This window comes from Chenopodium album, chromosome 12 (genome assembly GCF_948465745.1).
Source record: "Chenopodium album chromosome 12, dcCheAlbu1.1, whole genome shotgun sequence".
NCBI lineage: Eukaryota > Viridiplantae > Streptophyta > Magnoliopsida > Caryophyllales > Amaranthaceae > Chenopodium > Chenopodium album.
In genome coordinates, this window is record NC_137845.1 from 21,796,111 (window position 1) to 21,868,199 (window position 72,089).

General features: G+C 36.9%; 2 protein-coding genes across 2 annotated transcripts; one reads left to right on the forward strand and one right to left on the reverse strand.

The window, feature by feature from the left end:
• Positions 1 to 1,323: 1,323 nt before the first annotated feature.
• Positions 1,324 to 3,278, reverse strand: LOC145572218 (uncharacterized). Its single transcript, XM_081631220.1, has 2 exons — positions 2,333 to 3,278; positions 1,324 to 1,693 (listed from the first exon to the last, which is right to left on the reverse strand). The coding sequence occupies exons 1-2, from the start codon at positions 3,270 to 3,272 to the stop codon at positions 1,662 to 1,664; spliced, it is 972 nt and encodes a 323-aa protein (XP_081487346.1). The 5' UTR covers positions 3,273 to 3,278; the 3' UTR covers positions 1,324 to 1,661.
• A 39,828-nt stretch (positions 3,279 to 43,106) lies between these two features.
• LOC145572219 (uncharacterized) lies at positions 43,107 to 44,185 on the forward strand. The gene is made up of 4 exons (XM_081631221.1): positions 43,107 to 43,298; positions 43,375 to 43,506; positions 43,578 to 43,688; positions 43,768 to 44,185. Exons 1-4 carry the CDS (start codon positions 43,209 to 43,211, stop codon positions 43,861 to 43,863), a joined length of 429 nt encoding a protein of 142 aa, XP_081487347.1. The 5' UTR covers positions 43,107 to 43,208; the 3' UTR covers positions 43,864 to 44,185.
• Positions 44,186 to 72,089: the final 27,904 nt, after the last annotated feature.

Below are 72,089 nucleotides of genomic sequence, written 5' to 3' on the forward strand. Positions count from 1 at the left end.
CAGCCTTGCTAGCATAGGTGCGCTAGCACGCACCGGCCAACCTAGGCTCGGCTTGGTGCGCATGCTAGCCACCATGCTAGGCCATATGCCCCTAGCACTCGGTTTTCTCGGGGCATTCCGATGCTAGGGGTATTTTGGTCATTTTGTTAATTTATTAGTAATTTTCTCATCTCGTCTTTATCATTTTCTACTTGACTTCCGACGTTCGGTTTCGACGCTCCAAGATTGAATTTCCGACGTCTAAATATTAATTACTCAAGCGACTCATTAATTTCTTCGGAATTAATTCGTCGCTTCGGTTTGTAAGTTGCTTGGGTGTGACCCGAAGGGTTCAGTCAAGATTACGTTGTAATATTAATTATACATTAATATTACTGATCGGAAGCGGCCTCCACCCAAGCATTCCGATCACTTGACCTCACTGAATAATTAGCTTTCTAATAATTCTGATCCCTCTATCAAAATAATACACTTGTTCGAATGACACCATTCCTTTCAATATTATAGATATTATATTTGATAAATTTATGGGTGCAATTAGATAAAATATATTGGGCTGCACATCAGGTCGTTGAATATCTCTTACATATTACTAAAAGAGAATCTAAGGGGACACTTGGCAATGCATTATTAAAAAATTTTCCGTCAAATTACTTTCTAAAAAAATCGTTGTTAGGCCATGTTCACTTCACCTTAAAAAAATAATATTAAGTAAAAATAAGTTCAGTTCAGTAAAAATAATTTCAGTTCAGTAAAATTTAGCTCAGTTCATGTAAAATAATTTTAGTTCAATAAAATAAGTTTAGTTCAGTAAAATTCAATATCTTTAAAGAAAAAATATAATAAAAAATCAGTAAAAATAATTTCAATTCAGTAAAAATAATTTCAGTTCAACAAATATAGTTCAATTTAGTAAAAATAATTTAAGTTCAGCAAAAATAATTTTAGTTCAGTAAAAATAATTTATGTTCAGCAAAAATAAGGGGAAATGAACAGGCTCTTACATAGCGTATAAAAATAAAGTTTGCATCTAGATTACGGCTTTCATTTTACTACATAAAATCTAAACTAAATTTCCTAAAATATCAAATCGCACATTATAAATCTATACATTTAAATATTTTATCTCACATATTTGTATTATTTTACTATATTTCACGCGTTTTAATACCTAGTGAATCGATCATTATTTTTTATATATACTTCTTATATTGTTATTATAATTATTCAACATCTATGTATTGCACGGGGTCTAACCTAGTAGTGTGATATATACATGCATAACCTAATTTTTATTTTAAAAAAATAAAATAAATCTTGAATCTATAACATGAACCTTGACGACTAAAAGTAATGCATGGCCTACTGTAAAAATTATTAGCTTAATTTTTTAAAAATCTATTTAATATAATTAATTCAGTGGCTTAGCAGTCACTCGAATCTACACCAAAGTACAAAACTTATGACTTTTCCTAATTCAAATTCAATAAGAAAGAAAAAAAATGCTACAAATAGCCTTGGAATTATCCAACTTGAATTGAGCCATTGTTTTCTCCAAAGTCCATGGCATGTGTCGTTTAATGTTGTGTGCTGAAATTGGACAACAATTATTACTTGGTCTTCAATAGATATGGACATCTTTGCACGGTTGCACCTAGTGATCAAGTACTATCAAAATGACATCCTTGTGAACCTGCAAAAACAAGAAAAAAAAAATCTTATGAAACAACACAAATAAATTGTTTTTATTGTGTCAAAGTAAAATTAAAATATTCAAATTATCCTGTTTAAAATATTATAGAAAAAATAAATGATAATTTTTTTTCTCATGTCCCAGTTAAGCCTTAGGAAATTTGTTGTTCTTAACTTCTTGTTTTAGAGTTTCATAACTAAAGTATAATACTTCGCAAAATTATAAATCAAATATTAGCACGGACTTAAACTAGTGATTAAGGTTATAAGTATTATACTTTGATAATTTAAGGTGTAGATTTTGTTTGCTTAGTTTTATTTTTCTATAATACGAAGAGAGAGCATATTAACATGTGTATTAAAACGTTGCTCAATTGTAAAGTAATATTAAAAGTAAATTAAAATTAATACTCTATTTTTACGTACTCTGTACATTATATATTTGTACCCATACAATTGTTTTAATAAACAAAAAAAAAAAGTTTTAATAAAAACATAAACATATGGAGTATGATTTGTAAGAACGAGATTTTGACATGATTAATTATTCGCATATTCTGAAAAAATATTTACTTCGTGTATAATATATAATAAAAAAATAAAAATAAAAAGAAAATTATTAAGTTAAGAATAAACTCACTTGGATTTACAGTGACAAGAATTGCAGTCCCTCCAAAAGAACATGTGGCTCCAGCAACTTTGGTCCTTTGCCAATAACTATTAAAGGCATAAGAAGCATGTGCTAGAAGTGTGTTAGGATGGTAACATTGGCCATTTGGTTGTATTGGGCCACAATCAGCCCCTGATCCACATGCATAGTTCATAGCCTCTTGGATAATTGGGTCCGGTACTGATGGTTTCGCGACACACCAAACACCACCACCCGACTCACGCCCACCACCACCACCACCAGGTGGTGATGGAAGTACCGTTGGTGGTGGATACACTACTGGTGGTTCGAAAACTGGTGGACTTGGTTTGAAAACTGGTGGGCTTGGTTCAAAGCCTATTGGAGATGGTACATTTTCTGGTGGGCTTGGAATGCCACCACTTGATGGGCTTGGAATGTCACCACTACTCGGTGGGCTTGGGATGTTACCACTTGATGGGCTTGGGATGTCACCACTACTTGGCGGGCTTGGAATGCTACCACTTGGTGGGCTTGGTTCATAGTTAGGTGGGTTTGGTTCATTCTCCGGAGGCCCAGGAATGATGCTTGGTGGGCTAGGAGATAAGTCCGGCGTGGTAGGGGAAGGTAAGACATCAGTAGGACTAGAAGGAGGCGGGCTAGAAGGCGGTGTTGGGTTATAATCGACCGGGCTTGGAATAGTAGTGGAAGGGGTTTGTGGGTTGGGTGGTGGGTATACACAAAATGGTGGTGTATTACTATTTTCAGGTAATGATTCTGGAGCTAAAGAATCATAAGGTGGTAAACTAAACGGGGAGCTTACATAAGCTTCAGCATTTGATGAATCTTTCACTGATACATCTAATAGCATATTCAAGTTTTTTGCCAAATCCAAAATTTTCAAGTGTTTCATACTCTGATTCTTAGGACTTGATAACTTTTTAGACAACATTACTGATTTCCTTGCAGCTGTGAACACAAACAGGTTCAAGTGAAACTACATTAGGAAATCAACAACATCAAATATAGCAAAAGATAAAACTTTTATACAAGAAATCGAACACTTACCACAATGTGTGAATAGAAGGACTACGAAAATGAGATAAACAAGCCTCATCATCGAAAACTTTGATCACTCAGATAGTATAGATGACCACTGATGTAAAATGGTCACTCATATGTAAACTGAAGTCGGTAGTGTAAAAGAGTATCCAGGATTATTATGAAGAGCAACAAGAATATATAGAACATATGTAAGGTCGTTTTGTCGTAATATATAAAAGGATGATTTTGTACCCAGAACTATACAAGATGTGCAGATGAAGAAATGCTAAACATAGAACCTACTAGTATTTTAGTGTATGTTGGATTCTGTTAGCTACTGGAAAAAGAAAATATTGTGATTTATGCTGTAAATTTGTTAGGACTGTGTTGCATTGGTTTGTTGCATTGGCATATATGCTTAGCTTAAGACTAGAAAAAACAAGAAAAGTTTGTGTTTTTGGCTCCTTTATTTTTTGCTTGCTTTCTACTCAAGATTGAAAAGTTCCTTATAAAATGATGTAGGAAACATTTGAATTCTTTGTATTTGTTATTGGCAAGAATTAACAATACAAGCTGACTTGTAACTTTTGATAAAGTAGTTTCATGAAGTAGTGGAAGAAGATGATGATTTAGAATTAATATCTGTCTGAAGGTCATATATAGTTTGGCCTTTGCCGGTTTTCTATTTGTGTCAAAGGCTAGTCAATGAAGGAAGGCATCTCACCTTGGGGTATACTTCCCATCCTGAGACTCATGCCACTTCTTTTAAATGTTGGTGTGAGATAAGACAACTCACAAGTTACTCCATCTTGACTAGGGGTGTAAATGAGCTAATACGTTCGTGAACTACTCGCGAACAAGCTCTATCAAAGCTTGGTCAAAACTCGTTTGTTAAGCTAACAAACAAGCTTGAACAAAAATCTTAAGCTCGTCAAATAAATGAACAAAGCTCGAACAACATCATGTTCGACTCGGTAGCGTTCATGAACAACTCGTTTAAGTCCATTTATAAGTTTTTTCACGGCCAATTAAAACTTGAAAAATTTATAAATCTTTTATTCATACATATTTGTAAAAAGTACTAATTATTTCATCATGTAAAGACATAAAAACTCCGTAATTACATTTTTCTATAGAAAGAATATAAGTATCTTATATAAAATTAAATGGATGTGTTAAAATTTGAAAGAAATCATATTTTTAATGATAAATTTCGGCTCATTTAATTAGTCAAGCCGAATTTAGACCCGTTCAAGCTCGAACTTAAACATGAAATGCAAACCAGTATGTTCGTGAACAATGCTCGAACAAGCCAAATTTTTAACGAGCCTAGCTAAAACAAGATTTTTAAAAGCTCGTTCAAGCTCGAGATACTTCGAACACAAATATTTTTTATCAAGCTTAGCTCGAACAGATTAAAACTCGACTCGTCCCGGATCGTTTGCAGCCCTAATCTTGACATTGTTAAGACTTTACTCTAGATTGAAACGAGACAAGTCAATATTATAAATGGTCAATTAAGCACTTAGGCGTCGTTTGGTTTATATCAAACCAAATTGGCCTTAATGAGACGAATTTTTGCCTAGCTAATTCTTGTAAATCAAACTGGGTCTTAATGTACTTGAACTTGGCTTGAATAAAGTTTGCTCGCAAGTGCATCTTTGGTGTTTTTGCGTAATGTGGTTTGTTGGTTGTCTTTGTTTTCTGTATTTTTTTATTAGTACTCTTTGTCCAAAAAATAAAAATAAAAAAAAAAAATCAAAATTGGGGCCTTAATGAGATGAATTTTTTTTCTAGTTTTTTTTTTTTTTTTTTTTTTTTTTTTTTTTTTTTTGACAGCAGTGGAAAGAGGCAATCAAGCCCCAAGAACATTAGTAACTAAAATACTAAAGCAATGAAAACTAGGAATCAGGTCCCTAACAGCACTTAATCTATCTCTGAACGAATGAGCTCCAGAGTAATCCCCCTGTAACCATCTTGAGATTCTGGGAGAAGAGATCCTAAGCTTCAGGTGCCAAGTTTGTTGTCTCATAGCTGCTCTCATACCTGCAAATAAAGCATCCATACAATTCTTGAATTTTTTTTCTAGTTAATTCAACCAGTAGGGCATAGTTAGTCAGATTAGCCACCTAACCTTAGGATGATAACTGAAAAAATATGAAAAAAAAAAAAAAAATTCTTAAAATTTTTCTACTTGATAAACAATGAGAACTCCCTAACAAAAACTTGTAGAAATCAAGGGTAAAATATCGAAAGAGGGTTCAAGATTATTTATTTATTTTTTAGAAAAAAAAAGGTATTTTCTACTTCTATTTCTAAGCTTTACAATTGTCTTTATTCACACAAGCTAAGAGACGCACACAATGCATGTGTGTGCAATATAAGTGATATATGAAGCTCGGTTTTTTTTTTCCACAATATTATCTTTTCAATTCTAATTAAAAAAATATTAATGGGTTTAAAAATCGTTAATATAATAAAAAATATGTTATTAAAAAAAAATATGATGATGATGTTATGTAGGCTAAATATAAAATTTTACTTTCCTAAAAAAATTTAAAAAAGAAAAGATGGTAGTTATTAATTTTTTTTTACCAAGATGATTTTTTTTAAGGATGGTAGTTCTTTTATTTTTTTCTAAAAAAAAAAAAAAAAAAGCTAAAAGGGGTATTTAGGGAAAGTGAAATTTATCACCCAAAACTCCTTTCAATTTATCGTTAGTCAACTTATGAAGAAATCCTAATATCCTATCCTACAAAAATATAGCATGAGCACTAACAGATAAAAGGTGTCTAAAATGTGTAATAATTTGCAACTATGTCCATTATTCACAACGAACACCAATTACAACTGAGCATAAATAATGTTTAGAACATTTGCATAACAATTTAGAACATGTGCACAGATATTTAGAACATGATCAGTTTAGTAAAAAAAAAAATAAAAAAGATTCAAACAATAAACCATTAACATTCATTAAAAGAAATTAACCTAATTGAATAGCTAATGATGAAGAAGACTGCATAAACCGGAAAAAATAAAATTGATAAATCAAACTCATGAAATCGAAAATAAAAGAAAATCGAAAACATATGAAATCGAAAAAAAAAATCGAACAAAATAAAAAATGAAAATAATAAATCACAAAAATCAAACAAAATCAGAAAAAAAAATCGAAAAAACGCAATGAAATAGAACATAAAATCGAAAATAAAAACGCGCATAAATCGCAAAAATTGAAAATCAAACATAAGTCAAACATAAAACTAACAAAATCGATCATACGAATAACAAATATCAAAGAAAAAATTGAAAAAAAAACGCATCAAAATCACAGCAAAAAAAAAGTCGGTAAAAAATTGTGAAAAATTGCATAAAAAATGCTCAATAAATCGCAGCAAAGATCATGAGAAATAATACAATATAATGAATAGAAAGAATTGAATAACAAACCTTAATTTCTTGAAGGAATTTTCACCAAAAATTATGAGAGGAGAGAGAGTTGTATGATAGTCTAGAGAGAGAAAGAAAGGGGAAAGTTACCGTGAATGAGGAGAAAGAAAGGGGAAAGTGTGCAACAAAAGTTACAAAAGTGCCATTACTAACCTATACATTTTGAACGATCAGATTAATTATAATCTATGGTCTAGATTGGTTCTTATGTAAGGAAGAGTTCTTACATGATTCTATATATATATATATATATATATATATATATAACCGAGTTACCGTGAGAACTAGCCGAATAAGGAGAATTAAGAACTAATCTAGATCGTCAGATCTAACACAAAAAGACGCGGGAAGGGCTCAGAATAAATCACACATATTCAATTTACTTCCAAAAAAGCAAGAGCACTTTCTCTCTCCTCAAGGATTTTCTCTTTCCTCGATCCATTACAACGAGCCACTGAATTCTCCATTAAAGTGGCTTTCAAGCTTTCTCTACTTCATTGAAGCGACTTTTGTGCTTTCACTACTCCATTAAGGCGGCTTCTGAACTTTCTATACACCATTGAAGTAGTTTCTGAGGTAAGATGATTTGTTTTTTGTAGATCACCGATTTTATTCGTGACGTTGATGCAAATTCATCGAGCCTTGCTGGCTTACTGAAAATTGAAGGTTGCTTGTTCAATTTGGTGAATTTGAATCAAATTTCTTTACCAACGCTTAAATTTCACTCGAGCATGCGAAATCGAGCTCATTAAAGGTGTAATTAGAATTTTTCTCACAATTTCTTAAGTCTTTAATAGAGAATTTTTCTTAAGTCATTGCAAATTAATTTTATCAATCTGATTTTTAAAGTGATAATTATAGACATTTTAAATAGAGAATTGTGAGATTTGATGTTGTTGTATTTGTTTGATTTAGATCTTTTATTGTTTTGTTTGATTGAATTTTATCTGATTTTATGTGAAAATTATCTATTTAAATGATTCTTTATCTAATTTGATGCTGAAACTCTGTAAATGTTGATGAGGTTGTAAGTCCTTTTTGGGTTTTTGCGATTCCTCTATTAGAACTGTGAACAATTTAGTTTTTAGCTTAAATGTAATATTGAAAAACCTTCTCTCTCTAATTTAGTTTAGTTTTTAGAACTGTGAACAATTTAGTTTAGTTTTTTTTTTTTTTTTTTTTTTTTTTTTTTTTTTTTTTTTTTTTAATAATTGTTGGATAAGTGAGCTTGATGAGTTTACAAGTAATAAAAGTAGGTACAAAATTAGATAAAGTAAATCAAATATATCTAAAAGTGAATAGAATAAAATTCACCTTCTCTGCTTCTAAAATCTAGGACAGGTAGGGATCTCCGGAGTATGAATGGGGCAGCTGCTAGGAGCCCTTGGGCGCCACCTATTGCTGGAAAAATTTTGTCAATTCAGATACAGCGATTTTCGAACAATAGGGGGTTGGCTTGGGTGCTGTAAGTGTTGGGTTTCGATGAGTCCAACTCATCGTAGAACAAAACCTGACCCCATGACCCGCTCACATCTAATATAACTAAAACGACATAAATAACAAGAAAGAGAGAAAATACGATCTTACCCTTGCCGCGTGCTTCGCTCTCACTTGAAGCTCTTACTTCAAAGCCAAGTCTTGCAAGAGTAGAGACCTCCTACGGTATCCACCCAAAACTCGACCCCGACCGGTCTCTTACTTAGAGTTTAGCCATGTCGGACCAAAACATTAATCGAGTATTATAAGAACTTAAAGGTTTTCTCTCAAGTGGAGATGCCTTATTGAGTTCCTACTCAAGTGACTTTCTCCAAATCCCAAGGTGGGTATTTATAGAGAATGTCATGAGAGAATTCCACTCTCCCATCAATGTGGGAGAGTTGGTAAAATTAATTTTCCTTTTTTATTTTTAAATAAAAAATAAAATAAAATAAAATAGCAAATAACTAATTAATCAACAAGTGGAAATTACAAAGGAGAGGTTCGGTGATGACCACAAGGGGGGACAAAAATCCTTGTTCCCTAAGGATCCCCAAAACCGCCTCCCACAAGCCAAACCGAGCAAACCAGCCCGCGCCAGCTGGCGCTGCCAGCCTTGAGCGCCAAGCTAGCCCCTGGCTGCCTTGCCCCCTAGCTGGGCCTACCAGCTGGTCACGCGACCCAGCAGCGAGCCCCAGCAAGCCTCGCATTTATGCGGGTTGCTGGGTGCTGTTGCAAGCGTGCTTGCGCGCCAGCCAGCAAGCATTGCTTGCTCCTTGCTGTTGGGCGTGGCGCTCTATGGCGCTGATCTCATGCTAGCTGGTCTGCACGCTTGCACGTACACTCGCACAGCAAGTCGCGCATGCTATGCGGGCTGTTGGTGCACTTATGTGCGGCCGGTGCTGCTAGTCTTGCTAGCGACGCGCCAGCTGCCTAGCCATGCGCACCCAGCACCCTTGGCTTGGTGCGATGTGCATGCTAGCACCTCTTGCCCCTAGCACTCAGTTTGCTCGGGGCATTCCAATGCTAGGGGTATTTTTGTAATTGTTAATTAATTATTGATTTTACCGTCTCTTCTTTTATTAATTTGACTCGAATTGTGATGCTCGGTTTTGACGCTCCTAGCTCGATTTTCGACGTCTAAATATTTAATACTCGAGCGACTCATTAATTCCTTCCGAATTAATTCTTCATGTCAGATCGTTAATTGCTTTGGTGTGACCCGAAGGGTTTAGTCAAGATTAAGCTGTAATATTAATTATGGATTTATATTACTGATCGGAAGCAACCTCTAACTGGGCATTCCGATCACTTGACCTCACTGAATAATTAGCTTTCTAATAATTTCGAACCCTCTATCAGAATAATACACTTGTTAAAAGGACAACATTCCTATCAATCTCCCACTTGTCCTTCCGGACAAGTGTGGTTTTTGTGTATAGCCTATTTCCTATGTCACTTAATGTCTCTTCATGAACTATAAGGTAAGATTATTCGTCATCCTTATTACGTCCAGAAGTGTTTCTCGAAATCCGAGTTTGACTGTCAATAAATAGATGATTTCTAAAATGCATCTGAGCACGGCCATGCATTTTCACAGGCTCGCTCTTCGAGAGGCCTTGTAAATAACAAAGACATGTTCCCTATTATTAGTAGAGGGACATTCCAGTCTTGTACTGTCAGGTTCTCTTACTAAGAGGACCTAGCCACCCGAGTGTTACCGCTATAATCTCCATATACGACAAACGTTTGACTAACATCAAAACGGACTAGTACTCAAACAAGAGAACTCACAATACTCATGGTCGAGGAAAGAGGTTCCTATAGCCATAATGAGAAGTAGACTTATGATGATTTTTAAATCTCTTAAAGTATTCTCATAGGTCGATCCAGTATGGTTCTAAACCAATACCTGCGCAAATGATTTATGACAATTATGTCCTTGTAGCACAAGAAATGTTGCAATAAATCAAACTACACACTAATCTCAAATGGTCATTAATCGTCCATCATGTAAATGACCTCGATTAGGGATAATTTTCAATTATAAAAGTCAATGTTCACTTAATAGGTGTTCCTTTATCCAAGACTGGTCTTGATACCCTATTTTGAATATTCTCATAATCGAATGGACTCAATATTTAATTCTAATCCATAATTAAATAGAAACGGAGTGATAAAATTGCATGAAATTAAATTACTCCAAAAGTTGAATGGTTCATCTTAGTGTCTTACACTAAAATGTTCAAAAGTTAATTAAAACACTAAACAGGGAAATCAAAGCCAATCTCTAACATTCCTGATTCCCATTGCCTCAACGTGCTTGTTGTGCTTCACTTGAGGCTGAGGTTTAGTAAGTGGATCGGCTACATTGTCATCCGTTCCAACTTTACAAATTCTGATTTCACCCTTTGATTTCCATTCCCTTATCATGTGAAATCACCGCTTGACATGTTTGACCTTCTGATGTTCCCTTGGCTCTTTGGCCTGATCAATACCTCCGTTGTTGTCACAATAGAGGGCTATTGGATCCTTGATGGAGGGTGCAAAATCAAGTTCACCAACGAACTTACGAATCTAAACTACCTCCTTAGCCGCTTCAGCAGCTGCCAAGTATTCGGCTTCAGTTGTAGAATCTGCAATTGTGCTCTGCTTGGCACTCTTCCAACTAAACGCTCCTCCATTTAGATAGAACACATATCCAGACTGTAATTTGAAATCGTCTCTGTCTATTTGGAAGCTTGCGTCGGTATAACCTTCAATAACTAATTCTTCTAAGCCACCATATACCAGGAATTTATCCTTATTCCTTTTCAGGTACTTTAGGATATTCTTGGCTGCAGTCCAATGCGCCTCTCCTGGGTCTGATTGGTATAGGCTCGTAGCACTCAAGGCATACGATACATTTGGCCTAGTACATATCATGTCATACATGATCAATCCAATAAGCGAAGCATATTGTAGACACCTGATTAAGTCTCCCCAAAAACCAAACCCAGTGATGAATATCTTTCACGTCATTGATTATCGAACAAGGTGAAATGTGAAAAGTCTCGTGATGCATCTGTTTTCTAAATTTTTTTTAATAAAAATATTTCTTTCTGTTTTCGAAAATGTTCTTTTCTTACTCTATTTATGGAAAATATCCAGTCCAATTTAGTTTGGTCCATGATGAGGGTTCAATAATAGTGTAGTTGGATTGGGTTTGAAAAGAGCTTTCCAACGATATGTTATAAGCCCAAGTCCGATGAATAATGAGGAAGTTATGGCTAAAATACTAAATTGGGCCTGAAATGAGTTTTATATATGACCCAATGATCAAGTGGAGGATCCATTAATTAATATTCCTAAAGTCATTAGGATTGATATTAATTTTCTAGAATAATCTAGAAGGTTTTTCTAAATTAAAGTCATTAGCACCTTTAATTTGAATGAGGTCCTAGCTATGAATAATTAAGGACAAAAGAAACCATTTAGGAAAAATTACACACCTATTGGCATGAGTTATGATACAGCGTTTGATCGTCTTCATGAAAAGGTCTCATAACTCCTATTGGACCATTTGGAGATCCATCCGTCAAAAGGAGGACTGCTAATTGGAATCCCAATGCACATTGCAAATATCATCAAGACAAGGGACATCCTACTGAAAACCGTTGGAAGTCAAAGGAGGCAATTCAGGATCTAATAGATAGCAATAAACTTCCATTACCTCCTGCAAGCAAGAAGCCAAGCATCAATAATGCTCCACTTTCGGATTCCTTGGCTATTTCTAACGAGGAAGGTCACACTGACCCATCACTTCTCATCAAACCACTTAAAAAAACTCATGCCAGTGAAGAAGAGGAGGACATTTTCTTCGATGTCATGAGTGATTTTCCTCCAAATGGAACCGGCTTTTATGGAATATACAGGTGCTCATAAGTGACAGGATAAAGTCGTATCACCTAATCAAAAATAATTCCTAAGTTCCTCTAACTATGCAGATAGGGAAGAAGGGTCGATCCATAGGGAAACAAGTCTTCCTATTCCTAATTATTTAATATAATCTAAATTATAGAATAACTAAATTATAGATATGATGAAGTAAACTAAAAGAGATAAAAGTAGGGAGAAATCAATGAATAAAAGCTTAGGGTATAGGTTCACCAATAAATAATATTCCAGGGTAAAACATAATAATCAATCATCAATGCATCAATTAATCAGATTATAAAGGGCTTTCACTACGTATTACAATCACAGAAATAATCTACCGGTATTAAATCGCATCCCTCGAATCTTGACTTAACCATTTATAAGTTAACTTGCCTATTGAAACTAAGACTAAACATCAATTCTCATCTCTCGAATCTCGAATCAATATTACTAAACTCATACATATTAAACCTGCGCAAGTCTAATTGCATAGCATTAAATCAATCAATAGGAAATTAATCTAACATTGATAATCAACAACAATAAATTACCCCTTCATATTAATTATGGATCCCCACAAACCCTAGAAAGAAAAGTACTCACACATAATTAAATCTAAACTAATCAAATCAATTAAACAAGTCATGATGAGATAAAAGAAATTAAATTACTGAAAATATTAGAGAAAGAATCGTTACCAAAATTAACGGAAATAATGGACTGAATTAAGAAAAAAGTTGTAGAGTTGTAGAGAGAGAAAACAAGAGAGAAGTTTAATCTAAAAACTAAGTAGATAGAGAAAACCTAAGAGAAGAGGTTAATATACCAAAAGCACTCAAAACATATTTATACCAAGCTCCTAGAAATCCTAATTAGAAACTAAGTAAAATCGTTGAAAATCACTCCTCTAAAACACGCGCTCGGTCGGGCGAGCCTTTTTGAACCTTGAAGCATCTCTCGCGCCCAGTCGGGCACGAGCTCGAGCGAAGCAACGCCCTTCCTTCTTTTGCCCCGCCCGGCCGGGCGTGCCTTCGGGCGGAGACCATTGAGCCGGGCAAGGCCACTTGGGGACTTCTTGGACTCTTGATTAGGCTCCGATTCTTCGGTCCAATCCGAATTTCCTATTTTGGGGCTTTAAAACTTGGTCCAACGCCTCGGTATTTTAAATGTCGAGTCCTTAATCATCGGTTCGATGACTCTAACCGGCCCTGGGCTACGAAAATTGGTCGTGCTCCTCCAACGCTCGTAGTTGCTCCATAAAATCCCGGGAAAATGCGCAATTTCCTACAAAACTCAACCAAAACTACAAAGACACTAAAAAACACAAATTAGTAATAAAGGTGGTTCTAAAGAGCCAAAAACACTACCAATTATGACCAAGGGACAGGGGTAAAAACATTATATAAAATAGACATATCAAACTCCCCCAAGCCAAACCTTTGCTTGTCCCTAAGCAAAGAGCTCATCAATGAATACATAAAACATGTCTCACCCCAATTAATCAAAATCAAGAACAACCAATTCAAGGTAAATCTAACAGGCATGCATCAACATCAACCAATTTCATCCATCTAACCAACTCATCCTCCCTAACAATTGACAAATCAAGCAAACCACAAGAGCATATAGAATTCAAGACTAGTGCTCACACACTCAACTTTCATTTATGTGGCGAGTAAAAGATGTACTCGATCGCTCTCCATCCCAACCCCCTCATGTGAACAATGCCCTCCCAACTCACACTCTCGTATGTTTAAGAAAACATGCACTCAACCTAATAGTAGAGTCGGAATATGTCAAGTCATTCTTCGCATTGATAAACAACTAATTTCACATTCACACAATTCTATGCACAAAGGTCGGAAGGTATTTAAAGCTTGTAATGTATGGCTAGGGTAAAAGGTAGGATAAATTAGGAAAAATGTGAGAGTAAAGCCATGCATAAGGGAATGAAATCCTAATAAAACCAAGGCCAAAAATAAATAATGACAAAACAATCTCCAACACAACTTAACTCTACAAAAAAAAATTCACCAAACAATAATCCAATCTTTACAAACATTCCCAACACTTACAATTTCACTCATAAAAATAAGACAATGTAGAACTTGAGTGAATAAACAAACTTTAAACTATCAAACTTGATTTTTTTTTTCTTTCATTGAAAATCTTTTTTTTTTCTTTCAATCAACCTTCACTTTAGAACATTTGAACATTAAACAATTTTTTTTTTCTTTTTGCTCTTTTTTTTTTCCTTTGGAAGTTCACCTTTTTTTTCACTTTTTTTTTCTTTGAACTTCTCTTCTTTTTTTTTTCATATCATCACACTTTATTTTTTTGAAGGAAATTTAACTTTCAAGATCATTAGAAATAAAACACAATCAAGAACAAAACAACTCCTCATAACCACCCAAATTGTGCAAATAATAAGCACACCACAAAACTCCCTCACCTCACTCACTAATAGCTCCCCCAAGCCAAACTTTGGACTAGTAACCAATGGGGCAAATCGGCTTGTAATGAGGCAAATAATCAACAAAAACTCAAGGCAACAACATGGGTAGCAAGAAGGGAACAAATGTATCGAAAATCATCTGAATGCTACCTAAAGAACAAATGCCTTCGTCCTCCTCAATGTGCATAATAATGAGTCTTATAAACATTACTCAAAATTGCAAACCAATACTCAAATTCATTGACATACCAGGAACTAACACACAATTCCTAAACAAATCAACTAGTCAAGCACTATATTCACAAGTAGTTGGACAAAATTGACGCATGTTAAGGCATTCAAGCGATCAAATATCAAATCATGGCTAACCTATCCACAATGCTCATCATCATATACCAAAAATCAAAACAATTTTCAAGTATGGGGCACAGGGAAGCATGATTTACAATTCATTGGAACGTATTTATGTATTTTTTTTAATTTTTAATTTCTTTTGTATTTTTTTCATTTTTTTCTTCAAAGCAATAAAACTACACTAGAAAGCAATAAATCTATACTAAAACATACTAAAAATAAGAGAAAGAGAAAATAAAGGTACCAAAATCCAAAAATCTCCCCCAAGACAAGATCCGACAATGTCCTCATTGGCTCGAGAACTAGTCTATCATAGCTAATCATCCGCCTCATCATCCACGAGGTCAAATCCACCGCCGCTACCACATGCACCACCAGAAGAACTACCACCAAAATATTTAGGGTTATAAGTTCCCCCGGAGGCCCCCCAAAAGGAATGTCCTGGCCATATCCATGAAAGGCCGAGTAGTCTGTGTAAATACCATGGGAGGTGGAATTAATGTATCCTTGAAACCAGTCAGGGTAGAGAGCATCGTCGGGAATAGCACCCTGATGAGCATAGTCATCAAACATAGGGTATAAAGCCCTACCCTGGTTCCTCTCAATGTAGCCCAAACGTTGGTCTATAGAACCAACTATATGTCTAATCTCCCCATAGTTCCCCTCAATACAGCCTAAGGCCTGCCCATGCTCTGTAGATCCCATACGGTCTCTAAGTCTTGCCTAGGGGGAGGTAGAGGCATATGAGGTGGTGATGGCACTACCATAGGCTCAGGCCAGGGGGAAGGTGCTCGCCCCTAGGCATGGGCAACTAAAGCAGCATAGGTGTAAGACTCTTGCCCAGGGGAAAAGGCGGTCAAATCGGGGTTAGGCAGGGGAAAGATAGGCAATGGTTGCTCCGTTCCTACCCTAACACACCAATGGGGGATTTTTAGGCTATCCAACCGTACCCAGCCCAAGTCCTCTAGATGCCTAGTGGTAATGTAGGTGTCCCCCCATAGTTAGTGAAACCTTGGGCCCTAGTCTCACTAAAATTGGCCTTCTTAACCGTTATCCTAGTAACTAGGCCTCCTAATCGGATAGGGGTACTAGCTGTGGTACTAGACGTGGCATGTCTACTCAAATGGTGGATGATGTACCTACCCATGTTCAATTTACCATAACCAAACACATAATGTCCAATGACTTCTAGCTCGTTAGTTTGTGCATTGTGTGGCTCATTCCTACCTAGAAAACAAACACCCGAAAATTTTTGCCAAATTTTAGGAACAGAGTGATGAATAGGTCGGGCACTAGCATGTTGAGAGTTCGGGGCTGATAAACCGGTTAAAACATGATAGATATCTTCCATTTTATAGTGTTCATGCCATAGGTGGGGGAGTTTAGATTCCAAATCAAATAATTTACAAAATTCGACATAAGTTAAACTAATATTCTTATTATTTAACCTAAAATGTAAATTTGGCCCATTTTTACTATTTACAACATTCAAAGAGGAAAGAAATTCACAAGTCATTTCACGAAATGTAGGATAATGCATATCAACAAATTTTTCCATTCCTATATTGTTCATGAATCTTCTAACATAATCAAACAATCCTAAGAACTCAAGAGTAGGGCGGTGTAACCACCGAAAGGGGATTACCTCACGCTCATAGAGTTTTCTGAGCCGTTCTCGTTGAGTTTTATCGTGATTCGAATGGTTGGCCATTGTGGAAGCTGCAAGTTCGGGTCATACGCTTGGCTCGAACTAGAACCCCGCCCAACTAGTGTTCTTGCCCTCTTTGAAGCCATTTGATAATATAGGTTTGTAAAAATTTATTTGGAATTGAAAAATTTTGGTGTAGAAGTGTAGAGGATGAAGATAGGAGTAAGAATATGTAAAAAATTTTTGAATTTGGGTAAGAAATGGAGAGAAGATCTTAGAGAGAAGGTGGAGATTTTAAGGTTTATAGAAAGAGAAACAATGGTTAAAAGAGAAATAAGGAGGAAGGAAAAAGAAGAAGAAAAGGTCCGGATGAGCTCGCTCCAGGTCGGGCGCCATGTCGCCCGATCGGGCAATCTGATCCATTTGGTTATCTCCTTCTCGTGCCCGGTCGGGCGAGCTATCCTTTGATTTTTCTTCTACTCTCGCGTCCAGTCGGGCGCCATCTTGCCCGGTCGGGCGAAAATTGTTGATTTTCTATCCTTGCTCTCACTCCCGGTCGGGCGCACTACAACACTACAAATTCGATTTTTCTTTTCTTTTCTCCAAATTTGGTTAACTCTTTTCCTCCAAACCTGTAAAAAAAACTCATAAAACTCATTAAATTCACTCCTTTCTCCTCCCACAAGAAAAAGAAAGAAAGAACACTAGACTAAAAAGCAAGAAAATACAGGTTGCCTCCCGCAAAGCGCTGGTTTATCTAGGTCCCGCACGACCCTCTTACCACATCTCGAGAAGTTAAGACCCTTGGCCTATCGCCTGGTCGGCTGGTTCCTCACCCGGTCGGGCAATCTTTAGACCTCGACTTTGCTTCCTGACACGCCCGGTAGGACGCCGACTCACTTGATTGGGCGGATGTTCCTTAGCTTGAACTGGTGGTTCTTTGCTATTGCTCGCAAGGGAACCCTTTTTGGCATTTGATTGGCTTGGTTTTTCACTTGATTGAGCAATTACAACTCGATCCGGTGGAACTCTCACTATAGGCTCAGTTTTTGCAACTTGCTCACTTTTCTTCTCTTTCTCATCTTCAATGCCAAGCCCTTCATAGTAAAGGGCTCTTTCTATTGCACCAACTTCCTCTTTCCATCTATTTATTTTTCCTGTAGAAGATGCAACACAAGATAACGCCTCCAAGGGATCTTTAACAAGATCTTGGGGCTTATTAGAACAATTATTAACCACATCAATAGTAAAACACTTCTCCTCTGTCATGGGGCTTTTTAGGGCATTATTTAAATTAAAAATAATTTTATCATCCTCTACTGATAGTGTCAGTTTACCACTTTTCACATCTATGATTGCTCCCGTAGTATTAAGGAATGGTCTACCCAAAATAATTGGGGTTTGCAAATGCTCCGCCATATCAAGAACAATAAAATCAACAGTTATATAAAATTTATCTACTCTAACAGGAACATCCTCTAAAACACCTAGGTGGTATTTAAAAGAACGGTCGGCCATTTGTAGAGTAATTTTGGTAGCTTTTAATATACCCATATTTAGATTAGAACACATAGACAGTGGCATGAAACTAACACTAGCACCCAAATCACATAATGCATTATCAATCATCAGATTGCCAATATGACAAGGGAAAGAAAAACTACCCAGATCTTTTAGTTTAGGTGGAGATTTATTTTGTAGTACGGCACTACATTCTGCAGTAAAAGCAATTGTCTCTACCTCACTAATAGACCTTTTCCTAGTTAATATTTCTTTCATGAATTTAGCATACGCAGGAATTTATGTAATTAACTCTGTGAAAGGAACTGTTACCTACAAGTTTTTCACCATCTCCAGGAACTTACCAAACTGCTTATCCAATTTAGTCTTCAAATGTCTATTGGGGAAATGAAGTTTGATAATTGGCTTTTGAACTTCGCTATTCTTATCTTGAGTTGCAACCTTCTTTGTAGTTTTACCCTGCAATGTATTATCAGAAATATTAGTGCTACCCTGGGGCCCTGCAGGGCTAATAACAACATTGTTTGGTTTAACAGAATCAAGATTAGCATTTTTCATTAAAACAGGTTCATCATCTCTAGTCATAGGAGGCACATCATAGTGTGAACCACTCCTTAGGGTAATTGCAAAAGCTTGATCTGTAGGTCTGGTTGGCTGCGATGGTAGGGCTTCCTGTTGATGGGATTGTAGAGTAGAGGAAATCTGCGCAATTTGATTATCCATGATTTTATTATGAGATATGATCGAATCAATTTGAGCATCCCTACTCTCCATGTTCTTTTGCATACTAAATAGCATCGCTCTAATTTCTGACAAAGCAGGGTCAGAAGATGAGGAGGGTTGTGATTGGGTTTTCTGGCCATAGTTGGGATGGTAATATTTCTACTGTGGTTGTTGTGGTGCTTGTGATTGTTGTGGGGTTAGCGGGTTTTGAACATAGGTGCTCCGTTAAGAAAGATATGGATGGTTCCGGAGGCTAGGATTGTAGGTGTTGGAGTATGGGTCATTCTGCCTATAGGCTTGAAAGGCATTAACTTGCTCCATGGAACTTCTGCAATCTTGTTCCCAATGACCTATAATTCCACAATTTTCACAGAAAGCATCCTTAGAATTATTATTAATAGCAGAAACATTAGCTATATTTGCAGTAATAAGATTATCTAATTTCTGACAAATATAGGTTAATTGAGATTGCAAAAAGGATATAGAGTCAACACTATGTTTTCCTTTGTTAGCAAAACCTCTAGGATTCCCATATTGGGAATTGTGGATTGCCATATCTTCGATAACTTGTCCTGCATCATCAACATTAAGATTCATAAACCTCACACTAGCTGCATAATCTAAAATTGTTCTAGATGAATTTCCAATCCCATTATAAAAGGCTTGGTTCAACTACCACTGTGCTAAATTATGGTGGGGACACTCTCTCTGCAAATCCTTGAATCTTTCCCAAGTCTCATATAAAGTTTCATTTGGCTCTTGGGCAAAGTTTTGAATAGCACTCCTTAGTAAAGCTGTTCTTTCTGCAGGGTAATATTTGTTATAAAAATTCAAAACAAGAGTCTCCCAGTTAGTAATACCAAGCGCAGTTTTATTCAAACCATTAAACCACAATTTAGCTTTTCCACATAAAGAGAAAGGAAAAAGGATCTCCCTGATTTGGTCTTGTGTGACCCCAGCTTGCCTAATGGTATTGCAATATTGACAGTAATCTGTAATATGAAGATTTGGGTCTTCACCCTTAGCTCCACTGAATTATTTCCTTCTATTATCGTGATAAATTGGGGTTTAATCTCGAATTGCACTCCATTAAGAGCCGGAGTAGGATTGAAATGTGGAAAATCCGTCAGTAACGGCTGCAAATAATCGCTGAGCATTTTAGGTGGATTTCCTGTCATCTCTTATTCAGGTTCTGAAGAAACTTCCGAATCACTAGAATCAGATGGAGGGTCCCTAGGAATATCACCCCCAGAGCTTGCCAGTATTTGCCTGTTCAAATTCTTTGGTCTATGAGAAAAACGCTCAATCTCAGGATCGAAAGGGATGTAACTTGATCTGGAACACCCGGGCATAAACAAAGAATTAGACGACAAATATGAAAAATGTCCCAAAGAACTCACGTTCTCTAGGACGAAGGAAAATAATCTAGACTACAAAAATAATTAGAAATTAAAATAAAACCGTCTCCCCGGCAACGACGCCAAATTTTGACAGGATAAAGTCGTATCACCTAATCAAAAATAATTCGTAAGTTCCTCTAACTATGCATATAGGGAAGAAGGGTCGATCCACAGGGAAACAAGTATTCCTATTCCTAATTATTTAATATAATCTAAATTATAGAATAACTAAATTATAGATATAATGAAGTAAACTAAGGGAGATAAAAATAAGGAGAAATCAATGAATAAAAGCCTAGGGTATAGGTTCACCAATAAATAATATTCCAGGGTAAAACATAATAATCATTCATCATTGCATCAATTAATCAGATCATAAAGGACTTTCGCTACGTATTACAATCACAGAAATAATCTACCGGTATTAATCGCATCCCTCGAATCTTGACTTAACCATTTATAAATTAACCTGCCTATTGAAACTAAGCCTAAACATCAATTCTCATCTCTCGAATCTCGAATCACTATTGCTAAACTCATACATATTAAACCTGCGCAAGTCTAATTGCATTGCATTAAATCAATCAATATGAAATTAATCTAACATTGATAATCAACAACAATAAATTACCCCTTCATATTAATTATGGATCCCCATAAACCCTAAAAAGAAAACTACTCACACATAATTAAATCTAAACTAATCAAATCAATTAAATAAGTCATGACGACATAAAGAAATTAAATTACTGAAAATAATAGAGAAAGAATCGTTACCAAATTAACGGAAATAATGGATTGAATTAAGAACAAAGTTGTAGAGTTCTAGAGAGAGAAAACAAGAGAGAAGTTTAATCTAAAAACTAAGTAGAGAGAGAAAAGCTAAGAGAAGAGGTTAATATACAAAAAACACTCAGAACATGTTTATACCAAGCTCCTAGAAATCCTAATTAGAAACTAAGTAAAATCATCGAAAATCACTCCTCTAAAACACGTGCCCGGTCGGGCGCGGCACCGTCAGGTCCGATGTGGCACCGCCAGGTCGGGCGCGCCTTTTTGAACCTTGAAGCATCTCTCGCGCCCGGTCGGGCGAGAGCTCGGGCGAAGCAACGCTCTTGCTTTTCTCGCCCCGCCCGGACTGGGGCGCCTTCGGGCGGAGACCCTTGAGCCGGGCAAAGCCACTTGGGCACTTCTTGGACTCTTGATTGGGCTCCGATTCTTCGGTCCAATTCGGATTTCCTCTTTTGGGGCTTTAAAACTTGGTCCAACGCCTCAGTATCTCAAATGTCGAGCCCTTAATCATCGGTTCGATGATTCCAACCGGCCCTGGGCTACGAAAATTGGGCCTCGGGAAAATGCGCAATTTCCTACAAAACTTAACCAAAACTACGAAGACACTAGAAAACACAAATTAGTAATAAAAGTGGCTCTAAAGAGCCAAAACACTACCAATTATGACCAAGGGATGGGGGTAAAACACCATATAAAATAGACATATCAATAAGCACAATGAGGGCAGCAATGACCCAACAAAGGGCAGCGATGGCCCAACTTCACCATTCTCTCTAAGAAGCAAGGAGATGGAGAAAAGACGCATGGCCGAAAAGATGACACCCGGTAAGACTACCGAAAGAAAACCCTTCTTTCTCAAATTAGTCGAAACGCCCAAAAGGAGTAACAAGGCATATACACCTATTGGGACCACTTATGTAAATATGTTTCAAAAGCTCTTCGAGAATAGGAAGATCAAATCTCTTGAGCCAAGACCTTTTGAATCACTTAAAAGGACAAATAGGTTCTACCGTCCCTATCATTAATCAAGAGGACATACCATAGAACACTGTTTTAAATTCAAGGACTTAGTCCAAGGATTAATTGACGGTAAGAAATTGGTTCAAATACGACCAAACAAAGAGGTACTTTCAGAATTGGTTAATGGAGTGTGGGACAATGATGATGAGGATGTTTATCTCAAAGATATACAAGACACTCCACTTTCCTCAATATATCCGGTTGATTACATTTTGGATGAAGAGGATTCTCCTATCGACGTCCTCACAAGATCATGGAGAATGCAACCTTCTGTCACAATGCAACCCATTCCTACTACTCAACAAGTTCCCATACCAATCATAGAAGATAATGATGTTGTCAAACAACTTAAGAAGACTAAGGTCGAGATGAACGTGTGGAAATTACTAGCCACATCCCGTGAACGTAGAGTTGCGGTAATGGATGCCTTGGCTAAAGTAGGAATAGATTCAGAAACCACTCCTGAGGGGTTGGCTAACTTCCTCACGAGTGATCTCCCTAGTCCCATTAATTTAATCACCTTTTCTGATAAGGATTTACCTCGTGAAGGTGATAAACACAATAAAGCCTTAAACCTCACAGTAATCTGCAAGAGGATGAATGTTCTAATGACTCTTGTAGATAATGGGTCAGCAATTAATGTTTGCCCACTTCGAACTGCAAGGATGTTAGGAATAAGAGATGAAGACTTATCTCCATCTACGCAAGGCATAAGAGCTTATGACAACACTCGTCACCAAGCTCTTGGAACCATAACGATGAATGTCACGGCGGGAATTATTGAGCATACTACTACTTTTCAAGTGGTAGACATTAAAGCGTCGTTCAACTTATTATTGGGACGCCCTTGGCTTTATGACCTTATGGTCGTCCCTTTCATCCCTTCATCAACACGTAAACGCTATAGTTGGAGGAATTCCTTTCACAATCGATGCTTTCCCAATGAGGATCAAAGAAATTGACAAACCCCTCATAAACGTAGAGCATGACGAGAATGATTAAGATTTATGGGGCTTCAATACTGAAGAGGTCTCTTTCATTGACGAAGACGAGAAGATCCTTGTTCACTACGACCTCCATTCAAACATGATAGTCAATAGAATACTACGAAAGCAAGGACACTTTCCTAGAATGACTCTAGGAAAGAAGAAAGGAGGAGCAACACAAATGTGATCGCCTGGCCTTCCTAAATTAGATACTTTTGGACTTGGTTTAGAACCGACTCCGAAAGACTATAAGCAAACCCGAGAAAAGATTAATGCACGGAGGAATGCTCGTACTCAAAATAAAGCAATCCCAATGGACCAATATCCTCTCACTTTAAATTGTCAATTCATAAGAGAGGGTGAGGACTATCCATGTTATGAATTTCCTGAGCCCTTCATCAAAGATGGGATAAGACAACCAGGATTCGAAATCTTCTTGGATTGCAATTTCGTAGACGAGATTCCAACCCCTATTCACAAAGAGAAAGTACCCCCAATGTTTTGACTTTAATGTCATGGGATTACTCTTTGGCTACGAGAAAAATGAGCCTAAGCGTATCGATGATTATTCTGCGCTTATCCAAAAGGCCTGGCAAAGCAAAGGTTTTGATCCCACAAAGCTCATTACTCCGGCAGAAGGATTAGTTCGAGGATGGCAAAAGACTGTGAAGGTGACTACACCAAGTGGAAGAAAGATCTCCATAACAACAGGACAAGGACCAATGTTCGACGAGTTAGAATCATCTAAGTTTGAGTCTGAATTCAAGTCTTCTGTAGTCGAGTCCCCTAAACCTTCTATAGTAGTATCTTCTTCTCTCCCTTCTACTTCAAAATCTACTTCTAGGATAATTAGTAGTCAAGTCCCAACGGACATTTTTTTATTTGATGTAATGATTTCTGAATTCAATAACATGTCTTCTTTCGCTTACTCCTCGTGTCATTCCCTTACTCAAGATGACGAGCATTGCTTAACTAACAATGAAACTGATAAAGAAATAATTAAGGAAATGGAAATATTTAAAACAAGACACTAGTAATTGAAGACACCGAAACGGTTGATATCTCAAAAGATCCAATCATTAAAAGAGAAGTTAAAATTGGTCTAACTCTTAGTAAAGAAGAAAGAACCGATTTAATTAATCTAGTAAAAGAATTTATCGATGTATTTTCTTGGTCATACGAAGATATTCCAGGAATAAATAGAGAAATAGCTCAACACACAATACCACTAATTCCAGGAATGAAACCTATAAAACAAAAGTTACGTCGAATGAAACCCGACGTAGCTCTTAAAATAAAAGAAAAGTTCAAAAACAAATAACTGCAAGTTTTATTAGGGTATCACAATACCCCGAATGGGTTGCAAATGTGGTGCAAGTTCCTAAGAAAGATGGAAGGGTAAGAATGTGTGTCGACTACAAAGATCTAAATAAGGCAAGTCCAAAGGACGACTTCCCTTTACCACACATCGACATTTTAGTAAATAACACGGAAAATCATGCACTTCTCTCGTTTATGGATGGGTACTCAAGGTACAACAAAATTCTCATGGCAGAAGAAGACATGAAAAAGACTACGTTCATAACACCTTTGGGCATTTACTGTTACACGGTAATGTCATTCGGGTTGAAAAACGCGGGTGTCACTAAATAAAGAACAACGACTACCTTACTCCATGATATGATGCATAAAGAAGTTGAAGTCTATGTGGATGATATGATTGTGAAATCAAAAGACCGTTCGGGACACCAAGTAGCCCTCAGAAAATTCTTCGAAAGGCTAAGAAAATACAACATGAGGCTAAACCCAGCCAAGTGGGCTTTCGGAGTCACGTCAGGGAAACTCTTAGGCTATGTCATTAGCTCTAGAGGGATAGAAATAGACCCAACTAAGATCAAAGAAATCATGTGTGCCAATAATATGGGACGATGGGTGTCAAAAAGCCTTTGAAAAGATCAAAGCCTATCTCGCTATCCTCATGTATTAGCACTAACACTTCCATGGATCCCTCTTCGATTATACCTAACAGTTACTAAAGAGACAATGGGAACTATGCTTGCACAAGAAGTAGAAGGTAAAGAGAACGCCATCTACTACTTAAGTAAAAAGATGCTCGAGTATGAAGTACGCTACACACCACTTGAGAAATTGCGCCTCGCGCTAGTGTGGGCCACAACCAAGTTAAGACATTACATGTTAGTTCATACAGTCTATGTAATATCTCGAATGGACCCACTTAAGTATCTCTTCGAGAAGTCTACACTTAGCGGACGAATATCAAGATGGATAGTAAACTTAGCACAATTTGATGTAAGGTTCATACCTCAAAAGGCCATTAAAGGATCAGTGGTCTCAGATTTCTTAGCAGATTTCCCAGTAGAAGATTCGACACCAATACATGAGAGTGATTTTCCAGATGAAGACTTAATGGTTACAGAAGATGATACTTGGACATTATAATTCGATGGAGCCTCAACCAAAAAGGATGTGACATAGGAGTATTACTAGTATCACCTAAAGAAGAACACATCCCAATCTCCATAAAGTTAGATTTCGACGTTACCAATAATGCTGCGGAATATGAAGCATGCGTGGTAGGCCTCGAAATAGCTTTGGCATTAGGAGTAAAGAAACTTCGAATATTCGGAGATTCTTCTTTAATCATCAATCAGATTTCCAAAAGATGGAAAGTAAGGAGTGAAAGATTAGCTCCTTATCAAACATACCTGGAAACCCTTACTAATCAACTCGAAATGGTAGAATGCACATATTTACCTAGGGAAGAAAATCAGTTTGCTGATGCCTTGACAAGGCTAGCCTCAATGGTTAGAATTCTTAAGGAAATTAAACAAATGCCTTTAACAATACAGAAAAGACATAAACCAGCTTATATTCAAGCCATAGAAGATGATAAGGTAGTTCAAGGAGAAGAAGAAGAGAAGGAAGAACCTTAGTATACTAATATCCTCAACTATGTCACCAAAGGAGAATATCTACTCCACCTTGATAGGTGAGCGAAACGAGCGCTAAGACTTTTGGCTTCCTAATATGTACTCATAATTGACGAGCTACATATAATGGTACCTAAAGGTAGAGCTCTCCTATGTGTATGCAAAAAGGAAGCTCAAAGAGCAATGAGAATAATCCACAAATGAGTGTGTGGAACTCAAATAAATGGCAAAATGCTAGCCTAAAAAGTAATGCGACAAGGATACTATTGGACTAACATGAATAGGGATTGCCATAAATATGTAAAAAGATGCGCTAAATGCCAAATATACGCTAACTTGCAACATGTTCCTCCCTCTCTCCTTTACATCTATACATCACCATGGCTATTCTCAACATGTGAAATAGACATTATTGAAAAAATCACTCCTCCTGGGACAGGAGGTCATGAATACATCCTATTAGCAATTGATTACTTCATAAAATGGGTTGAAGCAGCATCATATGCAAAACTCACCGCAAAACATGTAACACTCTTCATCGAAAGAAACATTATATGTCAATATGAAGTCCCACATGAAATGATAAGTGATAATGGAACTCACATTCAAGCGGAATGTGAAGAATTGCTTCAAAAATACGGCATTCAACATCATCACTCTTCTCCATACAGGCCTCAAGCAAATGGCACAGTAGAGGCAGCCAATAAGAATTTAAAGACTACCATAAAAAAATGATAGAAAATTAAAAGGATCGGCCCGACAAATTCCATTTTGCTCTTTGGGGTTATCACACGTCAATTCGTTCATCCATTGGAAATACGCCATTTTCCTTAGTATATGGAATGAATGACGTACAACCTGTGGAATTAGAAATACCTTCCCTACGCATCACGTTGGAGAGTAAACTCAATAAAGTCGAATGGGCTAGAGTAAGATATGAAGAGCTATAACTACTCGATAAAAAAACGACTAGAAGCTCTACATCATACCTAATGCTACCAAACTCGCATGGCTAGACACTTTAATAAAAAGGTCAAGACAAGAAACATCAAAGTAGGAGACTTGGTGTTAAAAGCATTAAGGAAAAATGTTCTATACCCAAGAGGCAAATGTAGGCCTAACTGGTCCAGACCATATATCGTCAAAACTATCCTATCAGGAGGTGCCGCAAAACTAACTGATATGGATGATAATGAATTCTCAAATATGACGAATCTTGACCAACATAAGAAATTCTACCTTTGATGACTTGACTAACATACTCAAGAGAGCTACATTTGGCCTGATTCCTAAGGAAAGAATACGTAGGCAACCCTTTACAGGGTGCGACCACTTTAAATTTTACAAACCTCGCACTCCCTCGTCGACACGACAACACAGTGCGAACGTTACACAGAATTCCGGTCCAGCGTGCCGCGACAGGATCTATCGCACAGCGACAAAGCCATCGCGCCGCGACAGGTTTGTCGCGCCGCGATGAATCCAAAATTCCAGTGCCAGTTCGTTTTCGTCAAGCTGGGCAAATTTCGGTGTATTTCGGGAAATTTTCAACTTCCGTACTCGAACAATTTTCGAAATTAATTCAAGTTGTTTTCATTGCTTTAACAAAATAATTCAATGTAAAAAAGTCAATTTAATTTAAAAGCTGAAAATTGCATTAATAAAAGTAAAATTACATTATTGATGAAATTAAAACAAAGGCTTAAAAATATAAATTAACTTTAAAATAAAAATTAACTAATAAATTGATAGTAAAAGCAATGCTCTAACCTTTTTCTCTTTTCTGGCCCTTTTCCAATTCTTCTCCGCCTCTTCTTCATTATCCATCTCTTTCACCAATAGGGATCCCTTATAAAATCTGCACACAATCTTAGTGTTAATAGTTTCTCCTATAGCCATTACACCATGTTTCTTTTCAACCCATACTTTGTTTTCTGTGGAGTCCGTTTTTCTTTTCTCATTGCCCTTAGTAGTATTTTTCTTCTTAGGCATAATAGAGGTCTTGAATTCAACTCTTGCACCTAGATGATCTTTGGGAGGAATTTTCTTATCTCCTAGGCAATCTTTAACATTTTTCTTGCACATGTTTTGGACTTTGTTCTTGCCCTTTTGAGATCTACCAAGTAACCATTGCTTCACATCTCTAGACAAAGAAGGAGGAATTTTTTGAGTAACAACTTCCCACAAAGGTCTAGCACACCAATAGTCATCAAATCTTTCTATATTTTGTGCAATGGGAAATTCATAAGGGCGACGAAGATCCCCGGAAGGAACGGTTTGATCAAGGCCATATTGTCTTTTTACTCTAGAAGGGTAGTAAAAGGTCAATTTAGACAAACTTGGAAGACGACAAAAAGGATGTTTATTGACACTAACCATCTTCTTTATTTTCCACCACGGAACAACCCATTTAATGGAAAAGTTTCAAGTTTCAAAGATTCTACTCCACTCCCGGCTGCCCATCTTTATGGAGAAGCGTTTCTTCCTTCTTACAAGGCAATTTGGTGTATACTTTTCGATATTGTCAGGAGGGCTAATTAATTCAAGCCTTTCCATTAGCCAAATCTGCAAAGATTCAATGCAAAAAATTAGTATACTATACAAAATTAAATATTTTTTATTTCTGTAATTAAAAGTATTGATTTTCTACCTGTAATAAAATTGGAGAACCTCTAAGAGGTGCTTTTGGATCTCTATTTAGTTCATCTAAACTAAGCATAGTCTCTCCAACAATTAATGGTATTGGATTTTCCCCTGATTCAATTTGCTCCATGACAGATGTTAAAATTGCTTGACCCTCATGAATGTTTCCACTAGTAAGGAGATATTGGCTAAACATGTAAAAGAGGAAATCCCTTCTCCTATAGACATGAAAAGACTCAGAGCGTGGTCTATCAAAATAAAAGCGTGCAAATTCTTTCAAATTTACTACATTCCCATGCATTATGTCTTTTAAGTCCCTATCTCTAAGGTTAAGGAAACGCTCGAAATCCTTATAATAATATTCGCTCACTTTAGGAATTACCAAAAGATCCAAAGAGGGGAAGCCAAGAATGGCACCAAATTCTTCCAGTAAAGGGCACATTTCATTAGAACCAAATTTAAAGCAATGGGTATTTAAATCCCAATATTCTAAGGTCGTATAAATAAAATCTATGTCAAGATCTACCCCCTTAATACCATATAAACCCCAAAAGTGGAAAATTCAAACTCTTTCCTCTCTTTGGTATTCAAAGACCAGCACCACTCACGAGTAAAATCACTAAAAGTCTTAGACATGGCTATTTTGAGTGAAAATTAATGAGCTAAATATTTTTTAACTGCTCGAATTATGCTGTAATCGACAAATTTGGGGGATTTTTATAAATAGAATCTGATGAAAACCGAATCCTAGGAGAATTCGGAGAAATAAGACCATCGCGCCGCGACAGGGGGGTCGCGCTGCGATAGTTCAATTTTTACTGCGTCAGAATAACGCGCTAAGCTGACCGTGTGTTATTCGACTTTGACTCGGATTTGTACTTTCACTTTACGGTTTTGATTCTTTTCAAAGCCTTATCCAAACTTATTTTTGGCAATTTTCTTTCAAACACTTATCCCTTTTTTATAATTTTAAGTGTAATTAATTTCAAGCTTATATTTGGTCGAACTCAATTTTATTTTTCATTTTTCCTTTTTGGGGGAGGAAGTCGGATACCCTCCATTAGTAATAAAAATGACGGAATTTTTTGTGCAAAAATTAATCACAATTTTGCACACACTTACATGCACATAAAATGAAAAATAAAAATATAAAAAGATAAATAACATAATAATCATAGGATGTACAATATATAACATAAGTGTCAAATAAAGCAAAGTCCTACAAAGTCAAATAATAATAATAAATAAAAAATAAAAAAAACCACGGTTACAACTACGGCGCCGGAGGACGCAACTACAGAGGAACACCAAATGCATCCAAGAACTGCACAGTCTACGGAGTCAATCCCTCACCAGCCTCAGGATCACTAGTAGTCAGAAGCGAAAGAGTAGGGCTAGCCCATCCTAGCTCACCCTGCTGAGGTCCCGGCTGCTGTGGCTTCTACAACGAAGAGCCAACTTCGTACATCCCACCACCCACGAAAGGAGCTGATGTCGCGCCTCCCTGGCCAGTCGGTCTCCTCGATGCACCCTCGGAGGAAGACCCGAAACCCTCCTGTAGGCGTCGTTCGAAATGCGCCTACGTTAAACATGTTGTGAATATGTTTGGCACTCTTATGAAGTGGGAATTGACAGATACGATTAGGGACAAGGAAAGTAGGGAGCCGCCAACAAGTTTTTAAGGAACTTGTAAATTGTTCAAGGATCATTTAAGGCAACCACGATAAAGGAGAACGATAGGCAGTAACGATTGACCCGTGAAGGTTACACCCCATTCATAATCCATGAGATTACTAACTCCATATGGTTCGGAACCACGAAAGGAGGATCGGGGATGATGGTACGAAGTGAGTCATGGAGTTACATTCGCCCGTATTGGCCTGTACTCGATTCTTATTGTGAAAAGTGATTCATGCGATCTCAAAGGCATACAAACAAAGATTTAATTTGCTCCAAACTAACATTAGGCTAATTTGGTTGAATATTAATGCAACATATAATTCTAAAATATCGTGATCACTTAATTAAACAACAAGATTTAAAAGGAACCTAAGCCGGTCGTCCAAATTATCTTATTAGGCATGATTTTCAATTACATATTCCCTTTAAACATGCAATATAGTAATCAATAAATATATAACTGAATAAACATTAATATTGGAAGTAATTCAACCATAATAACGTTAGTCAAATCAAATATAAATTAACCTAATCATGATACTAGCAATATAAAAATAAAATAAGTAATTAAAATAATTAATTACTCACATTTCGCGCATTCCTTAAAATTGCTACATCATGATAAGTTGTTAGTAACTTCAATAAAAATATAAATCAAACTGAAATAATTAAATTAAATAAAAAGTAGAGTTGATTTAGTCCAAACCCTCATTTAATTATACCTTTCACGCCTTGGTTTAAGTATAGAATTTCGGGTATTGTATGAACTCCTTGGAGTGCTTAAGGAAGGAATGATGTAGTTAGAAATATAGGTTTAAGGCTTAGAATATGAGAGAGAGAGAGAGAGAGAGAGAGAGAGAGAGAGAGAGAGAGAAGAGAATGATTTTTGGTGTAGAAGAAAGGAAGAGAAAATGATTTGGTGCCCCAAACTGTAGAAAGGAGGGGGGTATTTATAGGGAAAATGAGTAGAGGGAACACACGGAACCCTAAAAAGATAAAACTTAGTTTTGGGGCGCCGTGACACGACAGAGGTTGCCGCAACACTACAAAATCTGCCGTGACACGACACATAATAACACGTCACGGTGAAATAATTGCCCTAAAAAAGATAAAACGCGTTTAGGTTTATGCGGAGAAAACACGGGAAATTCCCGTGACACGGCAGAAAATGTCGTGACGCGGCAAAGTTCACCGTGGCGCGGCACGTGACGCCGTGTCACGGTGTACTGTTTTTTAGAAATGCGGCGGAAAATACACAAAAAAAGCACCGTGACACGGTTTAGAATACCGTGTCACGGAAATATGCACCGTGCCACGTCAACCTTTGCCGCGTCGCGGCATTTTAGCTGCTGCGCGGTAATTCAAGTTTTTTACGCGTTTTTAAAACTACAATAAGTTTTGATCCGTAACTCGGAATAAGACATATACTATATCATTGGAAATCTTATCAAGTCTACTTTCCAATCCAATTAGAATCAGGTCAAAATTATTTGTAGATTTTAAGATATGGCCGTTTTAGTGAAAGGGTGTCGGTTTTGGGCCAAGTTTAGTATTTTGCTCATATCTTATTCGTTTTAAATCGGAATTGGGCTTAGGATATATTATTGGAAAGCTTATTTCAAGGCCTATCCAACCAAATAATAGTTGGGATAAAATTTATAGGGTCCAAAAATCAGTTTCTCTCAGTTTTGTGATGTGGACACGAAAATTGGAAAGTAAGTTATGGTTTAGGGAAATGAGCTAGGAATTGGATTGGTTTATGTATTGAATGGAAACATGGATTTAAGCACTCCAAAGATTAAATGCTCAACCCGACCAATAATGGTGGTGAAAGGTTGTTCATCATCGGGTTTGGTTTTAGGGAGACATTTTTAGGTGTCTACGCCTCCACTACCACAGTCCGACCCGACTCCGCTCGACCACCCTGGTTCCCAGCCAAAGTGCGACGATGCCTCGAGCCAGATCTGGATCTCTCTCTCCGATCCTCGGGTCTCGTACGAGTACGTGATGGATGACTCACCCAGGTTTGGTGGCGAGGTATCGACCTCTCCACAAAATGCCACGCCTCAGGGGCCAGAGTAATCATCTCCTCAACCAGGCCGAAAGACCCCTGATAAGTAATAGACACTGGTGGAGGTACATACTCCGCAGGCATCACCGTAGCCTGCAAGAATAAAATCTAAGTGATTAGAATTTCCTAGGGGCTACATAAAGAACAAATCAAAAGATGCGAAATATACCTCTGCCTCCTCTGACGAGCAAGGTCGTGGGGTCAACTACGGCACAAGCCTCTCACCATAGCTCCAATTCGGATGGCTATGACGCTGCTCCTCCGTACCAACTGGTGACCTACCCATATAAACTCTCAAGTCCGTCTAATCCATCATATGCCGTGGAGGACAGGCAGGAACAACAAAAGACTCCGAAGAGTGCTAAATCGTGACTCTCTCGCCCAAAGTATACCATAGCATAATATGTCCCCTGAAAGTAGCGCCGCTGAGTTGTGTACTGAGCAGCTAGCGCGGGGAAGTTAAAATCAGCCCATGGACGAAAGTTAACCTCAGGTCCCTACAAGACAAACACTCATGAGTAGGAATCCTATTCAGAAGAGTAAATGAAAATGGCGAGTAATGCATACCGAGAGAAGCGACTCTCGAACAAGGGCAGCAGTAGTCTGGTCGGTATAACAGCCACCCCAGCTAGAAGCAACCGAAAGCCTTCGAGGTGAAGGCCTGGCTGGCACCAAAGATGGCATATACTCGTAGAACCACACCTGTAAAAACACGAAAATGTCAAAAAAGCTAAAGTCAAAAGAAACCTATTGCCAAGAGGAATGGAGTATACCTCTATGACCCTCCAGAAGCTAGAGAGTGTGACCTCCTCGTCAAAGGTATGCTGAAGACAGGCGAGTTGCAACCCCAGCAGGAAGTCAGCATAAGCCAAGCTGGCCCAATCAAAATTCCCAATTGCTCGAAGATCGTAGAGAGCAGGAAAATAGTAGAGTAGCACTCGGCTACCCTTGTCAAGAGAGAAGGACCCTGACAAAAGAATCAAAATAAAAATGTGCACTCGCTGCTCCGAGGTGGTCGCATCATCCCAAAAAGCCTCTACTAGCACAGACCGCCGAATAGATCGGCTACTCATATGTAGCGGTTGAGACTCACCGCGGGCCCGAATAACAATGGGGCCTAGTTGTAGGAGTTTATAGGTACGAATGCGAAAAACATGAATCATATTAATATAGCACCTAATCCCAAGATCATGCATAACATATAAAGAATTAGATTTAATACCTTTGAAGCGTGGTTCCACAAGTGATCGAGCAAGAACAAAAAGTGATAAAGAACCCCAAGCGTGATTCCTCTAATGCTAGTTAGTGTCGATCGAACTCTTCAATTGATTTTCTACGGAGAAGTATGAACAACGAACTAGTCACGAACCACCACGAACGCCACTAGGGGTGGCCAGCCACAAGTCCAAGGGGGGAGAGGGGTGCCGTGAGAGAGAGAGAGGGAGGTTAGGGTTTTGGGGATTTTGGTTGCCTTGATTCACAATTCACTGTAAGTTAATTGTGACTTAAGTTTTAAACCCGTGGGAAATTTGGTAAAATAAATTTTCCCTTTTCATTTTTAAATCAAAAATAAAAAAAAATAGCAAACAAATAATTAATCAACAAGTGACAATTACACAAGGAGAGGTTAGGTGAGGACCACAAGGGGGGGACCAAAATCCTTGTTCCACAAGGATCCCCAAAACCGGCTCTCACAAGCCAAACCGAGCCAACCAGCCCACGCCAGCTAGCGCTGCTAGCCCAGCTGGCTGCCTGGCCCCTTGGCTGGGCTTGCCAGCTGGTCGCGCGGCCCAGCAGCGAGCCCCAGCAAGCCTCGCATTTATGCGGGCTGCTAGGTGCTGCTGCCAACATGCTTGCGCGCCAGCCTAGCAAGCATTGCTTGCTGCTTGCTGCTGGGTGTGGCGCGCTATGGCGCTGCTCTCATGCTAGTTGGCCTACGCGCTAGCACGCAGACTCGCACATGCTATGCGGGCTGCTGGTGCACTTGTGTGCGGCTGGTGCTGCTAGCCTAACTAGCGACGCGCCAGCTGCATAGCCATGCGCACCCTTGGCTTGGTGCGGTGCACATGCTAGCACCTCTTCCCCCTAGCACCCGGTTTGGTCGGGACATTCCGATGCTAGGGGTATTTCTGCAATTGTTGATTAATTATAGATTTTACCGTCTCGTCTTTTATTAATTCGACTCGACTTGCGATGCTCGGTTTCGACACTCCTCGCTCGATTTCCGACGTCTAAATATTTAATACTCGAGCGACTCATTAATTCCTTCCGAATTAATTCGTCGTGTTGGATCGTTAGTTGTGACCCGAAGGGCTCAGTCAATCCATAATTAATAATACTGATCTGAAGCGGCCTCCAACTAGGCATTTCGATCACTTGACCTCACTGAATAATTAACTATCTAATAATTCTGTAGGGAATATTTCAAGCATCCCACACTTGAGCCCCACTGTGATCATACACTTAAGCATGGTGGCGTCCAAAGGGAAGGAAGCTAGAGCAAAAGAGTCGCCAAAAAGTTTTAGGAACCTGTAAACCGTTCACAGGGTGAAGGTTACCACCCTTCACGATCCATGAGATCGCTAACTCCATAGTGGTTCAGAACCATAAGTAGATATTCGGGAATGAAGGTACAAATCCAACCTAAAAGAGATTGAACCTGCCCCAAAAATAGGCCTCTACTTTATTTTTCTCATATTCATGTACGCTTTCTGACTAACATACAATCAATATATTAACCCCAAACCTGTTTAATCTATGTTGGTTGAATATTAATGCACAAACAAAACTATTATTAATAATCACTTGATTTAAAATCATATTAGCCTAAATAAAATTATTAATTATCTTATTAAGTGTGATTACAAATACAAATTCCCTTTAAACCTGCAAGAGAGGGCGTGATCAAGCAATAACAATAATATCAGGCAACATAATAATAATCATCATCATCAAAATAATCTCAATCTCATCAAAGCATAATAATAGCAAGATCTTAGGCATGATACTAACAAGATTAATAACAAATCCTACCATGTCACTAAGCAATAAAGATTAAAGCTTTAGCCCTAACATGATACTAACATGATAGAAGAAAATAGGAAACAACCTAATCATGATACTAGAAAGCAATAAAAGCATCCTAACATGGTACTAGGAATTAAAATAATCAAAGCATGATTCCTAAAGATATATAGCAATAAAACTACTTACTTTGTTGCCTCGTATCTCTTTCTATCAAAACAATATACATGTTAGTAACTTCAAGGAAAATATTAAAACAGTCAATCTAATCAAATAATTGAAATAAGTTTTGGGACCAAACCCTCAGAAATAATCAACCTTTCACGTCTAGGGTGAAGGCAACTTCGAGCTTGGTTAGGTGTGTCTAGAACTCGTGAATGCGGTATTGTGTTTGAAAAGGGAAGGCTAAGCTAGAAAGAGGGAGAAAGAACAAGCTATTAGCTTAAGAAGAGAAGAAAATTAGAATTAGATGATTGTTGATGATTGAAAACGGGGAATAAGGACCCTATTTACAGAGAAAATAGTCCCGAAACGATCTGAAAAAGATTGAATTCAATTCGGAGTAAAACTACTTCCATCGCGGCGCGACAGTGTCCATCGCAGCGCGATGGAGTTGTCATTTTGCGATGGTGAACGCGTTAATTCAAAACTGTACAGAGTCCTTAATCTAATTAAATTAGACTAATTAACATCCGTACTTATCTTTTAAGAATCAGATTTAATCTTTTAAAACACTTGTTTTATTCCAAATAAAATTCTTATTTTCTAAAAATATAATTATTAATCGTAATCCCACTAGAACTCAAGATAACCTTCTAAATCAATCCTAATGATTTTAGGAATATTAATTAATGGGTCCTCCACTTGATCATTGGGCCGTATAAAATCAATCTGGGCCCAATTTAGTTTTTTGGCCATAACTTCCTCATTATTCATCGGAATTGAGCTTATAATATATCGTTGGAAAGCTCTTTTCGAGCTCAATATAACTACATAATTATTGGACCCATATCATGGACCAAACTAAACTAGAATGGACATTTTCCATAAATAGAGTAAGAAAAGAAATATTTTCGAAAACAAAAAGAAGTATTTTTATTAAAACGACCGCATCACAAGACTTTCCACATTTCATCTCGTTCGACAATCAATGACGTGAAAGATATTCATCACTAGGTTTTGTTTTTGGAGAGACACAATCAGGTGTCTACAGAAGCCCCCACTTTGACTGAGTTTGGAGAAACATAAGTTTTGAAAACAAAAGTCAAAGTAGCGATAAGGACGGAGAATGATTCAGAACGTTATGCGATCCTAAATTATTCTTGTAACGCCGATACCTGCAAACTAGAGTTAGTTATACAGATAAAAGAGTTAGAAACGCGTATCTTGCACCATCGAGTACACGTCTCTGGCATAACTGAATTTTGTTGTTGAATGCTATCGTGACGACCTCCACAGTACCTTGTGAATGCCATCTGAAGGTAACAATGTCTCGCTATCTTCATCTGTTTGTGACAATCTTCCACAATACCTCGGGAACATCGTCGAAGGTGATTGTACCTCGTCATCTCCAGTGTTATGGCAGTACCTCGCCACGGCAATACCTCGCAGCAAACACAAGTAGCACAACAAAACAAAACACACACACATGTCAGCAAAAAGCTGAGTAATCACCACATATTAGAATATAAAGAATAATGGAATAATTAACATTACTAGCTCAATTAAACAATTTAGTTCAAAACTACATTACACATTGGACTCTGAAAAAATAACTTTTGTCAAATCAACCTCAAATAATAATACGATCTTTTACTCAATTAACTCATAACCAATAAGTGTGTCATGCTCTTTGTTCTAAACCTAGCCAAGGACATGAGTAATTCGAATAAATAAATCAACAAGTATAAAGACTTGAATACTCTCAATAACCAGAAAATACCTTGAACCAGACCACATACGGGCCAATTCCCACTAGAAGAGGACCATTGAAAAATAAATAATAAAGATTGTACCTCATTCTTATCTCATGATTATCATCCTCTTACCAACATGCCAAGGACTAAGGTATATAACGCGGAGCCTCAAACTAAGAACAAAATTAATAATCTCAACCTTTTGATCTCATACATCGGTCCAATAATCATTCACAAACTAATAAATAATATCTCAATAGTGGCACAGGTTCCCAAATAACATAACAATTCGATTTAAAAACCTTTAAACTCTTATAGGACAATAAAGCTAATACCTAAATATAATCAAATCTCAACCCAATATAATAATTTATTTGCTCTGAGTAACCTAAAACCTCAACAATAATACCCCCTAGAGCAACAACATTAAAATCCCCAGCATAATAAAACAATCAATCATATACAACAATAGTAATAAGACAATTAAATGTGATCAAATCATATAATTATATACATGAATCATACATATGAATAACATATCATACAATAATTATATAAAACAATTATACAAACAACTCCAAGGTAGCAGATCATGTGATTACATATAATAAGCAAACATCTCCAAAGAGACATGTGTGATTACCTTTCAATAAATTACGATAAAACTACGACGATCAACGTAGCAATACGCAGCCTTCCTTACACAAACATATGGTGGGCATCATTATAAAATGATTAGAAGATAATGGAGATTGGAGATGAAATAGAAAATTTTTACAAGAAATCAGTCTTTGGGTTTGGTTAATGAATATCATGGTAAATTGAAAATGGCGGCTGCTTTTCCTTTTTTTTTAATAATAATAATATTAGAATAACTAAAGAGAATATTAGGGTTTAACATGGTTTATATACTAAAACAAATAAGTGGAGTCCATATAAATTAAAATATGTTATCAAATAAATATTTTATAATATAAATGATATGAAATAAAATCTGATTTTAATATAATATAAGATACAAAATATACGGGTATTACAGGCAATCTCCTCAATACTTCGGGAGATCATCGAAGACCGCTGCTTGTAGCCATCTTCAGTTTTGCTGTGACAATCTTCCACAAGCTAGGATAATTATCGAAGACCATCGCTTGTTGATCCTCAGTTTGCTAGTGCTTCGCTTGAATACTTGCTAATATTTTGTTGTGATTGCTTGTTGTGCCAGTACCTTGGCGCATTTGTGATGAGCCGATACTTCGGCGCTTGCATTTGTTTTGAGAGCCATTACCTCGGTGCTTGTGATGAGCCAATACTTAGGCGCTTAAGTAAAGTGAGATGATCGTCATCAGGTCGATCACTTACTGCGATTGTAATCGAGCCGACTACTAATCATGTCAATTTGCTTATATGGGCTAAATGGCGTACCAAGGAACCCAATTTGCTGAATAAAGTCCACATAAGCCATTTATGGAGCCCAAGAATTGCATCGCTGAAGAAAGGAGAACCAGCCCACGCTGCCACGTGTCATCGCGGCGCGACAGCTCTGTCGCGCCGCGATGGAGCCGGGTATTCCGGAATAAAAACCCCTTCTTCTTCCTCATTTCATCGTTTGCCTCATTCCTTGCTCGGTTTCGCTCAACACTTTAAATTGTCCATTCTTACCCATTTTTCAACCAAATTCGCTCAAATTTCTTGCAAATCGAAGCTCTCGATCTCTATTTTGCCGATCTATGTAAGTTTTCCTCAAACTCCTCCTAGTTTGGAAGAATTTCATGTGTTTTATTTGTGAATTTTCAAAAAATCCAAAAATGTTCTTGCTTGTTTTGCTTTATTTATCAAGTTTCTTGCCATGAAATTGCTTGTTTATGCTTATATATCACCTTAGGAGTGTTTTGAGACTTGTTTGACTCAATTTAGTGATGAAACGAACATTTTGTCATTGTTGGGCACCTTGAGTTCGTGAGAACAATGCGGCTTGTTCTTCATGTTTTTGCTAGCTATTCTTGCTTAATTTGTCACAGTATTTGTCATAATATTGCAAGAAATTGTTTGATTGCTTAGAAAATGCTATTTTTGCTTGAATAAAAAACATGCTCTGTTTTAGTACTACGTACTCTTTTTTTGACAAACATAGTATCATGCGGCTAGGTGAACCTTAGATACTATAGAACCTTTTATTTACTGTTTGCTTGCATAATTAGCATGTCTCGACAACGTGGTTCTGGCTCACGCTCTCGTGGGGCTTACCGACAGGACGAGCCCGTCGATGCCGGCGAGGGGACTTCCACTAGCCTAGGGGAGTTTCCTGTGTATGATGGGCGTACCTTGTACTTCGCGCCCCGATTTCATATCTCAGAGCGCGTTCGACTCAGGATGACTGACGAGCGAGTTAGTTGCCACGGTTCGGGCAACAACACTATTAGACAGCTATACAATTCTTACTTCCATAACAACGAGGAGTTGCTTGCGCTGTGGGAGTCTTGTAGTTTGACTCCTGTGTTGCAGGCCACTCGGGCTCTCTATTCTTTGAGGTCGAGCCGTTTCTTGGTTCGAGCTTTGGTGGAGTTCTTTTGGGACACCACCAACACATTCCATTTCCCTTGGGGTGAGATGACTGTCACTCCCCTTGACTTCTCTATCATCACCAGATTGGAGTTCCGGTCAGCTGCAGTTCCTTTCGGTAGCGATACTACCCTTTTCTCCCCTGAGGTAGAGGAGCTACTACGTCTCATCGTTCTTTGGGCCAGCGGTGAGTCTTGGCTATTACAGATGAGTAGCCACTCCATTCGTCGGACTTTTCTAGTGGAGGCTTTTCGAGATGATGTGACCACCTCGGAGCAGCGGGTGCGTATCTTCGTTTTGATTCTTCTGTCAAGGTCCTTCTCTCCTGACAAGGGTAGCCGAGTACTGCTCTACTATTTCCCTGCTCTTCGCGACCTTCGATCGGTCGGGACTTTTGACTGGGCCAGCTTGGCCTATGCTAACTTCCTGCTGGGATTGCATGTCGCCATCGCAACTTCGACGAGGAGGTCACACTTTCTAGTTTCTGGAGGATCATAGAGGTATATTCTATTCCTCTCGATAAAAGTTTACTTTTGACTTTTAGCTTTTGTCGATGTTTTCGTGTTGTTACAGGTTCTACGAGTATATGCCATCTTTAGCGCCAGCCAGGCCTTCGCCTCAAGGGCCCCCTGTTGCTGCTAGTTGGGGTGGCTGTTATACTGACCAGACTGCTACTGCCCTTATTCGAGAGTTGCTTCTCTTGGTATGCATTACTCGACATTTTCATTCACTCATCTGAGTAGGATTCTAACTCATGAGTTTTCGTTTTGCAGGGACCTGAGGTCCACTTCCGTCCATGGGCTGATTTTGACGTTCCTGCGCGAGCTGTCCCGTACACAAGCTCAGCGGCGCTACTTCTAGGGGACGTATGATGTTGTGGTGTACCTGGGCGAGAGAGTTGCAATTCAGCACTCTTCGGAGTCTTTTGTTGTTCCTACCCGTCCTCCGCGACATATGATGGACCAGGCTGACCTGAGAGTCTATATGGCTAGGTCGCTAGTTGGTACGGAGTGGCAGCGGCATAGTCATTGACAAGGGAATAAATGCGTCGTCAAATGTCTATCCCTAGATCAAATACAATTCATACAACCTAAACAAACCTAATACAAGTATAAGGCAAGCATAGGGGTCGAACCACAGGGGACGAATAAACACCACCTAAAGTTATCAACTATTAAGCTAGTCTAGAATAATAGGGGATATGTAAACTAAAGTCTAAAGATGCTAAAATAAGAAATAAAGCACTAAGGAAAATGGTTTAGGTATAGCATTCACTCAAACATAAACAAAGGCATAGAAGTTGAATTAATCATGAACTAAACATGCTTGAATATCAAAGTAAGGTCCAATCTAGCCACCTGTCGGGGTAAATTGGCTTCTCCTAACATAGCCTCTATGTAGTCACATTAGAACCATATACTAGGAGGTGCTATCAAATAACAATCAATATACATGAATCTTGCTAGGTCCGCTATCGCATCTTCTAACAATAATTCACTCCCAATCAACTAACAACATGCATTTTGCAAGTAGATTGAAGAATATCAAGCATATAAAGAATTTAATCACAAATAAATCAATTCCAAACCCTAGAACATGCTCAAGATCCAACTACACCACAACATCCCCTTAATGGGGAAATTACTCACTAATCATGCTAATAACAAGATTAATCAACAAATAACCAAGCATCATCATAATTAACAAGCAATACTAACAACTAAAACAAGAATCAAATAGAAAGATAAAGAGAAAAGAGTAAGGAGATGCTCATTGATTGAAGTTTAAGGTCTACAAAGACGTTGATTAAGCTTTTTCTTCAAAATCCAAGATCAACAATGGAGAAACCCTCACTTTCTCTCTCTAAATTACTCTAACCCTAATCTAAACCTAGAGAGAGAAGATCTCCTAAAACTAATTAAGAAAAAATAGAATAATAGATGATTCTCTAATTACCCAAAAATGGGTATTTATACAAAGCTAAGAAAATAGAAAATAAATAAATGAAGAGAAAAAAATAAAATAAAGAAAATAAAGAAAGAAAGGTGAAATAAATGAATTGGGGAAAATAAAAAGAAAATAAGAAAAAGAAATTAAAATAATAAAACCCACAAATCCCACCCAAAATCGCAACAATTAGACCCAAACTCTCTCCTCTTCAATATTTGGCTGCTCTGAACTTCATCGCCGCCGCACAACAAAACACCAACAATGGCTATCATCGAGCATCATATTCAACCTTCAATATAAACCGTTCGATCTCATTAAATATCATGTGAGAAGCTCGTGATTTGGGTTTTTTCGCACCCAGAAGACTGCGCCCGCGGAAGACTAGGCCGCGCCCGCGGTGGTCTGAGCCGCGCCATCTCCCAGGCATCTCCTCGGCATCTACCGAAAATTGGAAAAGGTTGGAAGGACAGAGCCCCGCGCCCACAGCAGAAGAAGACGCGCCCGCGGAGGCCTGGGTAGCTGCAGTTGCGAATTTGGGTTCGATTGGTTGCGGTTGCTACTGCTCTGTGCGGAGGAGATGATGGCAGATGGTTGATGTTGTTGGTGGAGATTGGAGGTGAATTGGTGGAGTTGGGTAGCTGCGTAATTGTGCGGTGATGAGTGGCTGCATTGGTGAAATTGGGTGGTCTGGGTTGCAGCTCGTGGTGGTCAGGGCTGCTGGAAGATTGAAGGAATGAGAGCAGGTGGTTATTGCGATGGCGGATTATGGTGGCAGATTATGGTGGCAGATTGTAGCTGGGAATGGTGAATGATTGGAGCAGGGCAGAAAGGAGATAGGGAGCTGATGTGGGTTGTTTTGGTGTGGTGGAGGTTAAGAAGGAGGTAGGGTGAAGGATAGGAGGTGATTGGTGGGTGACTGGTGGGTTGTTTACTTAACTCGGACCCGAAGCTCCAAATGTTTTTTCAAATAATAACACGTGCCTCGACCCGAACCACACCTACACACACCAAACAAACCAAGAGGAGAAACCGAGATAAATAAAATAGAAATAAATAAAGCAAAATAAACATAAGAGAAATAAAACTAAATCTAATAAAATTAAATAAAACTATACAAGCAAATAAAGTAAAATAAAATAAGAAATAAACCACAAACTAATTAAATCCATGAAAACAACTAAAACATGCTAAAATAACGAAAATAAAAAGAAACTTTATTAAAAGGAAAATAAGAGAATAAAAGGGAAAATAAGAGAAACCGAGCCCGAAAATGACTCTAAAACTACTCCCTAAGAGTGACATGAATGTCACTCATTAGTCATCCAAACCGGAGTTATGGTGAAAGACTTTTGCCACGGTTAGCTCCACCACCTTGCCTGTCAGAGGAGGCGAAGGTATATCTTGCATCTTTTGATTTGTTCTTTTGATAGCCCCTAGCAAATTCTAATCGCTTAGGCTTTATTTTTGCAGGCTGCGGAGTTTGTACCTCCACCAGTGTCCATTACTTATCGGGGGTCTTTTGGCCCATTTAAGGAGATGATTCCTCTGGCCCCTGAGGAGTGGCGCTTTGTGGAGAGATCGATACCTCGTCACCAGACCTGGGTGAGCCATCTATCATTATTTTGTTTGTATGCATGTTCTTTTTTATTGTTTATGACTTTATTGTTTGGCAGTTTTCCCGCGAAGTGATGACGAGGATGGCGAGAGGCATGGACGCCTTTCGTTATCATCTCGTGAGGTTGAGCCACCGAGCTACCTGTCGTCGTGGGAGTGATGGCATGGAGGTATTTCTCTTTGCCTTTTACTTTATTTTTGCTTCACTTTTTTTTCTTATATTTGACTCGGCTTGTTTTTCTATTTCAGCCTGTTCCTACGTCACGTTCTCGTACAAGACCCGATGATAGGAGGGAGAGATCCGGATCTAGCTCGCGGCGTCGTCGTACTTCGGCTGGGAACTAGGGTGTTGGAGCGAAGTCGGATCAGACTGTGGTAGTGGAGGGTTCTGGTTCTTCTTCCGAGGGTGCATTGGGGAGGCCAACTGGCCAGGGAGGCGTGACATCGACTCCTTTCGCGAGTGGTGGGACGTTCGAGGTTGGCTCGTCGTCGCAGCAGCCAGGACCTCAGCAGGGTGAGCTAGGATGGGCTGGCCCTTCTCTTTCACTCCCGACTATTAGTGATCCTGAGCCTGGTAAGGGATTGACTTCGCGGACTGTGCAGTTCTTGGATACATTCGGAGTTCCTCTGCACTTGTGTTCTCCGACACCGTAGTTGTACCTGTGCTTTTTTTATTTGACTTTATAGGACTTTGCTTTATATTATTTGACACTTATGTTAGACATGTTGTATATACATCCTATGATTACTATGTCTATATTATTATTTTTTACATATTTATTTTTCATTTTATGTGCATGCGAGTGTGTGAAAAAATTGTGATTAATTTTTTGTGCAAAAACTTCCGTCATTTTTATTATTAATGGAGGGTACCCGACTTCCTCCCCAAAAAGAAAAAAATGAAAAATAAAATTGCGTTTGACTAAAATAAGCTTAAAATTAATTAAACTTAAAATAATCAATAGGGGATAAGTGTTTGAAAGAAAATTGCCAAAAATAAGGTTGGATAACGCTTTGAAAAGAATTAAAACCGTAAGGTCAAAGTACGAATCTGAGTCGAAGTTGGATAAAACATAGTCGCCTTAGCGCGTTATTCTAACGCGGTACAAACCAAGCCATCGCGGTGCGATGGTTTTATTTTTCCGGATTCTTTTAGGATTCGGTTTGCATCGGTTTCAGTTTATAAATATCCCCCAAATCTCTCGACTACAACATGATTCGAGCAGATTAAAAAATATTTAGCTTATTAATTTTCACTCAAATAACCATGTCTAAGACTTTTAGTGATTTTAAACAGGAGTGGTGCCAGTCTTTAACTGCCAAAGAGAGGAAAGAGCTTGACTTTTTTCACTTGGGGGGTTTATATGGTATTAAGGGGGTAGATCTTGACATTGATTTTATTCATACTGCCTTAGAATATTGGGATTCAAATACCCATTGCTTTAAATTTGGTTATGATGAAATTTACCCTTTACCGGAAGAATTTGGTGCCATTCTTGGCTTCCCCTCTTTAGATCTTGCGGTATTTCCTAAGGTGAGCGAATATTATTATAAGGATTTTGAGCATTTTCTTTACCTAAGAAATAGGGACTTAAAAGACATAGTGCATGGTAATGTAGAAAATTTGAAGGAATTTGCATGTTTTTATTTTGATAGACCACGCTCTGAGTCTTTTCATGTTTAGAGGAGAGCTTTCCTCTTTTGCATGTTTACCCAATATCTTCTCACTAGTGGAAACATTCATGAAGGTCAAGCAATTTTTGCATCTATCATGGAGCAAATTGAATTAGAGAGAAATCCAATGCCATTAATTGTTGGAGAAACTATGCTTAGTTTAGATGAACTAAACAGATATCCGAAAGAACCTCTTAGAGGTTCTCCAATTTTATTACAGGTAGAAAATCAATACTTTTAATTACAGAAATCAAAAATATTTAATTTTGTATAGTAATACTAATTATTTGCATTGGATTTTTGCAGATTTGGCTAATAGAAAGGCTAAATTTAATTAGCCCTCTTGAAAATATTAATAAGTATACACCAAATTGCCTTGTGAGAAGGAAGAAGCGTTTCTCCATAAACATGGGCCGCAGGGAGTGGAGTAGAATCTTTAAAACTCGTGACTTTGCCATTAGATGGGTTGTTCCTTGGTGGAAGATTGAGAAGATGGTTGGTGTCAATAAACAACCTTTTTGCCGTCTTCCAAGTTTGTCCAAGTTAACCTTTTACTACCCTTATAGAGTAAAAAGACAATATGGCCTTGCTCAAACCGTTCCTTCTGGGGATCTTCGTCGCCCTTATGAATTTCCCGTTTCACAAGATGTAGAAAGATTTGATGACTATTGGGATGCTAGAACTTTGTGGGAAGTTGTTACCCAAAAAAATTCCTCCTTCTTTGTCTAGAGATGTGAAGCAATGGTTACTTGGTAGATCTCAAAAGGACAAGAACAAAGTCCAAAACATGTGCAAGACTAATATTTAAGATCGCCTAGGAGATAAGAAAATTCCTCCCAAAGATCGTCTAGGTGCAAGAGTTGAATTCAAGACTCCTATTATGCCTAAGAAGAAAAATACTGCTAAGGGCAAAGAGAAAAGAAAAGCTGACTCCACAGAAAAGAAAGTATGGGTTGAAAAGAAACATGGTGTGATGGCTAAAGGAGAAACTATTGATACTAAGATTGTGTGCATATCTTATAAGGGATCCTTATTGGTGAAAGAGATGGACGATGAAGAAGAGGCAGACAAGAATTGGAAAAAAGCTAGAAAAGAGAAGACAGATTAGAGCATTGGTTTTACGTTCAATTTATTAGTCAATTTTTATTTTCAAGTCAATTTTATTTTTAAGCTTTATTTTAATTCCATCAATAATGTAATTTTACTTTTATTAATGCAATTTTCAGCTTAATCGACTTTTTACATTGAATATTTTATTAAAGCAATGATAACGACTTGAATTAATTTCGAAAATTGTTCAAGTACGGAAGTCGAAAATTTCCCGAAATACACCGAAATTTGCCTAGATTGACGAAAACGAACTGGCGCTGGAAATTTTAATTCATCGTGGCGCGACAAACTCGATACCCCTGTCTCTGTGTGACAGATCTTGTCGTGGCGCGCTAGAATTGAATTCTGCACGATGTTCGCTCTATGTTGGCGTGCTGATGCAGAAGTGCGAGATTTGTAAAAATTAAAGTCGCCGCACCCTGTAAAGGGTTGCCTACGTATCCTTTCCTTAGGAATCAGGCCAAACGTAGCTCTTTTGAGTATATTACTCAAGTTATCATGGGTAGAATTTCTTAAGTTGGTCAAGATTCGTCATATTTGAGAATTCTTTACCATCCATATCAGTTAGTTTTGCGGCACCTCCTGATAAGATAGTTTTGACGATGTATGATCTAGAACATTTTTCCTTAATGCTTTTAACACCAAATCTCCTACTTTGATGTTTCTTGTCTTGACCTTTTTATTGAAGTGTCTAGCCATGCGAGTTTGGTAGCATTGAGTATGATGTAGAGCTTCTAGTCGTTTTTCATCGAGTAGAATTAGCTCTTCATATCTTGCTCTAGTCCATTCGACCTCATCGAGTTTACTCTCCAATGCGATGCGTAAGGAGGGTATTTCTAATTCTACAGCTTGTATGGCATCTATTCCATAAACTAAGGAAAGTGGCGTATTTCCAGTGGATGAACGAATTGACCTGCAATAACCCCAAAGGGCGAAATGGAGTTTGTCAGGCCAATCCTTGTAATTTTCTGTCATTTTTTCGATGATAGTCTTTAAATTCTTATTGGCCGCCTCTACTGCACCATTTGCTTGAGGTCTATATGGTGAAGAGTGATGATGTTGAATGCCATATTTTTGAAGCAATTCTTCACATTCTGCTTGAAAGTGAGTTCCATTGTCACTTATCATTTCATGTGGGACTCCATATCGACATATGATGTTCCTTTCAATAAAGAGTGTTACATGTTTTGTGGTGAGTTTAGCATATGATGCTGCTTCAACCCATTTTGTGAAGTAATCAATTGCTACTAGGATGTATTCATGGCCTCCTATCCCAGGAGGAGTGATTTTTCCAATAATGTATATTCCCCATGTTGAGAAGGGCCATGGTGATGTATAAGTGTAAAGGAGAGGGGGAGGAAAATGTTGCAGGTTAGCATATATTTGGAATTTAGGGAATCTTTTTACATATTGATGGAAATCCCTATTCATGATAGTCCAATAATATCCTTGGCGCATTACTTTTTGAGCTAGCATTTTGCCATTCATATGAGTTCCACACACTCCTTCGTGGATTATTCTCATTGCCCTTTGAGCTTCCTTTTTGCCTACACATAGGAGAGATCTACCTTTAGGTACCCTTTTATGTAGCTCATCATTTATGAGCACATATTGGGAAGCCAAAAGTCTCATAGCTCGCTTCGCTCTGTTGTCAGCGTGAAGTGGATATTCTTCTTTGGTGACGTAGTTGAGGATGTCAGTATACCAAGGTTTTTCCTCCTCCTCTTCTTCTTCTCCTTGAACTAATTCATCATCTTCTATGGCTTGGATGTAAGCTGATTTATGCCATTTTTCTATTATTAAAGGCATTTGCTTAGGAATCCTAACCATCGAGGCTAGTCTTACCAACGCATCGGCAAATTGATTTTCTTCCCTTGGTAGATATGTGTATTCTACCTTTTCGAGTTGATCAGTAAGAGTTTCCTGGTATGTTTGATAAGGAGCTAAGCTTTCACTCCTTACTTTCCATCTTTTGGAAATCTGATTAATGATTAAGGAAGAATCTCCAAATATTCGAAGTTTCTTTACTCCCAATGCCAAAGCTGTTTCGAGGCCTACCATGCATGCTTCATATTCAGCAGCGTTGTTGGTAACATCGAAATCTAACTTTATTGAGATTGGGACATGCTCTTCTTTAGGTGATACTAACAATAATACTCCTACACCACATCCTTTTTGGTTTGAGGCTCCGTCGAAGAATAATGTCCAAGTATCATCTTCCGTAACCATCAAATCCTCGTCTGGAAAATCATTCTCATGTATTGGTGTCGAATCTTCTATTGGGAAATCTGCTAAGAAGTCCGAGACCACTGGTCCTTTAATAGCTTTTTAAGGCATGAACCTTACATCGAATTAGACTAAGTTGACTATCCATCTTGATATTCGCCCGTTAAGTGTAGATTTCTCGAAGAGATATTTAAGTGGGTCCATTCGAGATACCACATTGACTGTATGAAAGAGCATGTAGTGTCTTAGCTTGGTTGTGGCCCACACTAGTGCGAGGCACAATTTCTCAAGTGGTGTATAGCGTACTTCATACTCAAGCATTTTTTTTTACTCAAATAGTAGATGGCGTTTTCTTTTCCTTCTACTTCTTGTGCAAGCATAGTTCCTATTGTTTCTTTAGTGACTGCTAGGTACAATCGAAGAGGGATTCCTAGAAGCGCTGGTGCTAATACAAGAGGATTAGCGAGATAGGCTTTGATCTTTTCAAAGGCTTTTTGACACTCATCATCCCACATCACTGGCACATTCTTTTTAAGTTTCTTGAATATTGGTTCACATATTGTGGTTAGCTTGGATATGAACCTAAGCTACTTATGTATTGCAACCGGCCAATAAATCCTCGAATTTGCTTCTCGGTCTTGGGCGGCGGCATTGACATAATTGCTTTGATCTTAGTTGGGTCTATCTCTATTCCTCTAGAGCTAATGACATAGCCTAAGAGTTTTCCTGAGATGACTCCAAAAGCACACTTGGGTGGGTTCAGCCTCATGTTGTATTTCCTTAGCCTTTCGAAGAATTTTCTTAAGGCTACTTGGTGTTCTAAACGGTCTTTTGATTTCACAATCATATCATCCACATAGACTTCGACATCTTTATGCATCATATCATGGAGTAAGGCAGTCGCTGCTCTTTGGTAAGTGGCACCCGTGTTTTTCAACCCGAATGGCATTACCATGTAACAGTAAGTGCCCCAAGGTGTTATGAATGTAGTTTTTTCCATGTCTTCTTCAGCCATAAGAATTTGGTTGTACCCTGCGTACCCATCCATAAACGAGAGAAGTGCGTGATTTGCTGTGTTATCTACAAAAATGTCGATGTGTGGTAAAGGAAAGTCGTCCTTTGGACTTACCTTATTTAGATCTCTATAGTGACACACATTCTTACCCTTCCATCTTTCTTTGGAACTGGTACCACATTTGCGACCCATTCGGGGTATTTGGATACCCTGATGAAACCTGCAGTTATTTGTTTTTGAACTTCTTCTTTTATTTTAAGAGCTATGTCGGGTTTCATTCGACGTAACTTTTGTTTTACAGGTTTCATTCCTAGAATTAGTGATATTGTGTGTTGAGCTATTTCTCTATTTATTCTTGGCATATCTTCATATGACCAAGCAAACACATCAATGGATTCTTTTAGTAGATTAATTAAATTGGTTCTTTCTTCTTTATTAAGAGTTAGACCAATTTTAACTTCTCTTTTAATGGTTGGATCTTTTGTGATATCAACCGTTTCAGTGTCTTCAATTACTGGTGTTTTGTTTTCAAGTGTTTCCATTTCCTTAATTATTTCTTTGTCATTTTCATTGTTAGTTAAGCAATGCTCGTCATCTTGAGTAAGAGAATGACACGAGGAGTAAGCAAATGAGGACATGCTATTGAATTCAGAAACCATTACATCAAATAAAGAAATGTCCGTTGGGACTTGACTACTAACTATCTTAGGAGTAGATTTTGAAGTAGAAAGGAGAGAAGGAGACGCTACTATAGAGGGTTTAGAGGACTCAACTGCAGAAGACTTGAATTTAAACTCGGACTCAGACTCAGACTCGGACGATTCAGACTCATCAAACATTAGTCCTTGTCCTGTTGTTATAGAGATCTTTCTTCCGCTTAGTGTAGTCACCTTCGCAGTCTTTCGCCATCCTCAAACTAATCCTTTTGTTGAAGTAATGAGCTTTGTGGGATCGAAGTCTTCGCTTTGCAAGGCCGTTTGGATAAGCGCAAAATTATCGTCTATGCGCTTAGGCTCATTTTTCTCGTAGCCAAAGAGTAGTCCCATGACATTAAAGTCAAAGCATGGGGGTGCTTTCTCTTTGTGAATAGGGGTTGGAATCTCATCTAGGAAGTTGCAATCCAAAAAGATTTCAAATCCTGGTTGTCTTACCCCATCTTTGACAAAGGGCTTAGGAAATTCGTAACGTGGATAATCCTCACCCTCTTTTATGAATTAACTGTTTAGAGTGAGAGGATATTGGTCCATTGGGATTGCTTTCTTTTTAGTACGGGAATTCCTCCGTGCATTAATCTTTTCCAGGGCTTGCTTATAGTCTTTCGGAGTTGGTTCGAAACCAAGTCCAAAAGTATCTAATTTAGAAAGGTCAGGCGATCCCATTTGTGTTGCTACTCCCTTCTTCTTTCCTATAGTCATTGCATGAAAGTGTCCTTGCTTTCGGAGAATGCCATTGACTATCATGTTTGAATGGAGGTCGTAGTGAAGAGGGGTCTTCTCATCTTCCTCGATTAAAGAGACCTCTTCAGCATTGAAGCCCTATAAATCTTCGTCATTTTCATCATGCTCCACGTTTATGATAGGTTTATCAATTGCCTTAATTCTTATTGGGGAAGCATCGATTGTGACTGGAATCCCTCCAACTATGGCCTTCACTTGTTGATGAAGGGACAAAGGGACGGCCTTAAGGTCATGAAGCTAAGGGTGTCCCAATAATAGGTTGAAAAAGGCTTTAATGTCTACCACTTGGAAGGTGGTAGCATGTTAAATAACTCCTGCCGTGACATTCATCGTTATGGTTCCAAGAGCTTGGCGACGAGTGTTATCATAAGATTTTATGCCTTGCGTAAATGGAGACAAGTTTTCATCTCTTATTCCTAGCATCCTCGCAGTTCGAAGTGGGCAAACATTGATTGCTGACGCATTATCTACAAAAGTCATTAGGACATTCATTCTCTTGCAGATTACTGTGAGGTTTAGGGTTTTATTATGCTTATCACCTTCTGGAGGTAAGTCCTTGTCAGAAAAGGTGATTAGATTAATGGGTCTTGGGAGATCACTCGTGAGGAAGTTAGCCAACCCCTCAGGAGTGGTTTCTGAATCTATTCCTACCTTACCCAAGGCATCCATTACCGCGACTTTATGCTCACGGGATGTGGCTAGTAGTTTCCATACATTCATCTCGACCTTAGTCTTCTTAAGTTGTTTGACAACGTCATTGTCTTCTATGATTGGTATGGGAACTTGTTGAGTAGTAGAAATGGGTTACGTTGTGGTAGGAGGTTGTATTCTCCCTGATCTTGTGAGGACATCGATAGGAGAATCCTCTTCATCCCAAATGTCATCAACCGAATAAATTGAGGAAAGTGGAGGGTCTTCTATATCTTTGAGGTAAACATCCTCATCATCACTGTCCCACACTCCATCGATGCTAGCATCTTTCTCTGGTTGCATTTGAACTAACTTTTTACTGTCAATTAATCCTTGGACTAGGTCCTTGAATTTAAAACAGTGCTCTATGGTATGCCCTCCCGATTGATGGTATGGACAGTAGAACCTATTCGTCCTTTTTAGTGATTCAAATGGTCTTGGCTCGAGAGGTTTGATCTTCCCATTCTCGAAGAGCATTTGAAACATGTTCGTATAAGAGGTCCTAATAGGGGTATATGGCTTGTTACTCCTTTTGGGTGTTTCGACTACTTTGAGAGAAAAGGGTTTTCTTTCGATAGTCTTAATGGGTGTCATCTTTTCAGCCATGCGTCTTTTCTCTATCTCCTTTGCTTCTTAGAGGGAATAGTGAAGTTGGGTCATCGCAGCCCTCATTATGTTTATGAGCACACATGTATCCTCCTTAGAAGCTGGTTCTTTATTTGGAGGAAAATCACTCATGGCATCGAAAAAAATGTCCTCCACTTCTTCACTGGCATGAGTTTCTTTAATTTGTTTGATGAGAAGTGATGGGTCAACGTGATCTTCCTCATCAGAAATGGCCAGGGAATCCGAAAGTGGAGTATTATTAATACTTGGCTTCTTACTTACAAGAGGCAATGAAAGTTTATTGCTGTCAATTAAATCCTGAATTACTTCCTTTAACTTCCAGCAGTTTTCAGTAGGATGACCCCTGCCTTGATGGTATTTGCAATGTGTATTGGGATTCCAATTAGCCGTCCTCCTCTCAACTGGTGGATCTCCAAATGGTCGAATAGGAATTATGAGACCTTTTGCATGAAGACGATCAAATGTTGTGTCATAACTCATGCCAATAGGTGTGAAGTTTCTCCTAAATGGCTTCTTTTGTCCTTAATTGTTCATAGCTAGGACCTCATTCAGATTAAAGGTGCTAACGTTGTTTGAGTGGGTAGTTTTGGAAGAAGAAGGATTGTCGTTCTTCTTTCCTTTCCAGCCACTGTTGGAATTTTTAACAGCTTTTTGTTTTGCAAGGTCGTCCTACAATGTTGATTCCTATGTCTAGACGGCCTTGAAAGTACTCAAATTGCTTTGGTATTTGAGATGCTTAGAGTAATTTTCTTAGAGGTTCTTGATGAACATCTACAGATTCCTTTTCAGTAGGAACCTCAACCATTTTGGCAGAAGTTTCCCTCCACTTGTTAAAGAAGGAGGTGAATCCTTCATTCTCTTTTTGTTTCAACATCTCAAGTTCCCTATAGTTAGTTTCAACTTGAATGTTGCATTTATATCTATCTATGAATGTGTTTGTTATCGAATCCCAAGAAGAGATCTTCTCTTTATCAAGGGAAAAGAACCATTGTAGACAAACGGTTTCCAAAGATAGTGAAACGAGTGGAAAGCCTTCCTATCAATCCCTTTAATGTTCATTATTGTTTCAAAAGCTCTTAAGTGGAAGTAGGGGTTGTCAGTTGACTTGAATCTTGGGATGTCATTAACATTGAATTTCTGTTGAAGAAATTCCTTGTCCACCGAGACCCCTTGTGAGCTAATCCCCTGGAACTTATAGCCATTGGAGAGCTTGCTCGAGCTTTCTTCCATTCGCTCCATCTGTTGTTGTTTCACAGGGTCATGACTTGAAGAGCAATAGTTTTCATCATCTCAGTTAGACTAGCAAGGTTTTGCCTAAGTTCATTGACTTCTTCTTGAGTTGCCATTTTCTTCTTAACTTTTCTCTTTTGTCGAATCGATTTATCGAAGAGTAAAACTTGGACAAAAGCGTTGTCCTTGATTAGTCACCCTTCCTTTCTTGACCAAGAGCTGTAAATTAAACCATATTTGACTTAATTACTTGACTCAAATTGACTTTGATTTTATTGGTTTTAAAGGCAAAAGGCAAAAATAGGGTGTATATTTTTGGGAATCAATTATGGGGTTTAAACAACATGGTTAAACATGGTTATGTTTGGAGGATTAATATCCGACTTACCCCCTAAAAAAATGACGGAAAACACGCGCACACAAGAATCTCTAGACATGGTCAAGGTGAAACGCATATGCAAAGTGTGTGCTTAAGAAAGTGAGTGAAAGTGGCATGCTTTGACACTTGTGTAAGACCATGAGACTATGTGCTTAGACTCAAACAAGGACTAAATAAAGCTTCAATCATTAGTAAACTGATTAATTAGACTCGACGTGAGGACTCGGGCAGAAAACTGGATCGTCGCTGAAGCAAAGGAACTGTCGCGAAACGCCAGTGGCCATCGCGGCGCGACAATGTTATCACGTCGCGATGGACACTTTCGTGTCACGCCACAGGTCAAATCTTCGCGTCATTGCTGAAACGTCGGTCTGGGCCTGTTTCCAGTGTTCTACTTTAAAAGGACAAACCTAAAGTCGTACTAAGTCAGATTTAGTCAATTTATTAGGCTTTAATTATTCATATTAATAATTAATTAAGCAAAGTCCTACATTGTCATTAATTAGTTTATTTAAACTTATACACAAGTCAAACAAACGGTTAGTGTAAATATGCACAAGCAAAGATGCACAAATAGTCAAGTAAGCACAATATGATGCAATGAGTTTGCAACCTAACCATGGCTCTAGTTCTCTAAAGTTCAAGGATAAGGGTTAGTCAAAGAGGGTCCATGGTTATGAGTCTAGATGCATCGCGCGGAAGGCTTACCTTTGGAAGGGTTGGCGCGTATGGATGGGACCCCACAAGTTAAACTTGTTTCCATGGTTTGGTGAATTCACAAACTCAGATGTACCCTTCGTTGCAATGAGCGTTCGATAGGATAGATGGAGCGTGAATTCCCAAAGGGTTATGGCCATACGTAGAACACATATGAGTTCAGAAAAGTGAGAAAAACTCAATTAGGAAGTAAAACCAAGCAAACAGTACTAGAACCGGTCAAAGCAAGAAGGCAGATTTCTGGCTCGGTCTCGCTTTTACTATCGTCTTATCCACTAATTCTAAATTATTGCCAAAATAAATTTTAGGAATTATAATAGAAATCCTCCCCATCAGAGTCGGCAAAAGTTGTAGGGAATATTTCAAGCATCCAACACTTGAGCCCCACTGTGATCATACACTTAAGCATGGTGGCGTCCAAAGGGAAGGAAGCTAGAGCAAAAGAGTCGCCAACAAGTTTTAGGAACCTATAAACCGTTCACAAGGTAAAGGTTACACCCCTTCACGATCCATGAGATCGCTAACTCCATTGTGGTTCAGAACCATAACTGGACATTCGGGGATGAAGGTACAAATCCAACCTAAAAGAGATTGAACCTGCCCTAAAAATAGGCCTCTACTTTATTCTTCTCATATTCATGTGCGTTTTCTGACTAACATATAATCAATATATTAACCCTAAACCTGTTTAATTTATGTTGGTTGAATATTAACGCACAAACAAAACTATTATTGGCGATCACTTGAATTAAAATCATATTAGCCTAAATAAAATTATTAATTATCTTGTAAAGCGTGATTACAAATACAAATTCCCTTTAAACTTGCAAGAGAGGGCATAATCAAGCAATAACAATAATATCAAGCAACATAATAACAATCATCATCATCAAAATAATCTCAATCTCATCAAAGCATAATAATAGCAAGATCGTAGGCATGATACTAACAAGATTAATAACAAATCCTAGCATATCACTAAGCAATAAATATTAAAGCTTTAGCCCTAACATGATAGAAGAAAATAAGAAGCAACCTAAGCTTAATACAAAAGCAATAAAAGCATCCTAACATGATACTAGGAATTAAAATAATCTAAGCATGATTCCTAAAGATATATAGCAATAAAACTAGTTACTTTGTTGCCTCGTATCTCTTTCTATCAAAACAATACACACGTTAGTAACTTCAAGGAAAATATTAAAACAGTAAATTTAATCAAAGGATTAAAATAAGATTTGGGACCAAACCCTCAGAAATTATCAACCTTTCACGTGTAGGGCGAAGGCAACTTCCAGCTTGGTTAGGTGTATCTAGAACTCGTGAATTGTATTGTGTTTGAAAAGGGAAGGCTAAGCTAGAAAGAGGGAGAAAGAACAAGCTATTAGCTTAAGGAGAGAAGAGAATTAGAATTAGATGATTGTTGATGATTGAAAACGGGGAATAAGGACCCTATTTATAGAGAAAATAGTCCCGAAACGATCAGAAAAAGATCGAATTCAATTCGGAGTAAAACTACTTCCATCGCGGCGCGACAATGTCTATCACGGCGCGATGGCTTCATCGCGGTGCGATGGAGCTGTCGTTTCGCAGTGGTGAACGCGTTAATTTAAAACTGTATGAAGTCTTTAATCTAATTAAATTAGACTAATTAACATCCGTACTTATCTTTTAAGAATCAGATTTAATCTTTTAAAACACTTGTTTTATTCCAAATAAAATTCTTATTTTCTAAAATTATAATTATTAATCCTAATCCACCTAGAACTTGGGATAACCTTCTAGATCAATCCTATTGATTTTAGGAATATTAATTAATGGGCCCTCCACTTGATCATTGGGCCGTATAAAATCATTATGGGCCCAATTTAGTATATTGGTCATAACTTCCTCATTATTCATCGGAATTTGGCTTATAATATGTCGTTGGAAAGCTCTTTTCGAGCCCAATCCAACTACACTATTATTGGACCCATATCATGGACCAAACTAAACTAGACTGGACATTTTCCATAAATAGAGTAAGAAAAGAAATATTTTCGAAAATAGAAAGAAGTATTTTTATTAAAACGACCGCATCACAAGACTTTTCACATTTCACCTCGTTCGATAATCAATGACGTAAAAGATATTCATCATTGGGTTTGGTTTCTGGGGAGACACAATCAGGTGTCTACAAATTCTGAACCCTTTTTCAGAATAATACACTTGTTCGAAGGACATCATTCCTATCAGTAAGATGAACGGGGGAATATTATGGTTGTTATGGTGCAAAAATTGAATGCATAGGTGGTTGTTGTCATGGCAGAGTCCTTGGCTACAAGAGTGAGAATGGTTCTTGCTAGAAGAATGGGTTGTCAATTAATGGAGCTTGAGTGTGATGCTAAATGACTATATCTGTTGTCAATTCAATGCAGCCTTCATTAAGCAATATTTTAGAGTAACTATCAAACTCAATTTTAATTTCTAATCATCAAACTAAAAGGGAAAAACGAGTAAGCATATATACTACAATTATCAAATTCGACTTTACTTTCCAAGATATTTGTATAATTTTTTAATTTCAAACGTAGATATAAACCAAGTATAAGTAAACGAATTACATTTTAAAGTAATTGTTCTATGTTAAAGTTGACCTCTTCTATTGTCTGATGCAGGTTTATATAAACTTGTAGCCATCAACTGATTGAGCATTTGGCTATGGTAGACTAGCCACTCACTGACAATCTCCCAATCTGTTCATAGATATCAGATCAGCTGGTAATCCTTCTCAATCCCTTCTTTTTATAACTGTGTCAGTGTATATACATATGAGTATACGACTGTAGTTTAGTACGAGTAACATTTTTATTGTGAATTTGAATATGTTTTCCCTAAACCTTTTATTCTAACCACTAGCAATTGTCAAATTCCATAACATGATCATAATCCTTAGTGGTACTCCCACCTGAAATTGGCAGTTTGCATCGATTGCAAACTCTGGCTGTCTAATAATTACATTGGAGGGGAAATTCCATCTAATATATCAAATTGCTACAGCCTTACTTGTATACATCTTTCCCTAAACAAGTTTGTGGGAGAAAATCCCACCAACGGTTGGTTCCTTGTCAACGTTTACAATTTCTTATGTTAAAAAGGAATAACTTAAAAGGAAATGTTCCTTCATGGAACTTATCATCCCTCTCTATGCTCTCAGTAGGTGGAAATAATTTAGTTGGAAGTACTCAAATAGTCTAGGCAAACTAAAGAACCTGACGAGTCTGAACTTATGTAAGAATAAGTTTTCGAGAGTACTTCCCCCCTCTATTTTTAACCTCTCTGCTTGTTGACAACTTTTTCAAGTCTGCATATAGTAGCAGCAACAACAGCAGAAACCTCAACTGGCTTGCCCTGATCTTTTGGATAAAGTTAATTCCTAGACCAATTGTCTCTTAAAGTAAATAAAATATAGCGTAAAGTTAATAAAAAACACTTACAAGTAAACCTATTAGCTTAAGTGGTAGAGCATTATGCGGATGCATAAAGGTGTAGGTTCGTATCCTATATAGGTTATTTCAAAAAGTAAATAATAAACACTCTAAAGTAATTCAAAATATCTCAAAAGTAAATTAAATTAACTCTAAGATATACAAACAAATTAAAGGTTGTTTTTTATGATGTTTGTAACATGAGGTTAACTCAATCCTATAGTGGACACATCTGCTTCATTACTATCGGTCAAATGGTACTTTGGAAGTGAACTTCATATTTATCTCAAAAGTTGATACAAAATGATAAAAAGTAAATCGATTTATTCCAAAAGTAAATCAAAAATGTCTCAAAAGTAAATAGAAAAACTAAAAAGTACGAGTAAATCAAAATAGCTAGAAAAAAAAAAATCAAAAGTAGATCAAAATATCTCTAAAGTAAATCATAACTACTCAAAAGTAAACAAAAAACGCTAATAAGTAAATAAAATATTATAACAGTTGATAAATAAATTAACTCAAAATAAATACAAATATCTCAAAAGTGTCTCTACAATAAAATGATTTATTAAAAGAACCTACGTGGGATTCGAACCCACATCTTTTGTGCACATGCACAATGCTCTACCAATTGAGCTAGTAGGATATTTTAGGGTAAGAATAGTAAGTCAATTCCAAACAACAATAAAGATGATCAATGTTCCTATCTTCATAGCCTGACCTACAAATTAGCCTCAACAGTCTGCTGCCAAGATCTGCTTAACATGTTCAATATATAAGCTGAATTATAAGTGATAGACCATAGACCAAACAGGAAGAAGAATTGTCTCTGATGTTTCCTTTCTTGTGGCCAAAAAGAGTATTCTAGGCTGCACCAGCAAGTTTAGCCGTAAATTTGGGTTTACCAGTATCTAATTCTAACAGAGTGAGCAACTAGCTATACTATATCTATACAAGGTTATCACTTAAAAAATCTTATATGTAATCTTTATCTTAAAGACTAATAAACCCATAGCAAGCAGCACTGTTCTAGCATTTTTTTGGTTCACCTTGCCTTACATGACCCACGAACTACACCAAAAAATTCTATACACACAACAACACTTCACAGCCCCACAAACATGCCACTAAAACCCATTAACTACCTCATGAAATGTAAAAATAAACTTACAAAATTATTTTAAGTACACAAACTAAGATTATGATTAATGCTAATATTAACTATATTGTAATTTGTAATCTAAGACAATGATATGAGATAAGCTACTGACTACTAACCAAAAATAAGATTATCTATAATCTTATTTTTGGTTAATAGTCATGGAATGTGTAAAAGTTTGTAATATATAGAATTTGGATACAAGATACATATTCTGAGCATCATGGAGCCCGTATCATATTCCAAGTGATAAGCATAAGTAGTCTCTTCAAGTGCTTCAAAAGCAAAAATTTAATTATTTGATCATTTGTAGTTTATCTAGATTCCCTTTCTTAAACATGTCCACAGATCACTTATGTTGATGAGCATTTAAGTTCTGCATTGATTTACTTAAAATTTAAAAAAAAAAAAAAAAAAAAAAAAAAAATCCCCAATTTATGCAAATTAATCGAGTAGTTGGAAATTAATAACTACTAGTCTACTACAATGTAACTCAATTGCACTCTTAACCCTAATTAGTCACACAATCTAACTCACATGCGTCCCCAACTAACACACACAAATACAACCACTTAGTACTTTGAAGTAGTGAGAGGACTGAGAGCACCCTCAATAACCCCTCTGCATCAGTTAGGCTGTTACACAAGAAAGAATCAACCCTCATACACAACTTAATGAACTATTTTCCATTTAGAACAACAAACTAAACAACATAATCAGATAAATCAGTAGTACACCAAAAGTAGACGATTCTAATTAAAAAGCAAATAAAGAAGCACTTAAAGTAAACAAAAAATAATAAGAACGTATTTAGTAGCTAAAATCAATAAAAAAAAAAAAAATGAAACATAACCAAAAGAACACATAATCAGATAAACCACTAATACAACATTAAAAATTCAAATACAGAAACTTCAACCCATAATCAAATAAACCAGTAATACCACATACAACAAAAGTAGATGATTCTAATGAGCAAATAAAAACTTAGAAAAAGTAGAGAAAACAAAATAGTACAGAGTAAATAATAAGAGTTTGAAAGAAAAACAAAGAAAATTGAAACATAATCAAAAGACACAAACAATCAAATTAAACAATTAAACTGAATCAAGCAAATTCATTTACTATTAAACTGCAATCAATTCATAAAAATAGCATAAAAAATCAAAATTTTAAACTATTAAATCTGATTAAACAAAAACAGCAAAAAAAAAAAAAAAAAAAAAAAAAAAAAAAAACCTTAATTCAAACTAGAATTAATCAAAACCAAATTGAGCATAGTTAAACTGAATCAACAAATTCATATACTAATAAACTGAATTTTACATACCTTATAGAAAAACGTAGAAATCTGAAAAAGTAAGGAGTAAAATGATAGAGAATGCAGATTTTGCGCTGAATTTGCTCTAAAAAATCCCTAATTCGTAACAAAACCCATTTGAAGCATCCAATGGAAAGAAAATACTAAATCAACAAAACCCTAATTAGAAAAATTAAACATTTAACTTATTACTTTTTGATGAATTTCCGAAACTAAAGATAAGATTTACAGGAAAAATTGCATTTGAAGAAGAAATCGCGGAGGAGAAGAAGTGAAATCAGGGAGGAGATGAGAAAGAAACGTAGGAGAAGAGAGAAAATAAAAACAAGAGAGAAAAAGAGGAAAGAAACACAAAACAAGCCCAATCAAACGAAAAATTACTGAAGTGCCATTAATGAAGCGAGAGAACTGTCAGCCACTAGATCAAACGGAATCAACGGTCGAGATGAGTTCCTAATTCTCGTTATTCACCTTGGTTCTCACATGATCTCAATTTTATAAATATATATATGAGTTCCTAATTCTCATTATAGGAAAATTTAACAAGAATAATCCAATCTTTGTCTCGTTCTCCAAAAATAATCCAACTTTTTGATTAACCTGGAATAATCCTAAGTTTACTACTTATTCTCTTATACCAAGCCTATTTGACTGGTTACCTGAACTTCAGGTAAATTGTTATTTTTTTTTCCTCCTTCTCCCTTCTTCAACTCCATTACAGGTTCAGCCACCACCTGAACTTCAGCTACCATGATCTCCGCCTCCACTTATTCCATCGAAACCCAGACCCAAAACCCTTTCCCCACTCCTACCCAGACTCAAAACCACCAACCCCACCTAGTTGAAAATACCCCGAAACCCCAACCCCACCTACCCAGCCCGAAATCCCAACCTTACCTCCCTGAACCTTCCCGTCACCCCTTCCCCTCCCTATCAAACTCCTCTTACTACATACACCTCCCCATTAAACCTTAACATTTCTTCTCTTCTCTCTCTTTCAATTGAATTTGGGGCTAAATTGGACATGCGTCTTCAATTATTGTAATACCCTGTATTTTTGAAACGTATTTCTAATTATTTAATTAATTAGTATTCTCTTAAAAGGGTATTTTAGTAATTTATTTTACTATTTGAATTTTGGAGCCAAAATGATATTTGAATTTTGGTGCAAAAAGTATTTTAAAAACTCAATTACTACCTCCGGATCGTATTATATGCAACTTTGGGGTATTATTTGCGAGATATAAAAAATTCCAAAGTTGCATATAATACGCTCCGGAGGTATTATTATTTTTGGATTTTGGATAAGATTTATTATCCATTTATTTTATTTTAAAAATCGGATTATTTATATATATTTTGGATATTTTAACTAATTAAAATTATATTTTAGTTATTAATTAGGAGGTCCAAATTTCCTAAATAATAAGCTATGATTTTTGGATTTTCTAAGTGTAGAAAATCTGATTTTCTTAGTGAATTTATTTAGTGAATAATTGGTATTTTCTTAATTAGTTATTTTATACAATAAATATTATTTACACAATTTTTTTTAATCCTTAAAACTAGCAAATTAATTCCCTAAATATCTAAAGGGAGGTCCAAAAATATGAGCTTAGGAAAGCTCAAATTTTCGGCCACCGTGATGGATTTTTGGGTGATTTATTTTGGTAAAATGTATTTTCAATTATCTCCTCAAAATCTCTTATTTTCCTTAATTTTATTTTTCCATCTCACAAAGATTTGATCATCTTATTTTCCTACCTTATTTCATCTTTGAATATTCCCCAAGTAATCACTTTTGCCATATTATTTTCATGATAAACACACTTTCCTAAATTCTATTATTCTTAATCACCTTAATATCAAAAGTTTCCATATTTCTTTATTCACTTCTCCATGTAATTCCTTAATTCTTTTTACCATAATTCTTCCTACATTCTCCTACCATAATTCCCTCATTCATGAGCCTATAAATACCCCTTCATACCTCTCATATTTTTCATACCAAAAACTCAATTCTCTTCTTCTCTCTTCTTCTTCTTTTCCCTAAACCTTTTCATACTTTTCTTCTCCTCTTTTTACACAAATCATCCAGTTTATCTTTGAAGCCAGTTTTCGGGCACTTCTGGTCAGTTTTTGGGGTATTGACATTTCACAAAAGATTGTTCCTCTCAAAAAATCCTTGAGGTTAGGCTCAAGAATCACCCAATTCGGAGTTATATTGAAAGAGTTAAGACCTCTTCAAGTTCTGCCTATTCTTTCCAACCAAAATTCAATTCTCTTTAATCCTATTCCTTTATCTTCTTCATGGTTAAATACAAATACCTATTTCAAAGCTATAATTTTATATTAAAGTATTATTGTAAAAGATTTTTATAGTCCATGCACATTAGATTTGAGTTTATGTTATGACCAACCTTATGGTTATGTTATTTGCAAGGTGTATTCGTGATTAAACTTTGAAAGTGCGAAGTGTTGATTGATATTCGGAATCAAGGTTCTTGAGGTTCTTTTTGTGTGGTTTTTCTAGCAAGGATAAAGGTACGTTTAGGTGGCTAGATACCTTTGAAAGTGATTGGTTTGAATAACATGTTTTATATGATTTTATTGGTGATTGAATTAAATTGATTTGAATTATGTTTGGAGGTATTGATTTTAATATTTAATTTGTTTTAATAAAAGTATTTTGAATGATTGATTTTTAAATCATATTTTGAATGGTTTGAATTACTTATGGTGTTTAAATAAAGGAATTGATTTTAAAAGGTATGTTGAATTAAATAAAAGGTTTTTCAAGGAAGAGTTATTGATTTTGAAAAGTTATTAATATGAGATTTTATTCTCAAGTATCTATTTAAAAGGTTTTGATTTTGAAAGTATGTGGAATTATTAAAAAAGAGTTTGAATTATATTGGAATTTATTGGATATTAAAAGGATTTATTGAACCATTGAATTATTATTATTAATGCTTCATAAGCAAGTTGGTAATCCCACTATGCGGATTTGGTTTATTGATAAGGCCTTGGACTTTGTATGACCGGGTCTTTCATCAAAAATAGCCTTGTAATATAAGGAGACTAGCTTGGGGGGTGTGCACACTTGGGTGAGGAATTGGATTAAAAGAAATTGCTTCTTAATAAAGGAATTGGTTTTATTAACTATGATTTTTAATATTGAATCATTGGAATCGGTTTTGGAATAAAGAGTTTGGAATTTATTGGATTAATTATTGGAATTGATTTTTAAAGCATGTTTGCAAATAAATTGAGTTTACATTATCTTGCACTTATCGTACTTAGCATAATTTGCTAATATGTGTTTCTTATTTGTTTTGGTTCGCCTTGTTTACCATAATGGTAAGCAGTGTTGACTATTTTCAGGTGGAGTCATGAATGAGCATATGGGAGTCTCGGGATTTGCTTCACCTACTTTAGGAATGTTGGTCTTGTCTTTATTTTGAGTACTCATAACAATGTTACTATTTTTATAAGTATTAATAAAAGAAAGTTGAGTTTCCGCTGCAAGTTTTGTTATTGAGTTAATTATTTTGAGTAGCCTTGCGTAATCACATGGCGGTAATATGCCTAAGTCTATCTCTACGGTATAATTATACGTAGTATACTAGTATTTCCGTAGAGGGAGATTTGGGGTTGTTACAATTATGGGCCGGAATAAGCAGGGGTTATTTTTTGGTTGGTGTTAATTATGGTGCGCTATCATGGGTTGTCGGTGGTTGTAAGTCGTTGATGTTGTGGGTATTGTTTGCGGTTGTGTTGTGGGTTCGGTCGTGCATGCAATGGTTGTTATATTGAGTGGTGATGTTTGTGTATTAAGGTTGTGGTTGGTGGTGGTCATGGATGGTATGTTGAGTGGTGTTGGTAGGTGATAAGGGAGGTTGGGAAAGGAGAGAGAAACCAGCAAGAAGAGGAAGGAGAGAAAAATCTTTAGTTTTTTTTTTCTTCAATTTTCAGAATTTTTTAAAAAAAATAAAAAATAAATAAAAATTGGCCAATAAGGAAGTGCCACGTGAATGGCAACCAGTAGTAAAGGGTTGGGTGACCTGCTAGGGTTGCTAGGAGAATATAAGTATTAAACTTAGGATTATTCAGGGTTAATCGAAAGGTTGGATTATTTTGAGAGAACGAGACAAAGGTTGGATTATTCTTGTGAAATTTTCCTATATATATATACTAGTTTGGTGCCCCGTGCGATGCCCGGATTGTTCATTGAATTTATGTACCAAGTTTTAAAGTATATCATTGATAAAAAAAATTAGTTAGGATAGGAATTGATGTGCTTTTGTGACGTTTTGTATTATGTAGTAGGGATGTAATGATGACTAATAATAATATTAGTGAAAATGTTCGATTTAACAAATTATTAAAAAAATAATAGCAAAATAAGCATGAAATATTAAGAATTTCTAAAATTTAGCAAAAAATAAATTAAACAAAATAAATGTTCTAAGCTTGTTGGGTTGACCCGAACCCAAAACTTTGGGTAAGGGTTGAACATTTTTCTTGACTCGTAACCTAAAGTGACCCGATCCGAGATGACTCATGACCCGACCCTAATTGACAGGTCTATATAGTAATAAAATTTTATTAGATTGTGAATTATATTATTTTAACCGATTAACATATATTATAAATGGATGTTTTATACTTTGAACTACTTCCTTCACTCCAAAAAATATTATGATATAAAAAATAAATTTGTAAGATAATTTTTTAGAATTATAATCTAACAATTTTTTTGAATAAAATTATAATTCAATTTGTACATCTAAAATATTGATATTTTATCGAAAATAAAAATCTAAACTAACAATTTTATCCTAAAATTCTATTCAAATAGAATTTTAAACTAACTTTTTTATCTTATGAAGTATATTTAAATCTATCCAACTTGACGCGACACTTGGCGAAAAGTTGGAACGCCAAGTGTCGCTGCATCGTGACCTGGCTAAAAGTTCAGCTATATATATATATATATATATATATATATATATATATATATATATATATATATATATATATATATATATATATATATATATATTGAAAAGTTAAAAGAGTTACCTTTTTATGCTTAAGAAACAATGAGTATGTATTTATTTAAAATGATGTTATAATTGTAATTGAATTAATTTTATTCTATATTGAAGGATATTTTTTTCAAACAAAGCCTATTAATTTAACTAAATAATAAGACAAATCAATATAAAAAAAACTATCTAAAAATAAAAATGGAATAAAATATTAATTTAGATATCGTACGTCGTATCAACAGAATTGAACATTTAATGATAAAAAATTGAACATTTACATATATAAAAATGAACATTTTATATGTGATTTAGAACTGAAAAATTATAAGATGACGTCATTATGATGGAAAGGGGGTGTAGGCAGTGCACCTACATAGGGGTGTAGGTAGGGATGGCAATGGATCCGTATCCGACCCAGATCCGTAGATCGATCTTTGAAATTTAGACCTGACGGATCCGGGTCGGATCCGGATCCTATGCTTAAAAACGGATCTGGATACGGATCTAACCAAAATATCCGTATCCAGATTTGTTTACCCGTTTTTTTTTTTATAAATTTTTACAACATGTTATATTGAGATTTTTAATTTCATTAATGTTCATACTAATCCAATAGTATATTTCCTCAAAAAAAAATCCAATAGTATATTATCCAACAGTGGAACTCCTTTAGTGCTCATTGTTCTCCGTATGTTGTTTTGTTTTTGTTTGTTTTTTATATATATTTTTTTATTTTGTTTTGTCATTTTTTTATGAATCTTATTAGTATAATTGTTATTATAACTTGCAGTTAGTTCCTACTTTAACTTAGTTATATTTTTTAAAAACACTAGGTTTGTAATTTAAAGTAGGTGAAATGTGAAGACCCGTTTTGGATCCAACGGATATGGATATGGATCTCCCATTTTCATACCCGGTGGATCCGGATCGGATCTGGATCCAGGGTACAAAAACGGATTTGGATATGGATCCTAGGTATAGGTAAAAATTTGTATCACTATTTTATGAAGCCCAAATATTACCTTAACCTACTCTACATTATAAACACTTTTCTAAGCCCGAAAATTTTGCCACCCAAAAAGTTAAATGATCCAAGTTATTTCTTTTCCCTTTTTCTTTCTTTTCCTTTACTTTTCCTTTTTTTTTTTCTTTTTTTTCTATCTTTTCCCCATCTTCTTCCTGTGGGTTTTGGTTCATGCGCGGGACTTCACGCTGTTGCTTGGTTGTGTTGCCCCACCACGCCGCCAGCAAACCACCGCCGGCAGCCATCCTCTGTCGACCGCCCGCCGTCCAACCGGCCTTCCTTCTAAGTTCTTTCTCCTCTTTTTCTCTCCTCTTATTTCTTTAATTGTTATTTATGTATATATGGTTAGTTTCGGTTTTTAATAGTTCAAAATACGTTTAATTAGTATCAAATCATGTTTTAATGGTTTTAATTTGTATTTTCAGATTATTATTATGAGTATTATTTTCTGATTTTCATATATCTATAAGTTAGGGTTTTAAAATTATTAAAGATATGATTTTTAGATTTCTTTGTTAATTAATTTGGGGCTTTTATATACCCAATGATTCTATACATAATTTAAGTATAAAGATGTATTTTTAATGAAGTTTTAATAGGTTTTTGATTAAACTATAATGCTAGAATCTTTCTTAATGTACTACTTTTGGTATTTTATGAAAAGGGTTTATACCCATTAAAAGGGAGGTTAATTAACAATTTTTAATTAATTTTCAGATTTAATTTAAGCAGTGAATTTAAGTTGCTGAAAATTGTGTATATAAGGAGAAGTAATATAGTGTTATTGTCCCGTTATGTAGGAGACTTGGTTCGGGAATTGTTGTAGTGTATTCAGCTACTTTAAGGGCTTAGTTGGGGTACATCCGCGTACTTGATAATTACTTAAGTATGTAGAAGCATGCTAGGCTTTGATTAATTAATTCCAAGGTAGTATCATGATAAATATTGATTGGAATTGTTGTATGGTTGATGGTGGTGAATGATTTGTGAAGTATGGATTATTTTTGATGGATTGATGATTGGAAATAATTATGTTGGCATGTTGGATATGAACCACGCTTTTATTATTAGCATGATTGAAGGCATGTTTAATTAAACTAAATGTTTGATTTGGTTTGGAATATGGAAAAGAAATTTTATTATGGCTCATAATTTTAATTAATGCTTTAAGCATGAAAATTGAGCTATCAAGTGTCTTAGTACACAAGAATAAATTATATTGCGGTGCCTATGTGCAGTTAAGGTGTTTCCAACACTGAGGGTTTAAAGAGAAGTTTTTCAGGTGATGCGGCATATTTATGTTGGGGTTTGAGTGAAGAACAAATCATATTCTAGTTTATTTTGAATATGCATTATTATTTATTGTTGGATTATTACTATTGTTTAGTGAGACTAACGCATTGATTTTAGATACTCTGGGTTTGAAAGGGCCTGAAATGGTTCCAAGTTGCAGGTTTGACTTTGTTTGACTTTACTTTTGTTTTATTGGACGATTAGACTTTAACTTTGTTTGAAAGGTTTTGAAAATGTCTTCCGTTGTGTATCTTTGATAAATGCCTTAGCTGTTATCACGGTGGCGTTAATGCCTTGGTTATTTCCTATTTTATTTTTTTTAAATGGGTAAAACAGGTATTTTAAAGGAAAGGAATTTCTATGGTGTTACAGTTGTACCCTCCATCAAGGGTCCAATAGATCTCTATTGTGACAACAATGGAGCTATTGCTCAGGCCAGAGAGCCAAGAGAACATCAGAAGGTCAAACATGTCAAGAGGCGATTTCACATGATAAGGGAATGGAAGTCCGAGGGTGAAATCAGAATTTGTAAAATTGGAACGGACGACAACGTAGCCGATCCACTCACTAAACCTTTTCCTCAAGTGAAACACAACAAGCATGTTGAGGTAATGGGAATCAGGCACATTGGAGATTAACTTTGATTTCCCTATTTGTGTGTTTTAATTAATTTTGAATATTTTAATGTGAAACATTATGTCGAACCATTCAGTTTTGGAGTAATTTGATTTTCAGCAAATTATTATCACTCCATTTCTATTTAATTGTGGTTTGGAATTAAATACTGAGTCCATTCGATTTTGAGAATATTCAAAATAGGGTATCAAGATAGTGTCTTAGATAAAGAAACACCTATTATGTGAACATTGAATATTATAATCAAAAATTATCCCTAATCAAGGTCATTTAGATGTTGGATGATTTATTACCACTTGAGATTAATGTGTAGTATGATTTATAGCACCGTTTCTTGTGTTACAAGGACATGATTGTCATAAATCATTTGCACACGTATTGGTTTAGAACTATACTGGATCGACCTATGAGAATACTTTAAGATATTTAAAATCATCGTAAGTATACTTCTCATTATGGCTATCGGAACCTCTTTCCTCGACCATGAGTATTGTAAGCTCTCTTGTTTGAGTACTAGTCCGCTTTGATGTTTGTGAAACATCTGTCGTACAAGGGGATTATAAAGGCAACACTCGGCTGGCAAGGTCCTCTTAGTAAGAAAAGCTTATAGTGCAAGACTGGGAATATCCCCTTATTAACAATAGGTAACATGTCTTTGTTGTTTACAAGGCCTCTCGAAGAGCAAGACTGTGAAAATGCATGGCCGTGCTCAGATGGATTTTAGAAATCATCTGCTTTTTGACAGTCAAACTCAAAAATCGAGAAACAAATCTGGACGTAATAAGGATGACAAAGAATCTTACTTTATAGTTCATGAAGAGACATTAAGTGGCATAGGAAATAGGCTATACACTAAAAGAACACTTGTCCAGAAGGACAAGTGGGAGATTAAAAAGAATGGTGTCATTCGAACAAGTGTATTGTTTCAATATTGGGTTTGAAATTATTAGAAAGCTAATTATTCAGTGAGGTCAAGTGATCGAAATGCCTAGCTAGAGGCCGCTTCCAATCAGTAATATTAATGCATAATTAATATTACTGCTTAATCTTGACTGAACCCTTCCGGTCACACCAATCGAGTAACCGATCTGAGACGACGAATTAATCCGATGGATTAAATGATTCATTACAGTATTATGAATAAAGACGTCGGATATCGAGCTAGGAGCGTCGAAACCGAGCGTCGTAAGTCGAGTCGAATTTAGGAATCGACGAGACGAGAAATCAAGCAATCAACAAGTTATAAATATATCATTAGCCTCGGAATTCCATAAGAAATCCGAGGGCTAGGGCAATATAACTATTCAATGCCACAAGGCAAGGCTCGGCCGCAAGCTCGGCATGCCTAGCATGGCCAAGCATGCTGGTCGAGCGTGCCTCGCGCACATTGCATGGTGTCACGGGATATTTTGTGGACTAACTTTTTTTTTTCTAAGTTAGGGACCAAGGAGGTTCCCGTGATGGCGTCTAAACCAAGTCTAGACCAGCCTACTACGATAACTAAAGCAAGATAAGCAATAACAAAGGCAAACGCAAGACTACTTATTATTACTTTGAGGATAAGAGTACAATACAAGGCAAAGAGCCCGAATGAGTGAGTGCCCATCGAATAGGGCAAGTCCTCTATTTATACTACTCAAAGGCTGGCCACATCCCGGCCAAATAGGAATAACTTCCCACTACTTTGTTAACTACCCACTACCAAGTAACTGCTTCCTTGGACAGGTGTCTTGCATGCACCCTTTCCCTTAAAATAGGAGTAGTGGGTTGCGTGGGTGGTTACTATTACCGCCCACTTCCCCACCACTAGCCCTTCTTAAATTTAAGGGATGGATGCCACGTCATCCCCACTCTTCTCAACTGACGAGCGGTTACCACTCCGTGGCAATTGTCTCCCATGATCCCCGCTATATAGGGGTAACTGTCAGCCCACGTTCTCCACTAAGCCGTCCAAGTAACCGTCAAGTAACTACCCCACTCATGATCCCTATAAATAAGGCTCACCTTAGGTATCAACCACACACAAAGTTATGCTTAGACTCCCGGAGCCTCGCAATTCTTAGCCATCGTGTTCCAGCCATGGTGCACCGATTTGGACCAAGCCATAGCTTAAGCCAACCCCTTAGCCAAATCCCATCGTGCCATAGCCCCCATAGGCTATCATATGTCTAAGGCTACGCGCATGGCCCTTGGCCATGAAGCCACCCAAGGTTGGCCACCAACCCATGCGTGAGCACTTTCCCCCTAAAGAGCTTTGTATTGATTTGGTTAAGTAATACTAGTGAGCACCCAAATGACAGAAACACAGTAATGGTCCCATGGGCCGTTTTCTTGCCCATGGTCCCATCGGCGGTGTGGTTGAGAGGTTACTAGGACCTTCTTAGAGTGCCTTGCCCTTACGGAGCCGGACCGAAGGGTTGTTAGGCAAGCCTAACACAATAGGTGGAAGATCGTACTCAGGACTAGGCATGACCTTGCCATGTGGCTGATGCGACGTTGTGGCCACATTAGCGGCGGAGGCACTAGCCCCCGTCTTTGACTATAACAAACCTCCCCCACTGACAGGGTAAAGTCGTATCCCCTAATCAAAAGTAATACCTAAGTCCTCTAACTACAGTAGATAGGGAAGTAGGGTCGAATCCACAGGGAAACTGGTCTTTCTATTCCTAATTAATTAATATAATCTAAATTATTAAAGTAACCAATTTGTTGTTTGTAATGTGAATTTTAAACTACGGAGATCAAGTTCAGGGAGAAAAACAATAATAAGAAGGCCTAGGGTCACAGGTTCACCAATAATTAATATTCCAGGATAAAACATAACAATCAATAATCAACATTGCACAAATAACATGATTAACAGGCTCTCGCAATTTATTAATCAACATAGATCTAACAGGCTCTCGCAATTTACTAGATCTAAGTTCCTATTGAAAATAGCCTTTAATATTAAATTAACATCTGCTCGATTCATCAATTCAATATTGCTAAACATTCACAATCAAATTACATCTGCTCGATTCATAATCTAATTGCAAAGAATTAAAACAATTCAATAAGAAATTATCATGCAATATCAATGATCAATAATAACAAATTATCCCTTCATATTAATTATGGATCCCCATAAACCCTAGAATTAAACTACTCACACATAATTAAATCTAAAACATGCATAATAATAAAGTAATCCATAAGGAATTGAAAGGAAGAAATTACTGAAATTAATTAAAATAGAAATCGTACCAAGACGGCGAAATTACAAAGTAGTCAAGATCAAGAGTATGGTAGAGAGAAAAGTCTAGAGAGAGAAAATATTAAGTAGAGAGAGAAAGTGAAAATAAAGAAAGAGAGTAAAAATAATTATCCTAAAACGTACTTAAACAACTTCTAATCAAAACTCCTAAATAGAAACTAAGTGCTCGTCTAACAAGCTCCTCCAGAAACACGCGCCCGATCGGGCTAAGGGCCGCCCGATCGGGCGCGCCTTTT

Excerpts from the sequence above, each read along its gene's own strand:
- LOC145572218 (XM_081631220.1), bottom strand. The coding sequence starts at position 3,272 with ATGTTGTCTAAAAAGTTATCAAGTCCTAAGAATCAGAGTATGAAACAC. Across the intron at positions 1,694-2,332 it reads TCTTGTCACTGTAAATCCAA|GTTCACAAGGATGTCATTTT; the intron begins GTGAGTTTATTC and ends TTGTTTTTGCAG.
- LOC145572219 (XM_081631221.1), top strand. The coding sequence starts at position 43,209 with ATGTCACTCATTAGTCATCCAAACCGGAGTTATGGTGAAAGACTTTTG. Across the intron at positions 43,299-43,374 it reads GCCTGTCAGAGGAGGCGAAG|GCTGCGGAGTTTGTACCTCC; the intron begins GTATATCTTGCA and ends TTATTTTTGCAG. Across the intron at positions 43,689-43,767 it reads GTGGGAGTGATGGCATGGAG|CCTGTTCCTACGTCACGTTC; the intron begins GTATTTCTCTTT and ends TTTCTATTTCAG.